At 42.6% G+C, this 60948-nt stretch overlaps 1 protein-coding gene across 1 annotated transcript; it reads right to left on the reverse strand.

Moving 5' to 3' along the window:
* Positions 1-30920: 30920 nt before the first annotated feature.
* On the reverse strand, positions 30921-43709 carry CD83 (CD83 molecule). Its single transcript, XM_054285367.1, has 5 exons — positions 43657-43709; positions 43411-43541; positions 33040-33256; positions 32828-32931; positions 30921-31079 (listed from the first exon to the last, which is right to left on the reverse strand). The coding sequence occupies exons 1-5, from the start codon at positions 43697-43699 to the stop codon at positions 30921-30923; spliced, it is 654 nt and encodes a 217-aa protein (XP_054141342.1). The 5' UTR covers positions 43700-43709.
* Between the last annotated feature and the right edge of the window lie 17239 nt (positions 43710-60948).

Here is a 60948-nt window from a genome sequence, read left to right on the forward strand (position 1 = left end):
AGGCAGCAGGGGAGGATGCTGGCAGCTGTCACCCTCTCCATCGTGAGCAGGCTCCTCTGGATGTGTCTGGCATGGAAGCAAGAGCATGCAGGAGCCCTTCAGCAGTGAGGAAAGGAAAGCCAGAGCACACTGCTGCTTTCTGTCATGGAGAGGTTAAAAGCAACTTGCCAACTGACAAGCAGCAGCTGCAAGGAAATTTCCCCATCACTACCATCTCCCATCTCCCCTGTTTCTCTCTCTCTCTCTCTTTTTTTTTTTTTTTTTTTTTTTTTTTTTAATGACAGCAACATTTTAATCGACTTGGGCTGAGCATAAAAGTCTGAGTGGGAGGTGGGAGGAATATCTGGGGAGGGGAGGAGGAGCAGAAGAATGGCTGGCTGCTGGCATATGTCTGAGCTGAGGGACGCTCTCTGCCTAGGAGGACAGTTAACCTACACAAAATGTTCTGGCTTCTTGCCTATATCAGCCACATCATGCTGCTCAGCCTTTCGTGCCAGATCCCTGAGATGGTGACTGTCACTCTGACAGAGGGAGAAAGAAGGAGAAAATATAGAAGAGATGAGGGAGGGAAAAAAGCAAAACAAACCCACAAACTCAGCAAACCTAACACCACCGCCCAGTAATAAGCTTGCTGTCAAGGCCAGGTAGAGCTGCTGTATTTTTCAGAAACGAGCAGCAGTGGAAAAGTAGCAAGCCAGCTGTTTGCAGAATAAATCAAGGTTGGATGGAAGGCCTTGGAGAGTAAAGTCAGCAAAGCTCCACAGAAATGGCTATGAACATATAGAATTTAATAGGGAGCCTGAACTCATAGAGTCTAGCTGAGAGCAAACCACAACTCAGGCTGGGATCTTTTTTCCCCGTTAAATCCAGGTGGAAGAAATTTACTGATTTCTGGAAGAGAAAAATTAATTGTCAGAAATGCTCTGACAACACCTTTTTTTATATCCACAGACTTTCTTATCCAAGGGATACTATGATAGCCTGTTGACCAAAACTGCCCCTGGTCTTGGGTCAAATTCCCTGATTTCCTTAAGCCAGGATTTCTGTCACCTCCTCCCTTACACACTTCTTAAAATCTTCTACAGAAGGCTGTTAACTGCCACAGATAAGAAGCTGCCTTTCCAAATTATTCCGGAAAGCCAAGTGGCTGCTCTCCACCCAAACACTTTGCACGTGGGAGCTGACAGACCCATGTCATTACCCAGTCCACAAAAAATCTTTTATTATTAGCAACACAAATGCCGTTCCCAGGTTACACCACAGCTCTCACAGGCTGCTCCAGCTCCAGTGAATTAGCTGGACACTGCCAGTGCAGAGCAAAAATGTTCTCCTTTGTCCTCAGATGTCTCCTGAGTCTTGTGGCTTGAGTTTGAAGCTGGCAGCTCCCTTGGCAAAGCCCAGAGGAAGGTCTGCCTGCACCCACTGAATGCTGGGGTGGGAGCAAGGGGGCAGAGAAGCTTTTTGAAGCCTTGGGGAGAGTTACAGCTGATCCAAAAGTGAGTGTTCAGAAGTGAAGAGACTGTTGGAAAGTGCATCTCAATAGCTAAAAGCTGTGTGTGACTTCACTTTGAGAGCTGGCTGCTGACCTCATAGCTTGCACTCAAGTTGTGCTTTCAAGCTGTTCTCCAAAAGCACTTACCCACTTCAAAAATATTTTTGATGGAGCCCGAGATTCTCCAGCAGTTTGAGTTCTAAGGGAAAACTCCAAATACAAGATGACTCATGTCAGAATAGCACATTAGTCCAGGATATTTGAAGATGAAGACCTAAGGTCATTCAAATGAAAGGATGTGAGGTGGGGAGGCTTGAGCATAATTTCATTTATTTTACTTAGACTCATCACATAAAAGAAGAAAAGCATCTAGGGACCCTTAATGTGACTTTTGAAATCTGCGTAAGCCACAAATCAAGAAATTTGTTGGAAACAAGTAGACAAACGGTTGGTTTAAAGTACACACTAGGTGCATATGGACCCACAGCTGCTCTTATTCCAACTGCCACCCAAAGTACAGGTCTCTCCATGATCCAGCCTGTCACACAAGCACTGTGCCAGATGCCATGCAGAAACCCTCTCAGCACCTCCCTCTCCAGTGCTGGCAGCTTCTGCAGGGCAGAAAGAGAGAGAGTGCACAGTGGGTTACAGCAAACACCTTCCAGCTGGTAGGAAACTTCCATTGTCCCCAAATGGATGGTAAGGCTGCTTAAATAAGCTGTGCATTTATAACACATCTCCTCAGAGAATTATAGAAGTGACACTGCTGTATCTCAGTGGAAAGGCAGCAGAAGTTGAAAAAGTAAACAGAAAAGCCTAGTGGATGGATTAATAGAAGGCTCAGACCTTACTGCTTTCTTACTGCAGATCCACAATATCTTGCTGCAGGTAAGCAATGCAGTTGTTTTGTTTTGGTGCCAGCTTAACACCATGCATTATATGGGATGTAAAAGTTGGAGGGAAAAAATTATTTCTGTGCTTTTTGCCACTTGCTTAAGGTTGACGTGTAAAGAATCATGAAAGATGTTGTTTTCAGGGCTCTATTTTCTTCCCACCTCTCTACTTTTGGCAATATTATCTATGTCAATTTTGTTGTTCAGCTTCCTCTGGTGGAAAACTTCTTGCAGGCATCAACATCAAAGGTCCTTCAGGACTTAACTGGATGTTTTAGCTTTTGAGCAAAGGCTCCTTCCTCTTGTATCTGTTCATAAAAAATACAAGCCCCTGGAGCTTTTAATAACTGTATAGATATTAGGATAAGTGAAAGATGTTAACAGAAGCAGGAGGGATGCTTGTTGGTGCATCTTTCGCTGTGAGAATGTTACAGGCACCTCACCCAGCAGTCCTCTGTGTCCACCTACACTGAAAAAGATTTCAGCAGGCTGGGGCTCCTTGGGTTGTAGTGCCCAGATGTGCCCTGACAGTGGCTTCTACCTCTGAAACCAAAGGGAGAGGGGAGAGTTCTGTAGGAAGATGTTAGCAGTTGGGAGTGGCATTTACTGCACCCACTCAACCTCCATCAAACTCAATCCATGACTCAGGCATCAAGACCAAAACTGTGACCATGAGGTCCCTGGAGAGAAGCTGCCCATCCTGATGTAGACACAAGTTCTTCTTGTGTTAAATGCTCACCTTAGAGTGCTGTGTCCTACTCCCCATAGGTTGCCCCCACACTGGGAATTTTCCCAGCCTAATCAGCTAACTCTGACTTAAAACTACACTTTAGGGCAAATAAAGTTTTCGGCAGTAGGGTAAATGTTATCTCTGGTTTCTGAATAGCTAAAGCAATAATCAATTGTTAAATAATGAGTGCTTTGCCACAATGGCCTTCTGGCAAGTCCTGTGGTCAAAACAGACTCCAGAAATTAGTTTTTTGCCATCTCCCTGACAGAAAAACAGAGTCTATCATGTCATTTAATGGATAACATTGGACATCCAGAGAGAGGTACTGATATAAAATGAGCTTTGGTCGAATCATCATAATTGGTTCCGCACTTACTGAGTTAATGTTAGACACTGGAATAATATGCATTTTGAGCAGGATGAATTTAAGTGTGGTGTGAGTGTGAATACTCCATAAGGTGGTGCACCTCATTCAGCTGATGAGGAATATAAAATCAGAATTGCCTTCAGAAGTATCTGTAGCCATCCACAGAGCAGCTTTTAGACAAACATCACTTGAGAATGTGTTTCATTGAGACACTAGATGTGTCTGAGGGAGGCTACACGGTACTTGTAAAGCAGAGCAGAGCATAACACTGCCCTCTTTTGTGTGAGACAACACATGGTCACCTGGCATCCTCAACATAATTCCTGGGAAATGCTGCTTTTATGCAGCAAGTAAGATCAGTCTTACACAGAGATCCTTTCTGGGGAAGAGGGAATGATGAATGATGTATGTACTTTTCAGCCTAAATAAAGGAAGAATTATAAGTTTAATTTTACCTGTGCAAATTACTTGAGAATCAGGTTACACAGGTAGACCCACTGGCACTGGGAGGGCAAGATTATAATTTTCGTGTAGCCCTAAAGAATTAAAGTGCTTTGATCAAGAAGGACCCCAAAAAACATGAATGTGTGTCTGCTGACACATGTGCTGGGGCTCAAGTTCATGTCAAGCAGAGCTCTCTGACAGAGGGTAGATTTGGACCGTGTTCAGGGGCTTTAGAGAAGGCAGGAACTTCTGTTATGAAATAGGAGTTTCTACTGTTTGTTAGAGAAGTGTCAGCTATGATGTTCCATGTGTGATTTCATGGTATTAAAGGCCTGTTTCTTGGCAGTCATTACAAAATGAACTGAAGTCTGAGTCTGCTTCTGAGCCCTGAACACTACCAGTGACCAGATCAGTAACATCCTGTCAGCTCTCACTGGTTGTGAGGAGAGAGGAGGGATATTTTCATCATCCCTAGTTCAGTCTTCAGCAAGAATGAACAAAATAAGTACCAAGATGTTTGGCTCATCCCTTCCAGGTCCACATTATGGATGCACCAGCAATGTTCTTGAGAGGGTCACGTGTTTCCTTTGGATGCTCAATATGCAGAGACAGGCAGGAGAAATGCTTGCAAGGCAAATGCTTTCTGATGGGCCTGCCCCTGAACTCACCAGTCACAAACCATTTGTATGGAAATGACACTAAAATTGCTATCCTAGAGCTGCATCCAACCTCAGCTTCTGCCAGCAGAAGATACAGGGTACCAGATGGCAGAAATCCTACCCGAGCACCAAGTGGTTTAAACTGCTCTTTTTGCTAGGAATTTAAATAGTCCATATGCTGAAAGTAAAATGCTCAGCTGCACCCTGGCTGCCTAGTGGAGGCCTCTGCTGCCTGAGCTAAAGGGGATGAGCAATTAGCTGGTAGCAGCTTGGAGCTTGTATCTCCTGTACATCCCAGGCTGTGCTACAGTCACACACACACCAAAATGTCTGATCGTGCATCTGGAGGAAGATGGTGGTGTCTGATTGTCAAACTGGGGCTGTCCTGCCAAAGACTCGAGAGGAAAGAGCGTGGTCTGGGCATCTGCTCTCTTTTTCTCAGCTTCTGGGATCACCTGATTAAGCCCAGGCTGAGGTACAACAGGGGCATAGTTTGTCATGGATTTCAGACACAAACAGCACAAACAGTGCTCTCTGGGGAATTTGCGGCCTCAGATTTCCAGGTCCTGGTGAGGCACCAAAGCTGCTTTGCAGCATGATGCAGTGCCTGGAGCAGAAGGTCCCCAGCTCTGGTCACAGGTTGTGCTTGCCATTGTGCAGCTAGGACAGCTCTGCTCTTGGATCATCTGGCTGATTTCATTTAGCTGCTGGAAAGGGCTTGCTTCTCCCTGGGCAGATCCCCTACTTTATAAGTCATCTTCCAAAAATCTGCCATCAGTCTGGCTAGCTGAGGCTGTACCTGTTCCAGGGCAGTAATGTCCTTTTTTTGTGTTGAAAAGCTGACCAAGCAGAGTGTTTCAAATGAAGAAGTGCCCTATCTCATGCAGAAATGTTATCCCTTCTCCTGGTTTACAGTCTTTTCTCTGATTCATCCAGTTTCCCATTGTCTGTTGTGCTGGAGTTGAACTCCAGATGGATGGCTAGGAGGGCTTTGCTAAAGTATTCCCTGGAGAAAATTCCTTTTCTGGCCAGATCACTCTGAATTACTCCTCTGCTTAAAATGTACTCTCACTGCCTCTACATTTATTATGTAACATTTTTCTAATTTAAATTGTTTTCTATTTACTGGCACAGTTGCCTGAAAGTTCTGCTTCATCCTGAACCCAGTTACATTGGTCATTATTCACCTTTTCTCTCTACAGTTGTGTCACTATCAACAGCCATTGGTATCTCACATCTGACATCCTTATCTAAATCATTTACGTACATTCATTTAAAGGATAGGGAGGTCAAATGTTTCAAAATCTTGCAAGGTCACTGAAAATAAAGCTAAGATGTCATTTGGGGTTTTTGCATTTTTTTATGTGGAAAATTGGATTTTGGTATTCATAAGGAGACTTTTATTAACAAATGTAAGAGTGCCTTGAAATGGATATTTTAATTATGCATGTAATTTTTTATGATTGTGACTATTAGTATTTAGCATGCTTGTTATCCTTGATTTTTTTTTTATTCCTAGAGGGTCTCTAGATGAACAAAGCAGCACATATTTTAGAAAATTATTCTCTTTGTATCTGTGATTTGCTGACACTTTAAAAAACATTTTTGCATATATATAAATATAATATATATTTATAAATAAAATAATACAGTGGTCTTTCTAATAAGAAGAGACATCAAGAATTTCCCAATGTAAATTGCTCTCTAGCTGCTCCTTTTAGCCCTGTGCCAGAGCTGGATAGCTTCCAAGGAGGCTCCAAATCTGGAACTTCAGGAGGTTCAGCCCCTCCTATTATGTAGGAACTTGTCTGCAGTGTTTTACTGGGCTCCAGGGCAAATTTGTTCATTCCAACAACAATTGTGTCTCTTCCCAAATGCAGCAAATTGTAAGGAATCCTTAACAGCAGACATGAATCCATTTTCACAGGTATCAGGTCTGACATCTCAGCAAGCAGACTCCATTTTCACAGAATATGCAGATAAAGGGGTTGAAGTTTGGAAATCTCCAAAGAAAGAATCACATGATGGGGTGATGAAAAACTTTCTCACATACAGCATGCACTGAGCTGGTGTCTCCACAGCTTGCTTTGCTGTACATCTCCTCACACTAATTATGTCTCTGAAGTGAGAAAGCACTGATATTGTTACTGAATGCATGGGTTTGTTTGATGATGGACAGATGGGGAATCTGTAAGAAAGCTAGAAAAAAATAATTCTAGATTTTACAAGTTCTGGACTAGGAAAAGCAAGTTAGGGGGTTAAAAAGTGCTGTGGAATAGAGAATAAGTCCCCTGAATAGAAGAGGGGAATGTGTTTCATCAGGGATTTATTGCATTTGCTCTTTTTCAGCTTACAGTGGTGAAATAAAAATGTCAACAATTGACCAAGAAATTAAGCTGATCCAATATCTATTCATGTATTATACTCCTCAGGTGGCACTAGTCACAAAATAACCCTTTATTAGTATCTGTGCTAAATATCAACAGTAAGTTTCTGTATTTGTCATCAGAGGGCCATTAATACTGAAGTTATGCATGCACAGAAAAGTAAAAGGAGAAAGTAATGCTTGCAGACAGCAAGAAGAGTAGAGGTGCCATACTAAATACAAAAACAGCCCTTCACTCTGGTGACCAGTAAAAGAGAACTATTAGAGACAAAAAAAAAGCATTAAAATGAGAAAACTAAAAAAGATAAATTTTTGCATGTTAAATGCTAACTGTAAAATTAAATTAAGCAGGAATAATAGATTTTCAGGAGATCTTTTACAAATATGTAGAAGGTAGCAATGATAAAAATGGCAGCAGAATCAGCAATAACAAAAACAACCACCTTTAAAACAGAAAATGAGTCAATAAAACCAGCAGATAAACAAGAAGCAAAAGAAGGATTTAAAAGAAACAAGGTCACTATGGCAAGAAGAAATTAATTATTGGTCTCACTACTTACTACCTGTGAGAACAGATTCTCACACCAGAATTCTATTTGGTGTTGAGTAGCCTAAGAAACTATTTAAAACAGGAGTGTGAATGGAACAGATTGCTGGACAAATCACAAGAACAAGGTCACTGAAGAGTTATAAAAGAAGTCAGATGTGAAATTGCTCAACAACTAATTGTCATGTGTAACCTACCATTTTTTCTTCAGAATAATGTACAGTGACAAATGTGTCACCAGCCTTTAGTAATGGCTGTAGGCTTCACCGGGAACTACAGATCAATAAAACCACTGTCAAACTTGTAGAAACAATCATGAACAGAATTCTCAGACACAAAAACACATACACTGTTCAGAAAGAGCTGTGCAGATTTTGTAGTCTTACTTGGAGACTTGGAGGAGCTGGCAATTACCTGAAAAAATGTGATCCAGCTGATAAGTATTGAACTTATGTTTGACAATGCTTTTGAAGGACCTCTCACCACAAGACTCTAAGGAAAGGAGGTTCTCATGGAGCCCACAGGGCCAGGGAAATAGCAGGGAGGGGACTTATGTGGCAGCAAAGTTCTTGCTCTTGCTCTGTGTATTTGTGTCACTTTTCAGCAAAGCTGGGGAATCTTGAAGTGACAAACTTTGCAGAAAAGATCAAACTACTCAGAATAACAAAATAGGAGACATGTTCTGGGGGAAACCATCAGAAAAATTCATTATTTTGGTCAGTTCCAGACCCATGAGGTACCTAATGAAAACTATGAATTAGCAAGACTGAAATAAACTAAAATGGGTTTTGTCACAATACATATAAACTCTTAAACTGCAGTGCTCATTACCACTGAACATTGCAGGTGCCAAGTAAAAGCAGGTTGAAAACCAGATCAGGCAACTCAGAGCTATCAGTGAATACATTTCAGGTCAGATCTAGTATGGCAGTTTCAAAACCCTGTGGAAAAAAAGTCATGTTGCTGATGGTACAAAATGGTACTTGCATTAAAGAATTCTTACATGTAAAATGTGTCCTTAGATGATGAAGTAGCTGTCAGTGTTTGGTTCTTGGCACAGTTGGTCAGAAAAATTGCAGAAAGTCTGTATTGCCATCAGAAATCAAAACAGTTTGCAAAAGAGGATTGCTTTCAGTAGATTCCTGGAAGAAAATCACTGAAAAAAAGTGCTAACAGTGTAAGGTTGAAACATCCCAACCTATTTTTTACTTTTAAACAATTCTCTGCCTTGATTTTTCTTTTTGTGACTTCATATTAGCTTTTTTGCTATAACATAATATTAACTTTAAAAAGTCAAAACAGAATGTTTCAGTTTCCATTACAACAAAACCTGTCAATCAACTTGAAATGCATTGAAGTTTGGTTTTTTTTCAAATTTCCCTTTGCAGAGAATTTCAGACTCTGGAGGTTTCATTGCAATCCAGAATAAAGTTAGCTTTTGAAACCTGAAAGATCTGTGAAAATCAGAACTCTCGTTCTTTAAAACTTGGCCAAAATCACTCTATTTTCTTTCTCTTTCAGTTTGCTTATCTGAAAGGTGGCAAGAATGTTGCAGATCCATTTTCGCAAAGCCCTTTCAGACTGAGCATCCAAGAACTCCACGTTTCTGTGTCTGAAACTAAAATTGTATGCTTCCCAAGCACCATCCCAATTCCACCACCTTCAGCTGAGTCTCTCTCTCCCTCAGTCATATGTTCACAAATCTCAATGGTACTTCTTTTTCCCCTCTCCTTTTCTTCCTGTCCCCATCTAACGTTTTTAGTTTGCCTTCTTATTTGTGCAAGCTGGGAACTGTTCCCTTCTGGGATGGGGGATGAGTTACTTTCCAGAGGGCTGTTGCATTTTGCCCTTGTCCAAGATCTTCTCATGGTTAGTGGCTTATTGAGTGGGGCATGCAAACTCCTGAGAGCCCAAGCAGAGCTGAATCAACTTTGGTGGGACAGTATGAGGAAGTTCACAGTGCCGCCACTTGTGCTATAAATACAAAAATAAAAGGAAGAGCTCATCCTCTAAACTATGCACATGACATCCTCAGACTGGGGGCTCAAGTATGCTTTGTGCTGTACTTTGGCCATCTGCACCAGAGGGAATGTCTTCCTTGTTCTGTTCCCAGGACACATGCATCAGGATTGCTACAAGATAGCGTGAGGCAGGGAGAGTTTTCTGGATCCTGGAATGCCAATAAGCACTTCAAACATCTTTCTTGGCTTCTGGAGTCCCTGCATCCAGCACCCTGGAGCGTGATTTCTTTTTATAAAAAGAAAGCCTGTGCTATTTTTCATACCAATCACATGCTGTTCTAAATGGCTTAAAAGTTTCAAGGACTCCAAATGCTGAAAAACAGCTGTATGCTGATGTGAGCAGCATGTGTAAGGATGATTTAAATCTAGTTTTTATCCTATTTAACTCCCAGTGGCTTTTATGTTTTCCATAAATGGATGAGAAAAGTTCTTGGCTGGAAAGAGTCATAAAAACATGCAATAAATTCTTTGTAGTCTCAACATGAGCAATTCATCATATTTTTGTTTGTTTGTTTTCTGAGATTTTGTTTGCTTTCTGTGACTCTGACATGTCTTGGATCTCTGACAAGTCTCTTGTTCCTCACTACATGCTAATCCACAGTGATAAACTATTCTTCATGTTTTGGTAACAAGGTGGTGACCTACATCCACAGCAGAACATCCACTGCCTGGGATGGCCACAAGGACAAGGACGACCTCTGTCCTGCTGAAATGTGGGTCTTCCTAAAAATCTCTCCTGTTGGCTAGTTATCTCTCTGTTAAGGGCAGAAGGATTTTGGCTCATGAACTGGTGGAGCTCATTGAGAGGCTTTAAATTAGGTTTGAAGGGGGAAGGGGATGCAGTTGGGCTGTCTGGAAGCAGGCCCAAGGGTGGTAAGCCTGAGTTAGGGGTGAAATGAGCAGCCCAGCTGAGCTGCATGTGTACTATTGCATGCAGCACAGGTAACAAACAAGAAGAGCTGGAAGCCATGGTGCAGCAAGAAAGCTATGATGTAGTCACCATCATGGAAATGTGGTGGGACAACTCACATAGCTGCAGTGCTGCACTGGATGGCTACAGGCTCTTTAGAAAAGAGAGGGAAGGGACAAGAGGTGCAGGGGTGGCCCTTTATATTAGGGAGGTTTTTGATCCCATGGGTATTGAAACTAAAGACAACAAAGTTGAATGCCTATGGGTAAGAATTAAGGGCAAGGCCAACAAGGCTGACATCCTACTGGGAGCCTGTTATTTTCCACCCAACATGGAAGAAGAGGTGGAAAATTTATTCTATAAGCAGCTGGAGAAACTTTGGGGATCACCAGCCTTTGTTCTTGTAGGTGACTTCAACCTACCAGACATCTGCTGGGAACTTAATACAGCAGAACAGAGACAGTCCAGGAAGGTTTTAGAGTTTGTGGAGGACGACTTTTAGTGACAACTAGTGAGTGAGCCCACCAAGAGAGGGACTATGTTAGACCTGTTGTTTGCAAGCAGAGATGGGCTGGTGGGAGATGTAGTGGTTGGAGCACAGTGATCATGAAATTACAGAGTTCTTGCTATTTGGTGAAATCAGGAAGATTTCAATAAGACTTTTACATTGGACTCCTGGAGGACAGACTTCGGCCTGTTTAGGAGGCTTATTAAGAGAGTTCCTTGGGAAGTAACCCATAAAAACAAAGGAGTTCAGGAAAGGTGGGTGTGCTTCAAAACAGAGATCTTGAAGGCACAGGAACAGACTGTCCCTATGTGCCCAAAGATGAGTCAGCGAGGCAAAGGTCCAGGCTGGATGGGCAATGAGGTTTTGAAGGAAGTTAGGAATAAAAAGAGGATGTATCATCTTTTGAAGGAGGGTCAGGTCTCTCAGGAAGTATTTAGGGGGGTTGCTAGGGCATGTAGGAAAAAAATTAGGGAGGCCAAAGCTCAGTTCAAACTTAATTTGGCACCTTTTGTAAAGGATAATAAAACATGTTTTTACAAATATATTAATGGCAAAAGGAAGGGTAAGACCAACCTTTGTTCTCCACTGGATGTGGGAGGGAACTCAGTAACTGCAGACGAGGAGAAGGCGGAGGTGCTTAACAGCTTCTTTGCCTCAGTCCTTAGTGGGAAGACAGTTTGTCCTCAGGACAGCTGTCCTTCTGGGTTGGTAGATGGTGTCAGGGAGCAGAATACTCACCCTGCTATCCAAGGGGAGACAGTCAGAGAACTGCTGAGCTGCTTGGATGTTCATAAATCCATGGGCCCAGATGGGATCCATCCCAGGGTGATGAGGGAGCTGGCAGGTAAGCTTGTGAAGCCGCTCTCCACCATCTACCAACAGTTCTGGCTCACTGGTGAGGTTCCAGATGACTGGGCCAGTGTGACACCCATTCACAAAAAGGGTGGGAAGGAGGATCCTGGTAATTATACGCCAGTTAGCATTACCTCAGTACCTGGTAAGGTCATGGAGCAGTTTATACTGAGTGTCAGCACACAGCACTTACAGGATGGCCAGAGTATCAGACCCAGCCAGCGTGGGTTTAGAAGGGGTAGGTCAACCTGATCTCCTTTTATGACCCAGTGACCCACCTGGTGGATGCAGGAAAGGCTGTGGATGTTGTCTATTTGGATTCTGCAAGGCCTTTGACACTGTCGCCCACAGCACACTCCTGGAGAAGCTGGCAGCCCAGTTGGACAGGAGCATTCTTGCTGGGCTAGGAACTGGCTGCATGGCCAGGCCCAGAGAGTGCTGGTGAATGGTGCTGCATCCAGCTGGGGCCAGTCACCAGAGGTGTCCCTCAGGGGTCTGTGCTGGGGCCAGTTTGTTCGATATTTTTATTGATTATATGGATGAGGGGATTGAGTCTTTCATTGGTAAATTTGCAGATTACACTAAACTGGGAGCGTGTGTCAATCTGTTGGAAGGCAGGAGAGCTCTGCAGAGAGACTTGGAACCATGGGATGGATGGGCAGAATCCAACAGGATGAAGTTTAATAAATCCGAGTGCCAAGTCCTGCATTTTGGCCACAGTAACCCCCTGCAGTGTTACAGACTGGGGACAGCATGGCTGGACAGTGCCCAGGCAGAAAGGGACCTGGGGGTGCTGGTGACAGCAGCTGAACATGAGCCAGCAGTGTGCCCTGGTGGCCTGTATCAGGAACATCCTGGCCTGTGTCAGGAACAGTGTGGCCAGCAGGAGCAGGGAGGTCATTCCTTCCCTGTACTGGGCACTGGTGAGGTCACACCTTGAGTGCTGTGTCCAGCTCTGGGCCCTCAGTTTGGGAAGGACATTGAGACACTGGAGCACATCCAGAGGAGGCAACGAGGCTGGTGAGGGGCTGGGAACACAAACCCTGTGAGGAATGATTGAGGGAGCTGGGGGTGTTTAGCCTGCAGAAAAGGAGACTCAGAGGTGCCCTTGTCACTCTCTCCAGCTCCCTGAAAGGTGGCTGTGGTCAGCTGGGGGTTGGTCTCTTTCTCCAGACAGCAACTGACAGAACCAGAGGACACAGGCTTAAGCTGTGCCAAGAGAAATATAGGTTGGATATTAGGAAAAAGTTTTTTATGGAAAGAGTGATAGACTGGAACGGTCTGCCCAGAGAGGTGCTGGAGTCACCATCCCTGAATGTGGCACTCGGTGCCATGGTTGAGGTGTTAGGGCAGGAGTTGGACTCAATGATCTTGAAAGTCTCCTACAACCTATTGATCACAGAATTCTGTGAATTCTGTGATACTCTCAGCAGCCCAGAGAGCACAAGAGGCAGTAGGACTCCTTAGCAAAAGCTTGGCAGGTTAGAAGTAGAAGTTTGGGAGTTTGACTGTCCCTTGTTGCTGATTTGAGAAAGCGCTTTGTGGCACCCAACCCAGCCCAGCAGAACTGCTGACAGAGGATTCCAGGCCCTCCTGAACAGATCCTAGTGTGTGTATTCTCATCACATCTCCAGGGTCAGATTTAGTGATAATTTGACTCAAACTAATATCTACATAAGGGGATTTTGCAAATTTATAATTTCCAAAGGGCACATCTGCTAATATTCTATTATAATTTCTGAACTCCATTTCTTTCATTAAGGAGCTAATTTTGTTCCCAAGAGGATCATTAGCTTTTACCCATTTTGATTAATTTAATTCATATTACCAATAGCTACCTAAGGCTTTATGAACTGGATGGGAACTTTTAGCTTTTGCTTTAACGCAGTCTCTCACCATGAGAAATCTTGTCACCTCTAATTGCATTTAGAGGAATTTAAATTAATTTCCTTTGACATTTTTTTTTCAGATCTATACTAAGTGCATGTTACGCTCTTCACAATGTTCTTATTCTGCCTTCATAAAAATGTTAAGCATGGAGGGCTCTTTGTCCAGGATTATCCCAAAATTACTCTCAGGAGACTTGTTCCCAAGAGGTATGGGATTTTCTCAACTCCTAGTGAGTTACAGAGCAGACATAAAGATTTTCTTTTCCTCATATCTCTTTCAACAGAGTTTAGCCTTGGGGTCTTCTCCTCCACAGGTTTCCCTGGGGTTCTTACATCCAAATTTACAGCTGTCTTGGAAGATTTGTGCCGAGGAGAGAGAAAGTGGGCAAGGGAATTACCTTTCACCCATGATGGACATGGGGATGAGGCAATAACAGCAAAGAGAGGACCAGAGGGTGCTTGGTGTGTGGCACTTGGGACAGTATACCAGGTGTAGGCTTTTACAGATGTAGGAACCAATGCTGTTAGTGAGTGGGCCAAACAGGGCTCTCAGACACCTCTGGGGCTGCTGCTCTCCCTGCAGCTCCTGCCAAGCAAAAGCCAGCATGCTTCCTCTTTCCCCACTGTCACATTCAAGCTCTAGGTGATGCCTGGAGAGGCTGAACCTGGAACAGAGACTAGACAGAGCTAAAGGAATAAAGAAGGTATCTATTGAGACCCTAAAGGATACACTTTGGGCAGTACAAGGCCAGGGCTACACCCAAGATAGACCCAAAATGGCCACAAAAATGGATTACAGGTCACAAGGTTTCACTTTTATAAGCTTTGGTCCATTTGCATATTGGAGTTGATTGTCCAATTACAGTTTTAGGTTATGAAGTCCCATCCTCTTTGTTTGCTCTTCTTCAGTTCCCCCTTGTTTATACCTTTTGGCCTGAAAGTTGTCCTACGTCTCAAGCTGGAAAAGGATTGTGTTGTCTACCTACCTTGTGAAAAGAATCTAGTAACACTTAATATGAAGCTCAGAGCTACACCCCTAGGCAGCATGGAATCTGAAAAATATGAAAGCTAAAACTTAAAGCATACAGGCCATGGCTATGATCATATATTTCACCATTATCAGCAATTTCTTCTCAAATCATGATGGTGACATGATAGCAGAATGTAAGTGCATGTCCCTGTGATCTGCATTTTCTTCCATTTCTACCTGGATTTGCAAAGGCTACAGTGTTGTTCTATTTTCCTTTCGTTTGACTGTAAATGGGAATTCACCCTAGCTGGATGAAAAAAAAATAATCACTGTCCTCAGGCTTAAAATGCCACTCTGCATGTTCCTAATAGCTTGTTATTTTTGGATGCTTAGCTTCAGCCATGGGCATTGTAGCTGTTTCTTCAATTCCCTGATATTACCGTTAAAACTGGTGAGTTGTGATCACAGGTAAAACCAGGTGATATATAAATCAGGCCTTCAAAGCCAGCTATAAATGGCAGAAATGCAGTAAATGTTCTGCATGGGCAAAGTACAAGCAGAGACTGCATTCTCCCAATGGCACATCCTTGGAGACCACACAGCTGCTATTTAGAGACCTGGAGCATCCACTCAATCCAGCAGGAGCTGTGGGCACTATAAATAGTCCATGCTGGAGGAACAGTGTTGCACAACCTCTGGGATAAAGGCAGGGATGTAAAAACCAGGTGTGTATGAGGAGTCTGGCCCATGCCTTTGAAGCTAAGGTAGCTGTGCCCACCACTCAGTGAATTCCCTTGCTGTGTGTGTGTTTTGCAGTGCACAAGCAGGATGTGGCCTGCTAAACCTTACCTTGTGGAGTGCTGATTGTGAGCTGAAGACAGCCCTGAGCAGAAGCACAGGCGGGAGGGACCTCCTCAAGTGGCCGGCTGCCCTGTGCATGCAGCACAAAGGCAATAAATTCCTTATCTCACCAGCCTATAAACCTTTGTTGACCATCTCTGTGCATGTCTCTAGAAGAACATTTGATCTAATAGCCTTTTTAAAAATTTCCCTTAATTTTCCTGCATAACCCCCCAGTGAATCATTAATGTAACAAGATAAAGATCTCCAGCTAAGGAATTATTCTTATTACAAAGTTCCCAAGTTCTAGTAGCAAACCTCTCCAGGGTATATATTAAGCCAAAAAGGTCCCACACAATCATTTAAGTCTACAAAATTCAATTCATTTCTGACTCCCTCCAGGCACTTGTTTTATAGTGATCTAATAAAGGAGAGTTGTGGCTGTTAAATGACAAAGTCTCCAAAGGGGACGTGGGAACTCTGCACACTAGTCCCCAACATTTCCTGGGAAGCTTTATTCCTCCATCTCACCTACATCCCTTTTGACAAGGAAACCTTTCAAAGTCTTGCAAAATGAGTAGGAGATTCTGTTTTTAAAGGAAAGCAAAGTAAAAAAAAAATTCCTTGCATGAATATACTGCCCAAGGATATAGGTTACAAAAAGATTAGGCACTTGATTGTTATTAAGAAATTATAAGTGTGTCTTCACTGAATCACTGAAACTAAAGATGGAGCAGATGCACATCTGTTCTATTTCCTTGCTGGTGGATCCCTGAGATGCTTTTTCTGCTACTTCCTCCAGCCTAGTTCTAAATTACCTGTGAAGTTATCATTGGAGCAATTCTCTAGTGTGATAATGCACAGAGATTCCCTGCAAGACAGAGTCTGATGATTTGGGGATTTTTTCACATAGTCTTGAGAATAGAGAGGTAGGGATACTCCAATACTAGCTCTCCTGATTGTATCAAAAGCATAACAGCAGGTATATCAGCATCATCCACTAAACTGCACTCAGGAGGCATTAGATACTTTTTTTTTAGTTGGAGAATATATTTACATGAAGTTTTGTGTTAGAAAAATAATTCTCTTACATGATGTTAAACACAACTTCTTACCTAATGCAGAGGCAGGGCTGGGTTAAACTTGATACTACAACAGCTAATTACAGTCCACCTGAGAATCCCCAGGGTTAATCACCATCAGGTAATACAGGTTTTGCAGTATCCATTTCTGCCCATGCAATAAGAGATTATTTATGCTCATTTTTATCTATGTGGTAACCACTGTATTTTGCAACACCCTGTATTTTCCTTGCAAAGATGAGGCATAAAAGAGAAAAATGGAGTTCCTTCCAAATTTCAAAAAATAACAATTCTGAGGTGGATTCACAAAGACCAGGGGAGAGCCAGCTTTATTTTCAAGGAAGCCAATTCAATTTGTCCTCCAGTGCCCACACCTTAATGCATTAAGTGTTTTGGGGGTTTCCCGCTGGGACTGAATGTATTTTTTTCAGCCAAAGACAGTCTTTGTGAGAATGTTTAAAGAAATCAATATGTGAGGTTTGTCTAAGGTTACATATTTGTTAATGTTTTATTGATTACGCTATTGGTTGTGAATTATGTAACTTAATAAAGCTGTGGACTCTTTCTAATAAAGACAAAGACATTATTCCATTAGCTGGCAACTTAAGGCAAAGAAACTTAATAATATAGCACATTATTAGACCACAGCCCAGAGACTGACAAATCCAATTCACTGTGGAAGTGGCTGTGATGTTGCAGACTGGGCTGTGTCCTCACACAATTAGGCTGTGCAGGTCAAGTTTAAAAGAGGGTGAAGTCTGCTTTCTGAGGCTGTGATGTGGCCATAAAAAGCAGATGAGAACAATGAAGTGGCCTGAAAGGATACACAGAGTAGCTCTGAGTCTCAGGCACCCCACACACAGTTGAGATGGCACGTGTGCCATCGCAGCCTTCTGTCACACGTTCATGTTTTTAGCTGAGACTTCTGTTCAGCGTTAGTTTCCCCAAAACTGCTTCTCACATCTCCTTGGAGATGAACCTGTTTTATTTTATTTTACTTTAAAGAAAGCTCTCAATACCCAGGGGGAAAAAAACCTGAAAATGCCTTAAAAGGAAATGAAATGGTGAATTTCCGAGCGACAAAAGATTGCCTCTCCACAATACAGTTGCATTTCCACAGCTGTGGAGAACAGATACTGCAGCTCCACTCAGGGCAGGAGGGATTGACAAGCAGTTGCTTGCAGAAGTGGGTCTAATATTTGGCTTGATGCAGCTGCCAGGCATCGGAGTTGTCTTGAGAGCAGAAAAAAAGCACACCATGTCACTGAGTATGGAGCACCTCCTCCAGCTGCCTTCACAACTTGATGCTTTTTATTTCGCTGGGAACAGAGGCTCCAAATCCAGTCTCCAGAATGATGCCCAGCCCTGGTGGCCTCCCATCCCCATGCAGCGTTCTCTCAGATCCAGACTCAGTAATCAAGCACAGGCATCAGCAAGGCCACCTGGACCACTCTTGGGGTTCTTGAAGCATCATCAGTCAACAGGGGACATGGCAAGCACACAGATTTCATAGAAACATAGAATCATAAAATGATTTGGGCTGGAAGGGACATCTGTTAAAGAATATCTCTTCCAGCCCCTTGCCCTAGGCAGGGACACCTTCCACTAGACCAGGTTACTCAAAACCCCATCCAGGGACATCCCACTTCCAGGGATGGGACAGCCACAGCTTCTCTGGGCAACCTGTTCAGCGCCTCACCACCCTCACAGTAAATAGTTTCATCCTAGTATGTTATCTAAACCCTGCCATGTTCACTTTAAAGCAAATTCCTCTTGTTCTATCCCTACATGCCCTTATTGAAATCCTTCTCCATCTCCTTTGGCAGCCCCCTTTAGGCACTGTAAGGTGGCTCCAAGCAGCCAACCCTCCCTGAAGCTTTCTCTTCTCCAGGCTGAATGACCCTGACTCCTCAACCTGTCTTCAGAGGGAAGGTGCTTCAGTCCCTGATCATCTTCACAGCCTCCTCTGCACTCACTCCTGTAGTCCACATCCTTCTTATACTGGGGGCCCCAGAGCTGGACACAGTTAACTTCCAATTAATGCAAGCTATGGACTGGAGGAGTGGGTCTACTGCTAGCCAGAGTGCTCCCCTCCAGGACAGGCAGACCTCCTTCTGCCTGCCAGTCTGTCAGCACAACCATTGCCTGCTAACATGGAGACTGTCTGTCAGAACACACGGGTCTCCCCTGCCAGGAAGCACCGGGTGTTGCTGGGTGAAAACACCTGAAGTCTGTCTCAAGGTCAATGAATTCAGCCACCTAAAATGGACAGGCTCAGGATCACCGGGAACATTCTGCAAATGAAAGGTCTTTCAGCTGCTGCTATTAGAAGCTTTTCAGTTTCTCATCTAGGTAATTAAACCCCTTAATTTCACAAGAAATTCAGAGGCTGAGGGCTGGTTCTGCTTGTGGTTACATCTGTGTCAAATCAAGGCAGTTACCAGGTGCTGCATGTGTGGAGCAGGCTCAGTGGATTTGGAGCTGTGAATTAATCCCACAGCTTCCCATAGGAAGACAGATTTGCATTGGGAATTTAAGGGGAATGGCATAACAAAACTGACTCTGTGTATTTGGGCTTTTAAAGTGACAGAGATGTCTTGCCCTGCAGTATCTGTTGTTACAAACCCACTAACCTTGTAATCAGCATCCTCAACAGAAGTCCATCTCCACAACTAAAACCCTTCCCTTTCACTAAAATCACTGACATCTCAACCCTGGAAGTGTAACAAAAACCTCACAGCCCAAATATTAACTCAGAAAAAAACCCTAAAGTTTAAAGAAAATATCAAACTAAACTAAAAAAGAAAAAATCCTTAAGGACACTGATTCACTTTCATAGAGCCCTGTGGGAAGGAAGTGACCAGGCCACACTAGCATGAGACCATGCAGTGTGTTTTGAGTGATCTCCCAGAATGAGCCTGTGTGCCAGCAGTAAATGGAGGTGGTGGTGCATCCTCCCATCACCACCAGGTTTTGTTTTTAAAACTGAGCAGTGAATGAAGTGATGGACTGGCAGTGCTCTGCAGGGCACAGAATTAGCTCCAAAACAATGCGATCTGATCCACAGAACAGCAAATTATTCTGACTTGACCATGAGCCACTGGTAATGAAGATAATGAGCTAACGAGGTGCTGCCAGCCCAGCCTTGGTCTTGAGTGGGAGATGTTGGCCTGAACTCATTCCCACTGCAGCAATGACAAGTTGCTGATCTGTTAGCAAAAGAGCAGCTTCAAATCCTTCATTTGTCTGGTTGGGACCTCAGTTTTGTAGGGGGTAAAATAGTGGTGCAAAGCAATGATTAAACAGCTTAAGTAAGATGATTAAGGTCATCATTGCAAGCTGAATTTCTGCTGTAAGAAAGTGAATTTCCCAGCTGATGGTGGTTTTAGCCACACTGCCATTACTCCATGCTGCTGCCAGTTTAACACTGATACCAGTCCCCACCCCGCTGTTCCTGGCTCTCTCTGGGCCTCTGGTTTTTGACTCCAAGGAAGCTGGAAAGGACAAAAAATGGAAACCAGAAAAGCTGCTACACCACCCAGGTGAGCTGTACTCAATCGTTACATTTTTTCACCTTTCTTTTGTCTTGCAATGTGTCATGTTCACATCTAATTATGATCTGACAGTGCCAATACTTGGTATTATTTTAATATTTATGCCTGTGAATAACCCCTCTAAAATGAAAGGATTAGTGCTTGTATGATCAAAGCCACTGTAAACTCTGTGTTCTCTGTGGTGGCAAGTGTGTTTTATATTTGCTTCCTAAGCTGCTTTGAACACTGTGGCCACTGCAAAAATAGTGCATAACAATGAGTTTTCAATAGCAATACTTAACAATTCTTCAGCTGGTGAGAAGGGAAAATGTCCGATTCAATCATAATTGTGTTACGGTGCTGGTGGGTCCTTTCTTTACGAGATCGTTAAATAAGCATGAATGAGGTACAGTATCCTGGATTTTATTGGAGGCACAAGCATCAGAGTCATTCACAAAATGTTCCCCATTATCACGTGTAATTGAAAAACAAAAGAAAATAGTCTCTTTGGGAGTTTAACATATATGATTTCTTTTAAAGACCTAATGCTGTGGGAGATAGGCAGCATTAACTCTGTACATGCTCTTTCATACTTGCATTATTTTTTTATTCCTTTCAACAACTCAAGACCCAATGTTCCTAGTTAAATGTGCTCTTGGTTTTTTCCTCCTTTTTAATTAGTGCTTACAGTTCAATGTCAGTTCACTTTCTATATGCTTGACTTAGATACTTAACTTTATTGCTCATTGATTTATGTTATGGGGGATCCAGCACTGTCAATCATTGAGCTGCTGTACAGACTTCAGACAAAGATGATGATCAAATCTACATGATCAGAAACAACATTTGGGCAAAAGCAATAATCAGCAGCTCCTGGGCAAGGGGAGGGTGGGGGCATGTGTGAAGGAAGACAAAGCAAAAGAACAAGTTCAGATGTTATTGTGGAATTGTACAGAAACCACTACCCCACTTTCCCAACATGCCTTCTCCTTGTCTGTTGCATGCAGCTTCTTAAAAACACAAATCACTAAAAAGAAATAGATAAATAAATCTAACATCAGAGAAGGTGGTGAAGTACAAAGCAGGATCTTTACGGGAATTTTATTCATTATACAGCCTGTGGTAGGAAAACATTAGGAAATTAGTCTCGAGACTTCTGTTATGGTTCAGTATTTTTGTCTCTGGGAAAGGTTGTCTCTCTGCCCTTCCTCATCACATTGACTCAAAGGAGAAACATGTGCTGAGATAGCAGCTGGGCACAGAATGATGGCTGAGGCATGGGGAGGCTGCAGTGCCTGGGGTCAATGCAAATCTACAGGGCAGCTCTTTCCCGTGTCCACAGGGGGTGCTGATGGTGACATTTCCTCCACGTCTCCGGATAGAGTAGTTCTCATCCCCAGCCCCAGTGAAGCCAGGAAAGTTTCTCGCTGCCAGCCTCACAGCATCTGGGTGTGGCACAGAGCAGCAAAAGGTTGGGAGGAGAGTAAAGATGTTACTGAAGATCATAGATCAGGTACAGGGAAACTCTTTAAACTTACCCTAATTTTGTCTACTTAGCATTTCATCAAAATGCATCTGTGTTTTAAACAACTCTCCAAAGCCCATCTCTCCAGTGAAGCCCATTACATTTTGTGCTGCACAACTTTGATCTCGCAGAACAGTCTCTTTATATTAAGTAATAAGGCATCATTTGGTTTGCATTTCATCCATTCTTTATCACATCTACATTCAGGTAATTGCTTCCACATGTTCTTTAGTAAAAGAAAAACTCAACTGCAGTTCAAGCGTGTTTACGTTTATGGATGGATTGAGTATGTCAAGTGTCGACATTTTATTTTTTTTTCTCCAAGACAACCAATCCTCACAGACCATTTAAAGGGGGGAGGAGAAAAAAAGTCAGTAATTTATGTTTCAAAAATTTCCAAAATTGCTCCCAACTGAGATGTTTTTCGAAGCTCTAATTTACCATACACAAAGTTTTAACGCTTGCCATGCCATTGTGTTTATGTCAGGGTGGGCCTCCCATGTGTTTGGTTATGTTGCTATTTAATGTGGTAAAAGCTTTAACTCTTTCTATACTACAAGATGTTAATAAGGTAACCTGTGACTGTTTCTTCAAAGTAGAACAAAGCTGTATTTTGTCTTTCCTAGGAATTTGTAGTGAGTAGCTCCACTTGCCCCTTGTGCTGCTAGCAGAAAGAGAAATAGTTTGCCAACTACAGCATGAATTGTGAAGCCTGAGAGAATAGCAGTGTGAACATAGCAATGCTAAAATACAGTGATTTTAATTTTAATTCTTTTTTTGCATGAAGGCTGTTGTTGAGAAGGAATAGAAAGAAAGTACAGGCTGTTCTGGAAGATGTAGAACAGATCCATGTTCTGCATGCTATATAAAGATTAATCTTCATACACTGATAGTTGCTGTCAGCTGAGCTGGCTTTTTTTCCCTTTTGCTAAATGTTAATAGAAATGTACTAGCACAATTTACCAGAGACACTTACAGCTGTTAAGATGGAGTGAAATGGGAAGAAGCTGTGTGAAGACAAACCCAGGAGATTTGACACCTGCTTAGGTGACAAGAAGCATGAACTGAGGGGAGAATCTCTTATTCTAGGGTCATTGCTAACATCACCAAATTTGGTTGTTTAGGAGCTGTAGGAGTGTCACTTGTCTTGTTTTACTGATGTTGGGTGCATTTTGGGGGGAGTAGCATGGGAGAGTAGTTTCTTTTTCTTTCCCAAGGGAAGTCCTTTTAAGTAGAAAGCAGTGAACCAGTGACAATGGCCTGGATCTTGATTCACTTGACTGTATTTATGCAGTAAGTAGGACAGAGGGCCGGGCAACCTGATTTGCCTGTAGATACTGCACTATGCACTTTACAAAAGTGCTCCTACTGTATACAAATCTCTCATTTCTTCTTAGGCACCAGGTGTCCTCCCAAAAGTCCCACACAGATCATCTGTTTATTCTGGGCACTTACTGTAATATAAGGGCACTTCATAGTCCTTAAAATAGGCTTGCTACTATCCCTAGGAAATAAGACAGCAATAAGGAGTTTCTGGGTAACCTAGGTCCTGAGAAATGCATGTTTAAAAGAGCTTAGCTAAGGGATGTAGCCTCAGGACCTGTGTTTTTCACCTAACACGAAGGTCCCAGCATGTGATCTGAGATCTCAGCTTTTGGCAAATTTAGGGCACAGTTACAAGCCTGAGGATGGGATCTCAGCGAGACAGTAGGGAGAAGGGGAAGCTGCTTCCCCCAGCCAGGAAAGTGGACTTGCAGCTCCCTCAGCAGTGAACCCCCTGCTGAACTGCTCCACAAGGTAGCAGTTCCCAAGACCTGATGTCTGCAATGATAAAGGCTGTATAAACATGAGGCTGGCTCTTTTTCTATAGTGTGACACAGGTTAGGAATTTATTTTGGTTGTTTTCATATATATGTAAAACCCAGTATGGTTAAATGCTGCACAGAACAAAAAAACTATGAAACTATGTGCTTTGTTCCTTGAGCCCTGGTGTGTGCGTGTGCTGTCACAGAGACACATCCCTGAAACTCAGGGATTACAAAAACTGTCGCTATTAAATATCCCATTTTATGAACACTTTGAAAATTCAAATACAAGATGTGCTGGGGACTGTGAATTCCTGCAAGGGCCACCATCAGTTCTATTTCATATTGAGAAAGGCCAGAACACAGAGAAATTTCTCTGGTAGCATCCCATGTATCCTTGTGTATTTGCGCTTGGGTGAAGAAGTAAAGTTTAAATAATCAAGTTTGTTTCCTTTTTATTTGCATTCTAATTTTTCTGAGGCATAATTGTCCATTGGTTTTTTTTTTCTTTTTTCCCACAGCTACTTTTCATACTGTGTTCTAGAAATTTTGTCTGAGATACTTTTGGTTATTACTGGCAGAGAGCAGATGTCTTGGAGTGGTCCATTCATAATGCAATGAACTTGAAGAGTAGTAATAAATAAATGTTCTCTGACATTGAAAAAATGTAGATTCATGGGATAATTGAGGTGTGAAGGGACCTCAGGAATTCTCTACTCCAACCTCCTGCTCAAAGCAAGGTAACCTTTGGGATCAGACCAAATTTCTTTGTTCAGTTAGGTCTTTTAGGATGCAGACTCAACAGCCTCTGTGAAAACCTGTTTCACTGCTTGGCTGTTCTCTAAGGGAAAACAGTGTTCCTCTCTGAACTACTCTTGTTCAATTTATGCTCATTCCCTTTCATCTTCCCACCATGCACCACTGTAAAAGGCCTGGCTCTTTCTTCTTGATACCTGCCTCATATTTACTGGGGCGCTGCTTTTAAGGCCTCCCCTAACCCATCCCTTCTCCAGGCTGAGCAAGCCCCATTTGCTCAGCCTCTCCTCACAGCACTAGCACTGTAGCCCTGCCTTGGGAGCAGTTTTGGGAGTCTGGAACTGGATGATGGAGCTCAGTCTGGCCTGAGAGGCTGAGCTGAGGAGGTGGAGCTGCTTGATGTGCTGGCTGTGCTCCTGTTCACAGGGCCCCAGAAGCTGCTGCACCTCCAGACCTCCCATAACCAGTGTGTACCAGCCAGGCTATTTTGGCAGTGATGTGCTCAGCACACTCTGCACAACCCCACTGACCCTGCTGCCCACCCAAACACCAGAGAGGTGTGCTAGCTGGTGCTAATGAAGAGAAGGGGTTAATTTGTCCTGGCTTCTACATAGCCCTACACTTCCAGCTCAGTAGATGGAAGGAATGTGATTAAGTCGGTGTTGATACCAAGTCTGAGAACAGATGTGAGAATGAATTGGCAGAGCTGGAATTCACATGGGACAAAAATAGCAAAAGGGAGTGGGTGGGAACAGTCACACATTTGTGTTACAGGTGCTTGGTCTAGACCCCAACATTTACAAAGACTCCTGAATTTTTCTTCTTACTAATTCTTATTACTCTGGTTTCTCTTGTCAGCAGGGCCTTTTTCCCTTAACAGTAATGTCCAGCAGCTCAAACCTGCTGTTCTCTACCCTCAAGGACAACTTGGGCAAAAAGTTCTTTTCAGCTCCAAGCAGAAAAGTTGGAAACATTGCCAGTTCCCCTGCCTCTCACACAGGGTAACACTTGAGTCAAATTGCTCCCATTTATAGAGGTGGAAACTAAGGCTCACAGTGCAAATATTTTTTAAAGCAAACACATAGCAAACCCCAACCACTACGGTTGTTCTTATTCCCTTCACAGAAGCAACCGAAAGACTCTGCAGGGAGCAAAACCTGTGTTTGTGCTGGACTTCTGCAAGCTGCTCTCCCCCCCTAGGATATCCCTTCTCTCAGTTGTTGCCCCTTGCCTTCAATCTGTCCATGGGGTTGGTTTGTGGCTTTTTTAGGGTTTTGGGTTTTTTTTTGTCTTGTAACAGAGCAAACACTTAGCGTCAGCCCAGGCTGTCCATTGGCAGTGTAACAGATGCACTTGAAACTCAGCTACAAGGACAATAGCATGCTTTTCCATCAAAGGGTTTGAAGACTCATCAAAGGGTGGGACATAAGATGAAGCCTTCAAAGGACACACCACTCCTTGCAGCAATCTGTCGGTCTTGCCACCGCCCATTCCCTTGGTGGATTTTTCAGGATTTGCGTCACTGCTCCGGAGAGTTAACAGCACTTCTTGCAGCCTGATGCAGAAGTAATATCAGCTGTAGCCAGTGAAAAGCATAGTGCTGCAAACACAGGTCTTGGCAGCAGAGTGAAGAGAGAACAGACTATCACCAAAAACTTTCATATTGCTTTTTCTTGTAACTTTTTAATCCCCCCAAGCAATTTGTTTCACAAAAGACTACGAATCAGAGTTTCACTAACATTTACTTAAAGAAGAGCTGTGGGGGAACCACTTACAATTTACCTGTGTAGCTGTAATGTAGTGTAGAAGCATCGTCTTCCCATGGAGAAATGAAGAAAAATCAATAGCAATTCCCAAAAGGCAGATGTATTGGTAGAGAAGGTCACAAAATACTTGCAGTTGCTCTGTAGACTTGGAAGCAGATCCCCTCTGCAGTACCTCGCTGCTCAGCTTCACATGGAAAGAGGGAAGAAAGGGGATTCATGCTCTAGGGAAAAGCTCTTAATGCTCCTCAAATGGGTCTTATCAAGGGCAGAAGAAAGAAGTGAGGGAGGCATTTGTCATGCCCAAAGAGCTGTATTCTGTTTGAATCAATGACAGGCACATAACCAAGGATTACTTTGGTCCACGATGCTGCACACAAGCGTGCTTGTAGCTCCCGCTCAGGAGAAGTGGGCCGAAAGCTGTGCAGCCTTTACAGAAAATATTACTGTTGCAGTGCTGTCAAGGTCACTGTCAGCCTGGGTTATCTGCTGTGTAAGTAGTAGCCTCACAAATCAGGCTTAGCTAAGGGCTGTAATTCATACACACAGCATTTTGTGGATTATGTCCTTTAGCTTTCCCTCATTGCCGTTTTGGATATTCATTTAGCTCCAGTGTGATTTGAGCCATCACAGTGACTCCTGTGGTTTCTCTTTGGGGTAATTTCCCCATGTGATGCAGGGTTTCCCTGTATATTTCTCAATCACAAGTGTACAAACTCACTCTGTATGAATAATTTTATATAACATGCTTATTATTATCTTTGAACACAGATAGTTCACTGTTAGATAAAATAGTAGAAAGATGCAGACCACAGGGGGGGAAATCAATGGAAAAGGTACAAAACCCACAAGAAATAATAACAAGAAAGTTCCTGTAATTAAGGCACCCACAGGAGAGTCAGGAAAACTCATCTCCCTCATTCTGATTTAAACTTTTGCAGGAGATTTCTGTTTTCCAGATGTTCAGCTTTTATTCATAAAAGAAAGATTATGTGTTTCCCCACCTCATGGATTTATCAACATGAACTGAATTGCTCAGTCTAAAAAGTATTGTAAGAAAGTACCATCAAGAGCAGTTCAGGCACACACTTATGCTATTACAGTATTTTACAAAACTGGGGACTTAGATAATAAGAAGAGTGGTAGAAAATAAAACAAATATTTTTGTCCAACAGAGCAATTATCCTGTGTAATCAAAACAGGCCTTAGATTGTGCAATACAGAAACATGTTCCCTTCAATAATGGAGTGTTAAAGTCTAAAGAATGTGCATATGTGCTCATCTCCTCTGTGCTGGGCTAGCTGTGGCAGTATTTTTGGACCAGGTTACTTAGATCCACAGATCTATATCGCAAGGAAAGCACTCTCTTTGGAGAAACTATGCTAAAAAACATGTGTATCTCATTCTGCAAGATTGTCGGGCAATATATGATTTTTTAAAAATTTTGTTCCTGCTAGTGCTGGAGTCATTGTAGTATATATAGTTACATTCTTCTTTCTGATTCATAACAATTCCAGTTAAGGTTAGTTTTTGTCCTGTAATGCCACAAAAGTTTCTTCATGTCCTTTACACCCCAGATGTGCAGGCACCTTCATTGCTTTACAAAGTTGCCTGTTTCTCTCCAGTTCTGTGATTCAGTGAAGCATCTTGGCATAAGACTTTCTCTCTGCTTTACTTCTTCTAAACAATTTAACACATTTAAGTGGCCTTGAACATGATCACTTCTACTGCACAGCTGGGCCTACAGCAAATCCCCAGAATCAACCAGCCTGAAACTTCTAAGCCTGAAATTTGACTCACAGTGTTGATGCCTCAGGCCCAGTCTTCTGTATGGCAGACAGTTTGGCTCAGGAAAAAAATAATGGGCATCATTTTTTGCACAAAATCCCTTTCTTTTTTTCATTCTGTTCTATCTGATCTGATCCTATTTATCCTTCTGAAGAAATAATTTTAAAAGCGTTTCAGCTTTTGCTGCTAACTAATTGTCAACTTCTTTCAAGTGAATTTTCCCATCCTTCCTCTTCTCTGTGCTCCTAAAAACATGATTTAAAATTATTTTAAAAATATAAAAAGATAATGCAGAGGCATCCCAGATACTCCAGCCAGCAAGCTGGAGTCTTTATCCAGGGCCTAGCTCAAATGCCTCTACACAAACACATGGTGTATGGGGAACAAATAAAAGAGCTAGAGATGTGCAAACATCTGCTTGGGGATGACAACATCAGCATCACAGGGATATGGTGGGATGGCTCCTGTGACTAGAGCTTTGGAATGGAGAGTTTCAGGCTCTTTAGGAAGGACAGGCTAAAGAGACAAGACGGGAATGTGGCCCTGATGTCAGTGACCAGCTGGAGAGTATGGAACTCTGCCTGGGAAAGGATGAGGAGCCCACTGAGAGCTGGTGGGTGAAGATTAAGGGGGACAGCAGGGACAGGGGATGTTATAGTGGGAGTCTGCTACAGGCCACCCAGTCAGGAGAATGGTGTGGATGAAGCTCTCTGTAGGCAGATGGGTGCCTGAACACTCTTAATCCCTGGTCCTTGTGGGGGATTTCAACCTCCTTGATGTCTGCCAGAGGGACAACATGGCAGGGCAAAAGAAATCCCAGAGGTTCCTCAAATGTGTCAAAGCAACTTCCTTACACAAATGACTGAGGAGCCAACAAGGAGAGGTGCCGTGCTGGACCTTGTGCTCAAAGAGGAGCTGGTGGGGAGTGCAGTGCTCCAAGGCACTGTAAGTGACACAGGATGGTGGAGATAAAGATCCTCAGGGCAGTGAGAAGGGCACACAGCAAAATCACTGCCCCAGACATCAGAAGGGCAGACCTTTGGCCTCTTCAAGGACCTGCTCCATACAGTCTGGAAAGCAGAGAGGCCCAAGAATGCTAGCTGAATTTCAAGGATCACTTCCTCCAAGATCCATTCCAATCTCTTAGCATTCTATGACAATAAACCCCAACAAACTATGAGTATCGGGGATTAAGCCCTTCTGACCAAATGGAGAAACACATACGCCTTCATTTCATCTTTTTTGCCTCCTAAACATACAGATCACCCAGGATGGTGGGCCATGTTTGAAAGTAACTGTGTGCGGACTGAAACACCTTTGTCTTTTCCCTAATGACTTGCCTTTGGTAGGGAACAGGTGTTTTATAATGTACTTTGGACAGAAACTAAAATTTTGATGAAAATTAAATGGTGCTATGTCCTTAGGAGTGCATAAAATTATCCATTGCTTAATCAGTTATACATATATACATGCTTTTTTCCTGCAGAAGAGGCAGGAATCACATCTCTACTTTATTTGATGTAATTATGCTAGTTGTAAAATAAAATGCAATTGATACGGAGTTTTCCGGGGTTTATTTGCCAAATGTAGCACACAAAACCAAATGGCAGGTTATCTCTGAATTTTTATTTCAAGTATCCTACACACATTTAAATGTAAAAATTACAGAAAAAGAAAAGGCAATGTGGAATTACTTTACTATGTTCTAGGCAATTTGCGTATCCCTTGTAACTATAAGTCATTCTGGTCAGGAGACTCTTGGACTCCGGCAATGCAGACATCTACCCTGCTCCCAGAGCCAGTGCTGAGTGATGTACAGCTTTCTTCCCATCAACATTTCAAAATTAGTCAAAGGATTACAGAAAGACCTTTTTGTCTGCCTGGACAGTCTGGAATTCCAAACTGCATTAAAAATTCTAATTTTGCTGGTCAGTTCTTGAAGTATTTTTTTAAGACTCTGGTCCTCAGGGTGTGCAAGTTGTGATGCTTGGGCTCAAATTCTGACATTATGGCTTGAACCACAATCACTTTAGTGTCCTCTTCCTTCACCTTCTGCACTAGCAATCCAATAGAGGAAGGTTCCTTGGATTCAGAGCCTAGGATCACTTGCAGTTTGGCCCAAAAGAACAAATCTTCTCTCCTCTTCATGGTATGCCCGAGTTCAGCTTTTCTCATGTCCTTTTTTTCACATACATACACTGCCAACACCAAAAGCTCATATGTCCCATCTTCCATTCCTGTATCTCATAGCTAACTTAGTACATCCCAAAGACATGGCTGGTCAACTTCTTCCAAGTCATGGCTTTGGTCCTCACTCGTGTAACTTGACTGACATAAGTGCTGCTTGTGTTTGGCTCCATGTTCTGTAAACCACATAATAAATCATCTTTACATGTCCTTAATATCACAGTCTTCTTCATTCTTATTTGAGATTAACAGTCTCATTAAAGCTTCCCATAGATTAATCTGAAAAATATGTCCCTATTTTTCCTGCTGAAATAAAAAGTCCATTCAGTCCAGAAAGATTTCGAGAAAATCTTCCTTCTCAGCCTGTCTGTCACTCTAAGATTTAAGAGTGAACGTTGCTTTGATCCTTCCAGTGTAAGGGCATGAAGTTACCTCTTCAGCCTACTTCAACATCACATGATGGATTACATCTCATTTGCAACAAAAGAACTCCATCCAGGATCATGCTCAGATCAGAGACAGCCCTGCACACATTTCTTTTCATACCACAGCAGCTGCTGCGTTTGCTTCAGAAAGGTGGGAGATATCAGGCCAGTGAAGAGCTTCATCCGCTGGCTTTGCACAGCCATGGCCTCCCTACAACTCAGTCTTCATGTTAGAAGCATATTCTTGCTCAGAAAAGGAGGGCCTCACAGCAGAGTGAAATAAAGTTGATGCAAACCTCATAACAGCATTGTAACATGTTGTGTAGCTGTAAAAGTTACCGTAGTGCATAACAGTGCTTGTCGAAGGCTTGTCCAGCACAAGCAGATCACTGACAAGGTACCTGTACTTTCAGGCTGTTGTGAAGAGACCATATTATCATCATATAATCTCTGAAGAGACCATAAATATTATCATTTATTTCCTCTCCATACCACTCAGCCATCCAGCCTGTGTTTACTGATGAGTCCACAATGCCATCAACTTCAACTTAGACAGAACTTGAAGTAAGCTCATTTTTGCAAGCGCTGTCGCTGTTTAAATGCTGGAAAGTTGTTATTTCACGTACATTGATGAGGGTAAGCATGTGCTTCATATCTGGTCTGGTTTTTTGGTAATTGGGAGACATACTCTCTTTTCTTAGACATGTCTAAAAGAGAAAACACAAAGGAAAGCTTAAAACTGAGAATTCCTATGAAAGGCAATTAGAAAAAAAACTTTTGAAGATTTTCCTTTTTCTCTTTGCTAACCCTAGCTCATTACACCTTTCCCATTTGTTTGTCACTGGAAGCACCCAGTACCAATAAAAGCTGCTGTTTCTTGCTAAATCAATTAACTTTATAGGACAAAAGCCTCAGTCAAAAAATAAACTTTATATTTGATTCACATTTTCATCTCAACAAGCCTTGCATCAAGCTATTGCAAGTGTGCTTCCACCTGCCTTCAATGCAAGCCAGTGCCTGAAATATTTTCATCAAGTTGTCAAAGTAAAGCCCCTGTCCTGCCAACCAGTTCTAAAGTGAATGCTGCTGTTGAGTTTGGTGGAGATAAGACACAATCTTCACTAAAGAAGAGGACAAGGCAAGCTGTAAGAACTTAACAGGCATTTTAAATAATGAGCCTCACTTGTGAGATCAGGTCGATATTAAATTTTGATGAAAGCTAGGTTGATATCTGAGACAGGGCCTCACCCAAAAGTAAGATACACTAATTCCACCAGAGCGAGAGTTATCTTCACTACACAGCCCTGCTTTTTATAACTGCACCACCAAAACTGGGACTGGTTATTTTTTGTAAGGGGAGGAGAGATTTCTGTAGAGATCTGAAATTCTTTCAGGACACCGTGAAGAACGTGAGGCATCTGTCTCTTCTGAGTGATATCCTTGCTTTCATGCTTCCATCCTAACAAATTCCTACAAGATTTGTCTCATCAAACTTTCGTCTGAATGGCACAAATTACTGACAGAATTGTCAATCTAAAAAAGAGACAGGCATAAATTTAATTGCTCCCTGAAGATACATGGAAAGCTACATTTAGCACAGCTAATTAGATACACTCTGATCAACAGTTATGATTCATCTGCTGAGGAGCAAAACAAGGAGGCAAGTATGAAACAGGCAGCAAAAGTTAAATCAACCTCCCAAAATTCTGGGGCTGGTTCTGGTTTTGTTTTTATTACAAATGCAGCCAGTGATGCACTGTACTGGTGCCCAAGATTCCTGCTACCTCTGAGCCAGGTGATTTCACTGCCACTGCACCCAAAGCATAGTTTTTCTTCTGTGGAGTGAGCTTTCCAAGTACCTCCTCTCCCTTCCTTTCCCAGAACTACCATCCAGCAGTAAAGGTATGGATAAACTCCCCAAAGAGATTTTTCTCCATGTATTTTAAAGTGTCTGTTCAACAAGAAAGACATGACTTCACAAAAATGTTCATCTGAAATGGGGTTGACACCAATTTACCAGTGTGGAAACTGAGGCAAAAAGCAAGTGGATTTGGACATGCCCATCATGCCACCACACGAAGTAATTCCACAGGTGGGGGAGGGCTCGTAGGGGTCTGTGCCTCCATCTTGGACAAATGCTGTTCCCAGGTACTAAACCAGAAAACCTATTGCCATGCCCTTAAACTGATAAGTAGTTTACACAGAGTAACTGGAAGCAGAAATAAGCAGTGAGAGTGCAGGAAAATAACTGATAGTTTGCGTTTAAACAGAGTTAGATCAGAGTGCAGTTTGCTCTCTTTGGAACTCCATCCTTGTGTACCTGAGTTTAATCATAAATTAAGTACGAACACCAACTTCAGACCAGCTGTGTTCTTTGCTTCTTCTAGCAAAGAAAATGAGTGGGGGTATTTTGGTTGGTATTGTTGCTTTGTTAATGAGAAAGATAATTACTTACACAAGTAAAGAAGATGAGCAGCAAGTAAAAAATCCCAAGGCAAGTCAGCATGAAGAGCTCGCTTTTGTATTTTTTTAGTTTGTCCCCTTCCATTCCAGGGCAACCTAAAATATAAAGCAATATGGGTTGTATTGATCTGGTGTTTGTAAAATATTTTAAAACTGTTACCTTCTTGCCATGGAGCATGGGACAGTCAAAGCTGTGCACTGTACCTGTTACTTTTAACGTGACTGTGCTGCTCAGATTGCGTTCTCCGTTCTGCTCCCCCAGAGTGCACTTGTACGTCCCGCTGCTTCGGCCGGTCGCATTTCTGATCCTCAGTGAAAAGGAGGTGTCATTGGAGAGCTCCAAGGACCCCCCAGCTTCTTGTGGAAAATGAGATTCCATATCAAGGACTTCCCATGCTATTCCTTCGCTGTCTCCAGCCATCTGGAAAATACAAATATATTTCTCTTCTTGAGCAACACTGTCATCCTCAGTTTTAGGGTAAAAAAAATTTTAAAGACGACTTATGGCTGAAAATGCAGAAGTTGAAGAGAGGCAGGAGGAAGCACAACCACAAATCCATTTAACATGTTCATGCTTGCAACCCAACAGTATATGGGGTTTTGCTTAAATGGACTCTATAAATAGGAATTACAGAACTATTCTGTAATAACTTCTTAAGCTGCCTCACCTGTGTGGAAACCCAGGGCACCGGGAATATTTCTCTGCTCTGGAGTGCACTGACTTTGACCCTTATTCATGGAGAAACTTTCCTAGACTTCAAGATTAACTAGAACCCACAAAAATGTGAAATAGATTATAGAGAGTAGTGTAGGTGTGTCACTTGGTGAGAAATTTAGGTTTTGGGATTTTTAGTATGTTGAGGATGGAAGCAAGATGGAAGGCACAGGGTGTTCCCCTGGGTTTCTTCTTCATGCTTCTTCCTTCCTCTTCATGGGTTTGGGTGGCATTTTGTAATTGGACAGAAAAGTCTGCATTGCGTGCTTCCAGGGTTCAGTTATTGGGTTAAAAGGGAAAATAATCTAGGTGTCAGTTCTTAATTGGATAGTTTAGTCTTAAAAGACCTTGTAACAAGAGACTGTTAGCCATTATGTGACTTGCTAATGAAAAGCTGCCGAACTCACAGTAATGTGACTGTTTTACTGATAAGAAATAATAAACACTTGAGTCCAAACACGAATTACTGTCTCAAGTGCCTTCAATCCAGACCCAGAAAAACCAGTGACTGGTACCCCCTCACACCTGGACAGCAACATGACAGAAGGCAGAGCCTGCTCTCAGTGGGCCCATGCAGAGGCCCCAGAAGAGTTCAGACCGAGAGACACAGTCCATGGGGATGGAGCAGAGGCAGCAAAGGCAGCCCTACCCCGGTGCTTAGCGGTGGCCCTGGGGAGCAGAGGTGCCCAGGAGAGCACGGCAGCCGGCAGGGAGGCTCCACTGCTGCCAGCACACCTTCTGCCATGCCGTGGTGACAATTAAACCTGCTGACCCAGCAAGTGTGCCACTGCACGAGGGCTCTGCCAAGCACTGGCATCCTCCCAATGCCTCCGCAGCCCAGAGCTCCCTGTGGGAATGCAGCCCTGGAAACTGCACTTTCCTGTGCCAGTTTCTGTGCAGCTGATCCCTGAAACCATGCTGCCTCTCTGGAGGAATGGAGGTTTCCCCCAACCCTGCTTCCCTCCCTTGCTCTCGTGACTGGAACCAAGGAACAAAAAATTGCTTTGACTCCTTCAGATTCAGTTGTGTGAAGGTCACAAGCAGGTTCTGGTGCACTTGGGGAGCATTTGTGTGTTGAATTTCTTAATTGTAACCAGAAGAGCTACATTCCTTGGCGTTGCTGAGAGGCTGCTGGAGGAATGAAGTGTATTCCCAGAACAGTTCGTACTGCAGGGCGATAGGATGCACTGAAAATGACAATTGGCTGGCAACCACAAAGAAGGGAGAAATCACTAAGTTGATTTGAAAGGTGGAAGAAGGGTTTGAATTAGCCTGTGTCCATTCTTATTCATCCAAGTTGCTCCCTGGGATTCGAGGCAGCATGCCCTCCATAAAGGCTTCCCAAGTAATGAATTCAATCTTTCTGTGGACCAGCAGAGCCAGAGCCAGCTCATGAGTCCAAGGCTCAGCATTTCAGCCAAATGTATAACTAATGTAAGCCAAGGCTTTTTATTATTATTATTTTATTTTAATAGACACATTTTTGGGTCATATGTTGGTGCTTACTTTCTATCAGCATAGCTACTGCATTGGGGTATAACAGTTACACTGTAAGTTATTAAAATTAACTCAACTTTCTCATACTGAGGCTAGGAGTATCTGGTTTCCCTTTCACGTGTTTGCAGGAGGAAAGCACACTCGAGAGTCTGGAGAGAAGTAAGGGTCTGATACTCCCTTCAACATTGCTATTTTTGTAGCCTAAAATGGTGCAAAACAAGCTGCAAATTGGGGAACTTTTCAGGAACTGAGGAATGAGACTAAAGCACAAAATTTCCTTAATTGTAAAGATTCTTTCTCAGAAAGGTTTTGGGGTTTTCAGAGCATCATCTGAAACACAGAGCAGTAATTTCCTGGGGCTTTCCACACTTTACCCAGAAAGAGGGAACAATCTTCCTCTTAATCCCCTAGTAAATTTACCCCAGCTTCTCTTTCTTACTACACTCCGCCCTAAGCAGCTACAAGACAAGCAGTATGTATGGTGGTTTTCAGGCCCCAGGGACTTCACTGTGCTACAGGGATTTAGGTATTTTCAGGCCTTGCACATTGTCAGAGATGTGGCCAGAGGAATTCCAATACCCAGGCTGGGCTCAGCTCTGGTTACAACTAGGTCAATAGCAGCTAAGTGGATATAGTTGACCTCCCTCAGATCTAATTTTTGCCACTCTCCCTTCCCTTACCACCCCCTTCCTCAGTGAAATTTAAAACTGCCCACAGGGCAATAAAAGGAACCAGCCTGGCTACCCTTGCACTGCCCTAAATTGCAGATAGGAGGTCTGAGCTACACACAAAAAATTAGATTTGTTTAGGGATTTTTGGTTTTGTTTCTTCCTTTCATTTCCTAGCAGCATAAGTAATTGGTGTCCTGGGTGGTAAATGGTGGTGTGATTCTTGTGGCTGAGATCTGGGAATGAGAAAACACTTTGATCTTTCTGTATGCAATTGCAATCAGCGCTGCTCCTAAAAGGGAGAACTCAATTAAGTCCATGCATCCCATGCCTGACCGTGCACTTATTCCAGTGATATTTTGGGTAAATGATTGAACTTTCCTATTTCATGGGAACAGTGAGGGATAGGATTGATTATTGCCTCCAAAGCTTTTTAAGGTGCTTGGCTGCAGCTGCAAGCACAATGATGGTGACACTGCGGATGAGACTCTCAGAATTTTGCCTTAGACATGCTCTGTGTAAGGCAAAGTGGTGTCATGAAACTGCACGAACAACATGTTTTTCCTCAAAACAAGAAGAAAAAGTTACTTTGTGGCCTAATCTGACTCCCTCACTTGCTGTGGAACCACTGGTGACCCACATGGGGGTTGTGATCCTTGAGTTTGGGGAGGAGGAGGAGGAGGAAGGGGTCATGTGTGGGTTTAATTCAGGGTTTGCACACCTTTCTTCCTCCATTAAATCTCCTCTTTACTGAAGGGCGAGGGCAGGCAAGGCAGTCTGCAGGCGTGCTGTGTGCCCAGCAGCATCCCAACATTTTTTAGGCTGCAGAGACATCTGGTGGCATTTTTCCAGCCTGTGCAGGCAGTGCATCCGCCCCTACTCAGAGGTCACAGCAACCTTTTCTCTGATGCCTGAACCAAGCCTTTTTCCACAGCAATCTTATCTCCTGTTATCTTTATAGGAAAAAACAAAACAAAACAAAATGCCCTCTCCCTTTTTAAATTCTCCACATAGCAAGTAAACATCTGAGCAAATTTGCAGAGTGCATCCTCATATCCCAGCTGTATAAAAGGAAGTCCATGAGATGTTCAGTAAGGTCATTGTTCTGCCTCTTGCTCTATTCAAGATAACCTCTTTCCCACCCCAAACCTAATTAAAATTACAAAAATGCCACTTTGCCTGCCACCTCCTGTGAATTACTTGGCAGACTCTCTCACTGGACAGATCATTTTGCAGCTCAAGCTTCTATGATAAACCAGCTCTAATTCATGCCAAGTGTCCTCCAGGTGATACCACAGCTCAAGGTAAATGCTGAGGGTTTTACCTAATTAATTCCACAGAAGCTTAACAGGATCAAAGCAAGCACTGTCAGAGACAGCAATCCACTTGTGTAGGGACCATCCTCTTCTTTAATCAGTGAAAAAAAATATTTTCTTCTCATGTTTCATTTGTGTTTCATGTCCCTTACACCTCACTGCTGAACAAAATGCAGCATGCCAGCTTCCCCTGCTCTCCACCTCCAAATGGAGGAGAAAAGGAGCATATTCCTGCTCCCATGTTTGCTGCTAATGGCTTTACCAAAATTCAAAAGGCAAATGATGACTTGTGTGGGGACAGGTAGAAAATTCTACTAAATCTGTTTTCATAAAAAGGGCCTTGTTGGCATGCAATCTGCTGGGGGTTAATTGCCCCAGAATTTTGCTGGGGGACTTCATGGCAAAATAATTCTGCCTATCTGCATAAAATTAGGCATTAAGAAAATTTTAAAAAAGAAGAAATGTGAGTTTATATTTAATGTACTGTCCTTCAGCAATGTCTGTGGCAGACTCAAAGATCACCTGGCAGAATATCTTCAGCAGAGCCTGAAGTGAGGTGATCCTTCACCCCTGTTCAGTCCCTGCTGAGACACACCCTGGAGTGCTGGGTTCAGTGCTGGGCCCCCAGGGCAAGACAGATCCGAGGGAGTCCAGAGAAGGGGCACAAAGATGGATAATATCTTGGAGAACCTGACATAAGCAGAAGGTGGAAGAGATGGTTCAGCCTGGAAGAGACCAGGCTCAGGATCATCTGTATTGATTTAACCTGATTAACAGGGGGCTAGAGAAACTGAAGGCAGACTCTTCTCAGTGGCCTTCAGAGGCAAGAAAAGAGGTAATGGGCATGGGCTGAAATTCAGGAAATTCCACTTAAGCAAAAGAAAACCCCTTTTTACTGTAGGGGTGGTTGAACACTGGAATGGGCTGCCCAGAGATGGTGTGGAATTTCCACCCTTTGAGATATTCAAGACTGAACTGGACAAAGCCTTGAGGAGCTCTAGTTGTCAGGTTTTGGTGAGTTTAATTGAAAATTATTCTAGTCCTCAAAATCTTGGAAACACGTGGTCTAAAGAGGTTGTGATTTGTCCGTAGATATTCTCTAGTCAATTGACTGATTCCTATTAAGTTTCTCCTAGCCTGGAGCTTTTTGGTAAGAACAGTGGATATTAAAATGGGATATGTTTAATTGAAAATACAACTGAGCTGATATATTTCTGTTCTCTGACTGTATGAATTATGGAAAATAGGTAGAATAATTAGGACCCCAAAATTCAAGTGCCCTTCAGCAAATGTTTCTTTTTCAGAGAACTAAAAACAAGGTGGTGGAACGAGGAGGAGCATTTTGCTCAGTTCTAGCTGGCTAGGTTTTAGCTATTGTTTTGAAAACTGCTTCAGCATTACATGGCAATACCCTAAAAATGGCAATTCACCCCTGCTGTAGTGCTTGCACCCAACTAATCAATTAATGTTTAATTTTATCATGAACACGCGCAAGCGAGCAGTTCTCACATTAACTCATGTTCTCTGCTCTCATTAAATAACTTTTCTCATCAAACTTTTCCCACACTAAAGTGGTACACTGTCTTCCAGGTAAATCAAAGTGCCAATATAAACCACCTTTCCCATAAAAGAAAATTTTTATTTCAGCAAAAATTTTTGAGTTCCAAAACTGATGTCAGTTTAAAGGTGGAACATATTAACATCCGATTATTTTCTGGTGAGGGTGAGATAATTGTAAAAATGGTTTTGTTTAAAATCATACCAGGCAAAATGGCCAAGTTGAAATTTCTGACTGTTATAGAGAGCTAAAAATCTACATAAGGCCAGAAGGAATTTATTTTCTGAAGCAAAATATATAGAATTCTGGCAATGCCCAATAGCCAACATATAATGAAACACAACTGAGCTGAAACTGCTTAATAGGTGTATTTTTCAACACAAAAAAATGCTTTCACATTTGATTAGTGCTAATGGTGCATCCATATGGTTCCTATACAGTGTCATGTAGAGATACCAAAGTTAAATTTGAAAATAACAGACATAAAAATTGTGGGCACACGTGAGTGAACTTTGAGTGTGCTGTAAAAAAGGGGGGGAACAGAGGGGAGATGAGGAAAGAAAATCCAAAACCCAACCCCAAAACAACAGTGAAGGAACTATGTGTGACACATGAGCCAGCTGGAAAAGCCCTTTGACTCACTTACACAGACTAAACACTAAACTATTGTTTAGTTGATTTGGCTTGGTTTGATTTTCTTTTTTTTAGCTAAGGGCATCCAGCCTTAGCTCATGACAGACAAAAGAATTGTTTTGGTCATGAAATCATTTCCACTGGTCCCTTCCTGTCTAAATCATTAATGTGAAGAAGCTACTTGGGGATGAATAGATGTCTGAGAAGCATTGGACTGCATTTCTTTGCGTAGGTTAGAAATTCAGCTGAAGTAATTTAGCAAATATTTACCTAAGCTAATATATCACAGCTATGCACTTTTAGCAAAAGTAGTTTCCTTTGAAGGAAGGTGCAGTCAATATTATATGGCTAAACTGTTTATTCTTATTTTGTAATATGAGTTCCCCCTCTTATTCTGCCACGATTTTATATTTTTCAAGGAAGTGCTATAAAGTTAACAGATTTCTCTCCGCTGAAGCACAGATTTCTTTCCTTGTCCTCAAGATTTATTTTAGATTAGGATTCTTCTGGCTATCACATGAAGAAAATAGTGTAATATCTACTGGGACTTCATTTATGTGTGTTTAAACTTGATTTTCGAACTGGATATAAAGTGATAATTATGAGGGTCTATGAAGTGGTTCTCATTTTCAATGCACTTCACAAAGAGAAACTATTCAGTGATCAATAGCCCTACGAGGCAGAAAGGTAAGTGAAATTTCATTACTCAGATTCTTGTCCAGTAGGTGGGCTGTAGAGATTCAAATTGTCTATTTCCATAGACAATTCCCAGTGCTTAGGCAAAAAAGACCTAGTTTTCAGTTCTCAGCTGACAAACTTCCACACTCATATATGGGTTTATGGCATGCAGGCTACCCAGCACTCCTAAAAACATACCACACTTTAAGACTATCATAATTACGAATTCTTTTCCATAGCCTCATATTGAATGGAAGGAGAGCTGTACCAGGCTGGAAGAGGACTTGGTGCTCTACATTCTCCCCAGTGTGTTCAGCCAGCTTACTTCATATATTTTTAAGTAAAAATCATTTTGTCTGAGCTGACTGACTGTGGTCCTGATTCTGCACAGATCTACTTACACAGGTGACTTCCTGCATGAGGATAATTAGCTCCAATAATCTTTGATGCACAGCAGGTCAAACACATCCATGCCTTTTTTTTGCAGTATGAGACATTAGCAAAAGCAAAGGAATTGAATGCAAACCTTTTTTTACACCCAGTTGGATTTTGACACCAGAATATTAACTCCATTATAAAATTACTTCTCTATACAGCAAATACTTTTAAATTATAACCTTTTTTTTTTTAGCAGATTGTAACAAACTGGCCCTTATTTGGTCTGAGCACACAGAGGTGCCCGTGGGAGGGAGTGGTTTGCTCACAGAACATTCACCCTGTGCAAACAGCTGCACAAGCAGCACCATAACATTGATAACATTGCCACCATCATTTTTTAAAGCAGCAGAAGCAAAGGTTAATTGCTTGCATTTACTTCACAGTTCAAAGTGACCTCATACAAAAGATTTCACCTAACAGCTGCTTGAACTTTACAGCCTGAAATTTCATACAATTTGTTGGAATTACCTTTTAATTAGTCCTTTGGGGTTATATGTGGTGTTTATTGATTAATCCTTCAGTAGTTGTTTTTAAATAACAGAGTAATTACCTGTGTTGGGTAGCCCAGCCACACTCCACCATTCCCTCACCCTCCTTTGCAGCGTTGAGTGGGGACAGCAGCACGGAGCCAAAGCATAGAGAGGGGAGGAGAAAGATCTCCAAGCTGCTGCCTATTTAGCCAGCCCCATAAGCAGAGGTGTTGCTTGTTCAGCACAACACACTGAGCCTAGATTTCTTTTCCCCATGGAGAGTCAGGCTTTTTGGATTTGGAGCACTGCTTTTCCTAATATGGCTGCGACTGTGGCTTGGGCTGGCGTCACCGCCTGCCTGTCCCCACTTCCCACCTCTCTCTTGGGACAAGCAGACAGAGGACTGCCATCCACAGATGGCTGGTGCCATCAGCCCCTGAGGACTGTGGCAAGAGCTGACAATAGCCAGACTTTTGTTACTTTTTGTGTCAGCAGAGAAAATAAGTGCGAGGTTCTGTCATGCTGGACACTGGAAAACCAGCCTTTTCCTGAGCCAAGCAGCTGAAGCAGGAAGAGCAAGGAGACCATGGAGGGAGTGAGGGATATGGGGACAGGGCAGGGGACATACAGTGGCAGTCTAGACTGTGACAGCATGACTGCTGCAAGGGAAAGCAGCTCCAGAGAGGGCCCCCACAAAAGGCATCATCAAATACCACCCTCCTGTGCATGTGCAGTCATTTTGTGCCCAGGTGGAACTGCAAAGAGCCACAAGGCAACAAAGAATTGGGTTTATAGGCTTTCCTTACTTCTTCATCAGGGAATGGCTTTTGGCTGCTGTTTACTGCTTGGCCCTCTGAGCTCCCACTGAACTTGGAGAAGCACATGCTTCTGGAGTATCCCCACACTTCACCCTGTTTTTGTTAACTTCCAACACTTCTATGGGGGAGACTATTCTGGGGTCCAGTCAGCCTCTCTGTTTATTCCTCCTGACCCCCTACCACTTCTCCTCAACTCCTTCAGGTCCACCAGATGGATGGTTTGCCTTCCATGAGCTCTCTGCTCTTCCCAGAGAAAGGTAGCCTTCAATAATTAGCACATATCTGGATGGAAAATATAGATCCTTATCCAGTTTTTGAGGCAGAAAATAAAAATAAGTTGACTCATATTCCAAATCCCATAGTAAAATTCAACCAAAAGCATTATTCTCTCCTCTCTGTTTACCACCTGTGCTTTGTTCAACAGTTTGGAAGAAGATGCTGCACTTGGTGGGTTGGCAGTCAGATGTTCACAACAGCTCCTCTGAGGTGCAGTTGCCATCTGGTCTATAGGCAGATGCTCACTGTTGTACCAGCAATGAAAGTCAGGCGCATTGCAAGTTTCAACCTTAGCTGTATCTAATGGCAAACACTGTTTGTTGGTTACTGTAGGAAATGAGTTTAAAACTGTATCTGACCGAACTGCTGAGAAGCCAAGGCTGTGGCTTTAGGTTCCGGCAGAGATAAATTAACGGTTTTCAACAGCCATAAATAAGGGTTTTTCCTCTTCCCTTCCATTGCTCTACCGAGACATGGGAAAGTAATTCAACTCTGTAACTCACAAAATGTTTATTCACAGTTTGATTTTCCACTATTATAACAATCAACAGGGAGTTGACTTAACAGGTAACAAGTGGTAACAGCACTCCCAGCCATACACTCCTGCTCCTTAGCATGGAACCACCAGGAGTGGCCCATGATAAGCAGCAGGAGTGCATGGCTGGGAGTGGGGAATGGAGGAGAACAAAACCTTCCCTTTTTATCCCATTAATTTGGCTCACGCCATAAGCTGAAGCTCTGCACTGAGGTGCAAATTTACGGTGCTGTAAAGTCAACAGCCACCTCCTCCGCCACTGGGCAATTCTACCTCTCTTAGAAATTTCATCTCGGTAATGTTGAGTGGGACTTTTCTACCCATTAGCTGATTGATTCTTGAAACCCCTCCTGTACACAGCAGGGCTCTCCTGCTCTGGAGACAGAAACTCTGAATCAGAGCAGTCAAGATGCAATTTTTACTTCATGACTGCAAAGAGATAACTCAGAATTTCTAGCTCTCCGTCTGTCTTCTGCTCACACTCTGCCCTTATGCCCACCCTACTAGTCAAATCTTCCTAAAGAATAGCGAGTACTTTTTCAGTTCTTCTATTTCAAAGAAAAAGTCCTCTCCTGTTTTCAGGGGATTAAACAAGAGCAACATCACTGATGTTGAGAGGCTTAAATACCATTTTTTTGCTTTGAAAAAAATCCTGGAAGACTCCTCTTTGGAGTAGTATTCAGCAGGTTGTACATGGGGCATCACCCGAATTTTGATCCACAGAAGCCAGCAATAATTAGACAGAAAAGCAGGCCAAGAGCAATTCAGGGAATCATGCTCAAATAGCCCATTTCCAGTGACACAGAAAAGGCCTGTTCCCCATGGTCAGCTCAAAGATTTGCAGTGCTGCTTTCTCTCTGCTGCACTAATGGGAGGATTCCTCTGCAGAAAACAACTCATTTTGTACAAGACAAGCCAGCATCAGGTAGGAAAGCAAAGCAGACTGCTCAAGTAACTTAGACTTTTTTCTTACTTTATACCAAGACGCTGTCTGGTAGGAGATTGAGGAGTCCTGAAGAGCTTTACAGGGCAGCACCACGTCCTCAGCACACCTCACAGCAACATCTGGGATCATCACAGAAGTCCCATGGGTCAAGCACCAAACTGCAAAGCACAGGTACGCATCACCTTTAAAAAAGATTGCTTACACAATCCTTCCCAAAAAATATCCCCACAAAACAAAGATTAAAGAAGGAAAATTGCAGGGCTGCCCACTTACCATTGCACAGGATGATGAGCAGAGCACAGACTCCCAAAGACATGGCTTTTATGCTTCAGGTGACAGAGCAGCAACAGCGTGCCTCTCTGTAGGATGGGCTGTGAGAGCAGAGTGAAGCTGGGACTGCTTCTAGAGTGATATTTCTGGAGGCAGACTGGGGAATCCCCCAGACTTATCTTGAGGGTTTCGTCATAGGGAAAATCCCTACATGTATGAACCAAGGCTCCTCCCCTTAAATCTGTGAGGTCACTCCCATTTCTGCAAGCACTCGCAGTGGTAGGAACTCATCTCCCTTTTTTCACTTTTTCTCCCCCTCTGTACTGATCTGAACAGAGTTAGGTTTGACCGAGGGGCGCTGTGGGTTGGTATGAAGGCCATCAAAACCAGCACTCAGTGAATCTCTCTTGAGTGACAAAATGTCAGGGGAAAGGGCTTGCCAGCTCAAAATCCCCCTCAGCCTTCTCTCTGCAGTTCTAACAGCACAGTGCCTGTGCAAAGGTTGGCCTCATGATGTGACATTTCTGAAACCACATTTAAGACCTCAGGTCACAGCACCACAGAAACACTTTGACTTGGGGCTAAGGGCAAAACAGGAATTATCAGCATGGCTGAGCCAAACAAACTGTATTTCAGTAGAGCTACACATTTAACTCTGCAAGTAGGCACACATGAGGCAGAACATTATCTCTTCTTAGCATATTTTGTCATTTTCAAGACAAAAAAAAAAGGCATCTGCAGTGACATAACTTTACAAATTATATGCTGGAAATTTTCATCTTGGAAAAAGTCAAGGCAGCTCCCAGAAGAGGAACCATTTGGACATCCCCTCTAGATATCTGGAGGGGGAGGGGAAATCCTTTCCCTGTGATCTGTGAGAGCTGTTTACCCCTTGAGAATTCTTGAGGAAGTCCAAGGTCGATTACAGAAGCATTTACAAATCCTGAAACCGAAAGTTGCTGATGTTATTTTTGGAAAACGCTTGTGGCTGCTGTCTTTAGGCTACTGAGCTCATGATGGAGAGAAGCTATTTAGGAGAGAGGGGGTTAAGATTTGATGAGTGGAGAATGGATGGTCAGCCCCTTTTGAAAACCAGGGTTCTGGAAGCCACTCCAGTCTGGGCATCCTAAATCCAAATCACCTCTAGAAAACTTTGTGAGGAGAAGTCAGTTTGACAAGTCCTCACCATGCTAAAGTCCTACTCAGAGTCCTACTCAGATGAGTAAATGCTGTGGGTGGGTAACAGTTTTGGAAACTCCACTCTGGTTCTGTGAAGAAAGTCAAACAGTAATTTCACTGGGGGCCTCACTGTGGAAACAGCCCACTTATTTTTAGAGCTTTTTGCTTCTATCTTCATTGACCATAATGGTAAATATAACAGGCTCTAAGCTTTATTTTTCTCTTTAAGTTTTCTGGTTTCAAGGACCAGGACCTCAATCAATTACTGAGAAAGTACAAGTGAAATATAAAACCCAGTGGATCTCTTGAGAGTGAGAGAAAATCACTTTTTCCTGTGTGAAATAATAGAGTCCTTGAGAAGATAGAAGGGGAGGGGGCTGCTGAAGGAAATCTTAGAGAGAAGAGGGCTCCAGTTAATATATTTCACATCTGTTCTTCACTAAAATGATGACTTTTCTGCCCCCACGAGTCAGTCACACATCAAGCCCATCTCCAAGAAGGGCATTCAGCTTTCACCCAAGGGCCTCTTTCTGTGAGTCCTGCAGAGCTACGTGTTTACCCTTCATAAACCCATCAAGAGGCACAACCTTTCTCTGTCTCCCTTTTCATCATGAGGAAACCCCATGAGCAAACCACAGCGAGCTCCTGCCCCTGCTGTGGGCCAGCCCTTCCCCTGGTGGCCTGGCCAGCAGCAGCCAGGGTGGCTGTGGCAAGCCTGAGCCTGGGGTCACAAGTTTGCCCACACAGAAGTGCAATAAAGGTAAGCCTAAAGGGCCAGGCTGCAGCACTGGGAAATGTACATGCCACACACACATTGCCAAGGTGATGTTGAACAACATTCTTCCTCACTTAGTTAAAATACTGGACTCTTAAAAACACATGGGTTTTCCCTCCAGGACAGGCATGACTTCAAGCAACACAGCCCTTTTCCTCCAGAAGTATTTGCAAGCTCAGCTGCTGTTCCAGGGCACGCTGCGTGAAGCAGGGGAGCAAGATATGAAAAACAAAAGCTGAAACTCCCTTTGCTAGGGAAGGAGAAATAATTTGGTTTCTAAATTTTCCCTGGCAGGGATTTTTTTCTTTAGGGAAACTTTGAACTGGGCTGTACTTTCCATCCTAACTTTTAATATCCTTTCTATGGTTTCAAAGATCAAATCTATTGTCTCCAGAGCCCTGGAACCTGCTTTGAGTTTCACTGAGCAGTGGAAGCAATGGGAGCTCTGTGGCACGGGTCCGGGGGTGGGAGTGAAGAGGGAGTGATTGTCTGTCAGCCTTCTCCATGAGAAACACATCCACACCTTTGAGGGCCCTCAGCAACTGCAGGAGCTGTGCAGTTACGTGAATAAATGGAAGTTTATCATTAAATGTGTTGTTCTGTGGGCCTAGTGAGACCTGCCTTTGTGCAGTGTGTCCTGTTGCCTTTTGCTCTCCTCCCCTGGCCTGCAGCACTCACCACAGCAGCCCTGAGCCCTTGATCTCGCTGAGGAAGGAGCAGCATCTGCTGAGTGCAGAGCCACACATGTGATGACTGACATTAGCAAGCAGTGTGTAAAACTGCTGCCTTCTGCCCACCTTTCCCTTAGCAAGGGCGCTCATTTGGATCCTCATCTTTGACCCAGCTGCTGATTTTCGTGAATTTCATAGGCACTTAATTCTCTTTGAGCCTCGATCCCTCTGTCAGTTTGATAGAAAGCAGGTTCAGAACATACTGGCTGATAGACAGCCAGATGGCATGATCACAGAAATTTCATTCTCTGTGGGAAATGAGGCTAGAAACACAAGGATGTGGGATGGATTCATAGGATAAGGTTAAAAAGTCAAGACTGTATATTTTTTTCAGTGTTGATAGAGCCTTGGAAATGCTTGGAATCATATCCTGTTTCCTCAAACCAGGTAGGTACTACATCCCTCATCCGTAGTGTAGTGGAGTTTTCCTGATTTCTCACTCCAGTGTGTGCAAAATATTCTCACTCCAGGCTGCAAAATATACAAGAATGCTTATTTCATGTGTTTTCTCCAGGGTGCTTTATCAGGAAGCACAGCATTTAAGAAAACCCAGAACCTTAGGTCTCTACAAGGAATACAGAGGTCTCCACAATGAAGGCTTAAAGGTTAAGACAAAGGTGTCAAAACAGCATTTAACATTTTTCTCAAGGCACAGATTTTTCTGTATTTGGGATATGATTATCAAATATCATTTTTTCCACCTCATTTAAGCTCCTGCTGTGAATAAGGTCCATCCATGTGCTTCATGTCTGTTGTAAAGTCTCTGGTGACGGGGGTTGTTTATTTATTATTATTAATCTCCTGTGCAGCAATAAAAATTGTCTGCTTCAGTTCAGCTAGCAAAACTGGAGCCTTTTGCTATACGTTTTAGCAGACAACTGTTTTTAAAATAATATGCTGTGTGTAACATTGCAATGTCAGCTAAGGAACAGTGACAGAAGAATCCACAGCCACAAAAGCAGAGCAGTCCTGTATTTTTAGGGGCCCAGCAGAGCTGCAGCCACAGCGTTTATTTTCCTGTCATGCCTTGATCTTGATGCTGCCCACACCAGCAAGTAAAAGCAACTGAGACTTCCCAGGCTGCTGCTAATGAGAGGTATGTAGATTACTCACAAACTGGAGTCAGGAAAGTTTAAGGACAAGTTCTGTTCTCTGCCCCTTTATGGCAGATGTTGGGTCAGGGACTGCCTTTGCTATTTAAACAGTAATGATCCAGCAACACTGAGAAACCAAAACACTGGAGCTGTGACCTGGTGGGGAGCACAGGGCTTTGTACTACAGACTGTCTGCTGCTGCCAGCTCAATAAATAACACCCAATTAATTATACACAAACCACCAGTCCTCTGAAATGCCTGGACTTTGGAGTGAGCCATTTGAGATGTGCCAGCCCTGTTTGTCAAAGTAGGAATTAAGCATACTCAAGTGGAAATTGAAGTGTGACCGAAAGAACAGATCCAAAATGGAGGCATCCAAAATCAGAAACATCTTTAGATTGTGTTGACCTGGGAGTTCAGTTTAGGAGTTGCCTTTAGGCAAGAAGGGAGCAAGAGATTATCACAAGTCTATACACAGGACTGTAAGAATGAGGATAAGGCTGTACTGAAGCTGCACCTAGTCCAGCATCTTTGCTGTTTGCAGCAGCAGGCAGTGAGCTGTCAGGTAGCCAGGCGGCCCAAGGTGCTGTATTCAAACTTCAGTATCCACTGGAGATACACATTGAAATCTCTTTTTTATCAGGGCCCTGAATCCTGTTTTTTCATCAGTTTGGTAGATGGTGCTTGTCTTACCAGGCCTGGGGACATTTTGGAGAGAAATCTTTGCAGATTTCAGTGTACTCTGCATTGCTTGCCCTACATGTGGGTCATCCCTGCTGCCTTCTCCAGAAGGTAAAGAGCAGATTATTGCTCCTGACATTTCTACTCAGTTTTGCAACAGTAGTTTCCATATAGTCCCTGCATTGTAGAGGTCCTTCTTGGATCCTGCATCTCCTTGCTACACCCAGCTGGGCATTGTTTTACTAGAGGTCTAAAGTTCAGCATGTCTGCCCCCAAATCATGCTGCGGAAATGTTTACTCCTCCTGGAGCCCCTCTCTCTATTCTCCTGCCTGTACAACTTCCCTAGACACATTCTATGGGACCTCTTACCCTGGAAGAACTTAGGGATCCCAGTAGATCACCTTGTACTCCTAGCTGATTCCATGGCCCACAGGGAATGCAAGTCAGGAGCTACTCCTGGGAGCAGCCTGTGCGGACAGCGAGCCTCACAGGATGCCCTGACCATTGTGTGCCATCCAGGGACCCAGCCATGTACACACACCAACTGTGCCAAGCTGTGGCCCCTCTCCTGGCGTCTTCCAGACTTCTTGTTTGGGTTTTTTTTATACCTTCCCCATCCGTGGTCCCACTGAGTCATGGGATTTCCTGATCAGCTTCCCCCACCATCCCCAGCAGAAGAAAGAGGAAGCCTCATGAAGAGTGCTGGTGACCATGGTGCCTATATCCATTCCCTTTTCCTCTGAAGTCTGCCAGCACCGCATCAGTGACAACTGTCTGCCGGCTCCTCCTCTGGTTCCCTATCTGTACATTCCTGACCTTTTGATATTGATCTGCCTTTCTTCCCTCCTTTGCTGTCTCTCATGGTCATTTGGCTTTCTCCAGGCCTTTCAAAGAGCATGAGATGAGTGCAGACATGGGCTGACACCTCAACAGGATTCTCATCTAGCCTGAAATGAGTTAAGGCAACTTGCCCCTACTATGTGTAATAACTTTGTGCCTTCACCAAATTGTCTTGTCACCATATGCCCTCTTTTCCAGTTCATTTATAAATAGGCTAAACAGCAGGAGCCCAAGAACAAAACCCCCTCAAGCATCTCTAGAGACCTCCCTCAAATGTGGACGATGGCCATTTACCCTCCTTTTTTAATAGTTTATTCACATGAAGGCTTCTTCTGTTGTCCCATGGTACCTTAATTTCTTTCAGACTCCTTACTGCTGGACCTTCATATCTTCAGAAATTGTTGCTGGGTTTCTATATGGATGACCTTGTTGTGGTTTTCATTTAACTTGCCAGAGTTTATGATCCTTTCTATTTTCTGTTCTTGGACACAACTTCTATTTTGTGAAGAAAGTCTTCTGCTTCTAATAAATTCCTTTATCCTGCTGTAAACTGTGTCAGCTTTTCTTTTCCAAAGTCTTTGTACATACACAGAGGAGAGAAAAAATGTATTCCTACACACTCTGTTTAAATAGCCACCGGGCAAACTTTTTAGCCTTTAGGCATCCATTTTAGCTTATTTCTAACAAAGTTCCTTGTTCTTACATAATTCTATTGTAGTCTGGGCTTTTTTTTTTTTTTTGTTTTGTTCCCTAAGTATGTTAAGCAGGGGCATTTTGAACCAGGTTCTACATGTTGCTCTGGGCTAATATAAAAGTTCCTTATTTTGTATGCCCTTTCATGCAGAAACAATATTTTCATTTTATGCAGCATCAATCCCCTGTGTGACATTTATCCAACATACAAGTAGGAAATTGATACCTGCTGCTATTGTTGCATTTCTTGCTTTGTCAGCAACTCTGATCTCCCTCAGCATGTAATAGATACAGACATTTGATTTAATGCTAATATGATATGGCATATTTCTGACTTAGGCCAGAAATGTCAGGCTATTTAGGTTTTGAGCTGCTTGTAAACAAAATTAGCATGTTACTTTGATTTGGCACAAAGGTTTCTCTAATATATGTTACCACTTCTCTACTGCTTCTGCCTCCTTTGTCTCTATTTTTATGCTTTGGACTCCAATTCTAAAGCATCTGATCAATTGTCTTCTTCTCATCAAGTTTCTGTTTAAAGTAATCTTGTTTGTTAGACCTCTAGCTTTCATTAAAAAATGCATATTTTCTTTTTCTTTCGCTATACTATGAGATTCTTCTTGTTTGGTTTTTCTTTGTTCCTCCTTTTAAAGTTTCACCAAGTTATTCAGCAGAGGATAAGGTTTTCCTGACTATTTGCTCTGAATATGTGCCATCCTGAATCATGTTTTAGCACTTGCCAGCTTCTCCCTTCCTTCACTCTAAAAAAAAATCTCCTAATATTTTTTAAGTGTCACCACTGGTTTTATTTTAGTTTACCTGAATCTGACTCATGCATAAGGAAAGTTTTCCCTTTTTCTAACAAGTTCAAATCCTTTGTGTTCAGCTGGTTCGTAGCCAGGCATTGACAGCTTGTCTCTGTTTCTGCCAGTTCAGCTCTGCTCATGGTATTGGAGGCATTTCAGATGAAGCTGATATGGAACTCCTGGTCTCCAAATTACCCTCTGACTGCACCCATTTTGCTCCCAAAACTGTCTCCTTCCTTCTTGAGGCCTTTGCTCCATACACTGTGTCTGGGGATTTTCTCAAGCCTCCTCCAAAAGCCTGCCCCAATTTTCCACATCATCCAGCAAGCACGTATGACATCCAGCAGTCTAATCACCATGGAGTTCTTTTTGGTATCACAAAACCACATGGATGTATGCCTGACAGAGCATCAGGGGTCATCTACTGCTGTATCTTCCTCAAAACTCACTGCAAAAGTGAATGTGGCCTCAGGATATGAGATCATTTCTGTCCCTCCCTGATGAGACTGGCACTCACAGAGCCTTTCCCCACTTCAGCAGCTTGGGATCAGCTTGGAGATAGGTCTGTTGAGTGATGATCCCAAAGAGATTGTCAGTGCATCTGTGTGTTACCCTGAAATCTTGCAGTTCAGGTGTCATGGCCTAAAGGTCTGGGATGTTGGGCTAATTGCACTGGATGCGCATTGCCTTGCCTATGCACAGAAATTATTCACATGGTCAGTGGAGCAAACTGAGAACTCCTTGCCCACTCATTCTGTAAACAGCCCCTGCTGATTCACATTAGAAGGGGTCTGATGGGCTCTGTACCCAGCTCCAGGTACAGATCCCTGAGGGAGGAGCCATTCAAATGCCTAAACAAAGGGGACAGGCAAAACTCCTCCTCTGGCAGATCTCCTTTTATGTCACCCAGCACCACTGATCTGGACTTGCTCTGATCCCTTGGTGAGTCTGGTTTCTCTCTTATTCCTTGTCACTGACATCCAGAGAGGGATGCTGGAGTATGCTGCTACATTGCTTTGTCCTCTGGTACATTTCGGATCTTCATATTTTTTTTAGAACATTCTTACAAATACTTTCATTCAACTGCCCTGGGCAGAGGCATTCCAAAGGAGTTAGAAATGGTGACTTGGAAACAAGGGACCTTATACTATAAACACTGCTGTGGTTGAATTCCATTAATATGTTCATTCCTTTTGGTTACATTTCTTCTGTGTACTGACAGTTGCTCCTTCATTCTGTTTTAGCTTTCAAAGAAAAGATCTACTGCCTGAGAGCTCCACACTCATGGAAGAAAACAAGACCCAGCAAAATGGAGAGCAGCAACACCCAACAAAGTCTGTGAAGCACCATGTGTGTAGCTGCCACTGGAACAGCAGCTTTGTGGGAGGTAGCCTAGAATGGAGTCTAGCTTGCCTGGAGGGGAGGAACAAGGACATCCAGACAAGGGAGCACACTCATGAGAGTTCCCATAAAGTCTCTGAGAACCACTTGCTTCAAAACAGTAGGACATTCTCCCAGACACTCAGCTCCTACAGACTCCCTCATTCCCTGAGGCTAGGGCTCTGCTCACAAGCTGTCATCAGCAAAACTTTTGCAACCCTGCTGATGCACAGAAGGAATGGAAAGGGGAACCACTGTTTCTTGAGGGGGAGGCTGAGGAAACAGGTGACGACGTGTCGTGGGAGGATGAGCAATGAGAAATGGAGAAATGAAAAATGGAAAGTTTTCACTAGAGCTATGACAAGTGCAACTCCTCTAATAGAACTAGACAGCAGAGTGGGCAGAGACAACCTGACGGCCTTTTAGAAGAGGAAGGAGTGACAAATGTGTGAAGATACCAAAGTGACCTATGTCCTGGGAGCCCTGACTCTCAGGCTCTGGGGGCTCATGCTGAGGTGATTTAAGAAGCTCCCCGTCCAAATTGCTCACCCATTACCACATGTTGTTGCCCTGTCACTGACTTGTCACAAGTAGTGATGTGCCCACACCATGGGAACCAGACTGATATATTGACATAACTGAGGTGTCTGTGGCTAATTCAGTTTACTAGGAGGTGGACTGTGGTGGCCAAGGCATCTTCTTCTTGATCCCTGTCAGGTGTAGTTGAATAGGTGACCAGCTGAGGTCAGAAACCTCCCAAAACACCAGAGCCTAACCAGACAAGCACCAAAAGTGGCCAAGAGATCACCAGGAGAGCCTTGACACTAATTTATCCAATTTTCTTGTCTTTACACATCCTTCTCTCCGCTTTTCACTAACACCTTTGTTGCCCCCGAGCTTGCAGAAGGCATTGGAGAAGGTTTCCAGAAGCCCTGTAAGCTTGTCCTTGTGGTGTCTCTGTTCCTCTAGGGAGCTGAACACCAGACTGAGTGGTACGGGTGGGAAGTGATGCCATGGCACGGTTCAGAGAAGAGCACTGGCAGCTTTATAGAGTAGCCCTCAGGGTGGCAACAAGGAGAAAGGGGAAATCCCAGGGTGGCAGCAGCAGCAGGGTAGCCTGAGCAGAGGCAGCCCCAGCCCCAAGCAGGCCCAGCCGGCCCCAGCCCTGGCCCCAGGTATCCGGCATCTCCATGGGGATGGAAATAGGCCATGGAGGTGAGACAGGGCAGAGCTGTGGGGAGCTGGAGACTGGTCCTGCTGTGACATTTCTGGGGCAGAGATTCACAGTTCAGGATCCTTGTCCCTGGTCATGCTGGAGTAGAGCCCTGGAGGAGCTGAAATGGGGTCCTGGCCCCTGGTCAGAGCTGGGGGAGCCCAGGGCAGTTGGAGCACAAGCAGGGCTGGTGGTGCCCTTGGGATCCTGACAATGTCATTGGCCAAGTCTGAGACTTTTGATCATCTCTGCTCTGCATATTATAGAACTGGAGAAAAACCTACTCCAGCAAATGAGTTGCAAAACTAAGCTTAATTCCTGTAATCAAATTGCTTGTTGTTATCATGGTCATGTTCTCTTAATATCCATGGAGCAAATGACAACTGCAGAGCATAAAAAGATGCCAGCCTTACACCTGGTGCCAGCTTTGGGCTGCTTCTGGAAATTTGCTTTTCCTCTGACTACAGCAATCCCTTCATGTGCTAAGAGGAGCAGCTAATAAATGGCAAATAGTCCCATGAGAATCACAACTAATGGCTGCTGCTCACTGAGATAATCACCCATTTAATAAAGGGTGAGCTTCTACCTCTGCACTTCCATGGGGAGCATTAATGCATTCTTTTCCCCTCCTTAGCCACTTATTTCCACAAAACTGCTAAGAACTTGATATTTTTGAAACCACTCTTCCTCTATACATGTTAGCTGAAATTGCCCAATGGATTCAGAAATTATTAGGAATAGCTAGTTGGTTGTATGAATGTTGACAGACCCAAAGCATTATCCTATTAAGAAAGCACTTGAGTTTATGAAAACACAGATTTTTAAATCACGTTAAAATCAGGGAAATGGGTGACATCATGAGGCTTGTGTTTCATTTCTGCACAAGTCTGCCTCACTAACAGCCTGAGAAGGTAAAGGAGCTCAGAAGGAAGTTGCCATTGCTTAGACTTCATGCCTTGATGCTCTTCTCTGGGAAGGAGTGATAGAAGGGTCAGGATTTGGCAGGAGGGCTTACATAAATATTCTTTAGAGACTAAGGGTTTTGCTTTGGAAGTCAAATTCTAGATCTTTCAAAGTTGCAATTATCACGTTTCTCTTCTCCAACTTTTTATAAATTAAATCCCCTCTCATTCTGTCCTTTTTTCCCTTCTTTGAGACTTGAATGTGCAGAGTTGCTACTCTTATTCATGTTGAGTTTCTCAATAGCAAAAAAGCCTTATTGTTTGATGAAAGTATTTGTTTCTCAGGCAAGTTCAAGGTTTAGATATAAACATTTGTGAGTAATTTCTCCTTAGGACTATTTAAACTGTAATGACATCTACATTTTATATTGATTTGAGTTTTGGTTTACTTGTTCATGCATTTTTGAGAAAGAACAGATGCTGCTTGAATGTTTCCTATTAGGCAGATTAAATACACTCTAGAGAGCACACCTGAGCCAAAGGTCAATCTTCCTCAGCAAACTAGCCAAACAAACTGCTCTGTGAGTCCTCAGTTTTGGTAATGAAGGCTTAGAAAATTAACTGTAAAGTAGTTATACTTATTTTTATTTAAATTTTGCAAAGTACTGAAATACAAGTTTTGAAAAATTTTGCTTTGGTGTCCTCTGGAGGATAGCAGCTGGTTTTCTACATACACTATGGCATAATTTGGAAAACTCCAAGGCTTCCAATAAATTGGTCTGGCAGCTTTCAATGCAGAGTTACAAGCTGAGTGGTTTTCACTACCAGCCATGCCTACAGTTTTGCCCTCCTAAGAAGTACATTTCTCACAAGACTTAAGATTCTTGCAAATTAAAGTCTGAAATGGCATTGCCATATCTGTGGGTCACCATACTCTTATTGTAAAACACCTCATCTAACTAATCTCATTGCCATTGGTTTTAAAATTATAGTGCTCATGACAAGGACAAGAACTGTCTTTCTTCCTTGGGAGGCTTGGTTGCCTCAGGGAGTTGTGCCAATTATGTCAATAAAAAATCCTCCCTTCGTAATGGTCCATGCTGGCGCTGAGCAGAGTAGTAAAAACAGATCTATGAAATAAAAGCTGTGCTCTGTCGCTGTGTATGGCCAGGAGGAATTGCTGAAAAGCTCCTTGTGTTCCCTCCTCACCCTCTGAATTGGTCTGGGTATTGCAGTTTACTCTGTGTATTTCAAAAGCAGAAGAGAAACCAATGAGTCACAAACGTTCAAAATGACAAAGCCACCCTAACAAGCAGTGAATGTGTTATTTGTTTGTGATGATCTTTCCTTACAGATTATTCCAAAAACTGTATCCTAAACTAAAAATTCCACTTTGCTTATTTTGAGAAAGGGAATGGGCAGTTTGAGCGGGGATGAAGGGAGAAAGAAAACAAAATCCTTTTTTTTAGGAAGAGTTTTATTGCTATTCATCTAAAGATTGAGCAACAGTTAGCTAGTCAGTGAGTGGTTTTCTTAAATGGACATGGGGAATTACAAGTCATAAGAAGCCTGGCCATATTTCCAGGAGAAAACAGAATATTTGTCTACAGTGGTCGGTGAAAATGTCAACTTCCCTCTGCGAAAAAGCAGAATTACATTAATTTAAAAATGTCAAACCTGTTTCAATACATAGCTACATATGCCATGATTGAGACATTTCTTACTGGTGGCGGAAGCAGAATATTTATATTATAAATCATTCTTGATGGTTCTGAGTGATAAATGTCAATAAAAAGTGATCTCAGCTGGCAGAATTCTAAACCTGCTCTGAAAAGCATATTCAGCCTGAAGAAATTGATTGAACCAATATTTTTCATAAGCCCTTGGTTTTCTACTTTTATATACAGTTTCTCAATACAGATCTGTAATATTTTTCCCACGCATTTGGAAAATGTGAATTTCTACTGAGATGACTTCCTAACTTTTTCCACCACCACTTCACCTTCATTCCTTATCTGTCCTGATATTTTACCTTTCTAAAGTTTTGAGTCAAGGAGTTATCTTTGTGAAATGTCTGGTCAAGCACTTACGGATTACAAAAGCTCATGTTTGGAGCTCTTTTTTTAGTAAAGATTATTAAAAATGGACACAAGAGAGAGCAGTGAGAATAATACTGGGATCTTTGTCAAAATTCTGTTCAATTTCTGTTTTCCAACTCGTCTGGGAATTAATCTGAATAAAATAAAGAAGCTAATAAACTGATTTTGTTTTAGAAGTAAAAGTTTAATTGTCCAGTGTAGAAGCGGATACTCTACGTACATAAAAGAAGAGTTGTGAATGTGCACCTGTTGTTGAACCTTCAGTGAAACTTTATTTTCCACCAGTTTTCATCTCCACATTTCATTTCCTTCCTGATCCTGTGTATCTCTGTGTGACCAAAGCCAATGATATGTGAGCTGTTTGATTTGAACAGAAAGAAGGGGAGAGGGATGGGATGGGATGGGATGGGATGGGATGGGATGGGATGGGATGAGGGTCCTAACTACTGAATATCCACCAGCAAAGCTGCCCAGCAGCTCCACATTTAGCCTTGGCACAGCATCCCCTGCACTTGTCACTCCTGAGTTAGTTGGTTTTGGTTTAGTTCTGGTTAATGAAAAGACCAGAGCTGTCCTTCCATCTTCAAAGGACAAGATCACTGAGAGGTGCAAGGGGTCTCTCTGCAGACCCTGATGAAAGTCAGGCTACAGGCTGCCCTGCATTCTCCACAAATCCACTAGAGGTAGGCAACTTGTTGGAAACACACCTCTATGGCTCTTAGTTTTTGAATCTGGGTTTTTTCTGGGTGATGGGTCTTTTTGTACTGGAAAGAAAACAGGGCTAAGTGAAGGGTGATGGGAGGTATCTGGGCATGTTGGAGGATTCCTTCTGCTTTAAGCAGAGAGGAAAAAAAGACATGCAGAACTTCTGTTTTGATGAACTGACTCTAGGTGGCAACAACACCCTATGTAGCCTTACTAGAGGCTAGTCAGGCAAAGACTAATGCTGCTTACAGAAGACAAAAAATTATAGCATTTTCAGTACTGCTTCTAGAAAATTTTACAGCTGATCACACCAGCTGCTCATTGCTAGAAACATTTCCAGATTCTGCCAGTTTTCATTGTAATAGAAGACTTGGTTTTCAAGATGTATTTTGAATAAGAAGCTGCATGTTTCATTTTGTAGCCATAATACTGCAGGTGTGCAGAGGAAAATTAGCAAATTATTCTCTTTTGATTATCTTGCTTGGATGGGCAATCTCAGGAAGCGTATGTATCATCCTGATTTGTAATGATGCCTGTAAAAAGTGCACAGATGGATATGTACAACTGCAGTTCTGTAGCATTCACTGAGGATGTTCCTGAAATGCCACTTCACCACCTCGTCAAGAAAACAGCCACACAGATACCTATGAAATGCTTGACACATATTCTGCGTAAAACACTGTGTTATCTGCCAAGAGATTTGTAATGCCCTGTGTCATTCCATCTTCACTACATATCCAGCCTCCTGGGCTTTGGAGTAGCTAAGCAAACACTTGAACTATATAAAAATTCTTACAAGTATGATGGCCTGCAGCATTATCACATTTTCCTCAAAGTCTGCTTAACTCCACTGACCTTGAAATATTTAAATGTGTTATTGATGTGTTCACAGGCAAAGGGAGTAAGCAGAGAAAAAGATATAGCTCTGATTATCCCTTGTAGAAAAAAACCTCTCAATGTAACCACTCTATATACTAATAATGACTGTAGAAAATCTTTCTGGTGCAATTACAACATGCTTGTAGCAGGCCAAAGGGTCTGATGGCACCTACAGGATATGATAAACTTCTTTTCTACTCTGTCAAAGTGACAAAGCTGTAAACCCCTCTGATTAAATCAGGTTGTTTGTGTAATTGACCCATTCACCTGCATGTTGTCAATTAATCTCCTCTGGAGCTTCCTCCAGTATTTCAATCCTCTAAGCTGCTTTCAAAAATTGGAGCTGTCCTTTAAAATGTTAAAATGCATCTCCTGAAAGTAATTTCTTCCATTATTACCAAAGTGTGGAATTTCCCTTTCAATAATACTTAATCAAATTTCCAGATTCACAGTATTCTAAATAAATATGATACTCTATAACCCTGTAGACTGATTTTTTAATAAATATTCATAAATTAGTCAGGATTTATTAGGAATATATATATCTATATATATTATCCTATCTAGGATAAGAGTGCCCTAAAAAGGAAAACCAGAATTCACTATCCCTTTTAGGTACTTTATGTCAAGGTACTTTGTGTAATGCCTGTTTTTATTAGTATTTCTTCTTTTCAATTAAGTAGTAATTTTATTATAAATTTTTCAAAAAGTCAGGACATGATGGCAAAAGTGGTGGAAATGCAATTAGAAAAATTGGTTATGTCTATGACATATTGTCCCTCCTCCTGTTTCTTCTTTCTCCTTCAAGATGTCAGCATTTTGAACACACCCAACTTCTATACTTTATAGAAGATCAAAACAAAAAGAGTGGTGTATTGGGAGTAACACATTTTTCTGCCACCAGCTAGGCTCTTTGGAAGCTTAGGAAGTGAATTGTCAATGCCAGCTATCCCTACAGCAAAAATGGGGGAATGTGTTGCTTGCTGAGAGCCCAGTGGGTTTCCAGCTGCAGCAGGGTAGGACATTTGCCACAGTCTCAGCCAGTATTGATGCAGGCAAAATCAATGTGACTGCAGGCAGTGAGAATTCAAGTGTAGGAACTGATAGGTATGAAATCATGTGTTCTCTAACTCTTCAGTATAAAATTGTGCAGGGATGTGTTTCACCATTCCTTTACCCTGTGGGTATCCCTCCACCTTGGGTGTCATCCACAGCAGTGAAACTTTCCCACTGATGATTAAAATGTTCCCTGAAACTTGCAAACCAGTGCAGTAATCAAAGCTTATCATCCACCTAAGCTAAAAGTGCATGCATGAAATCATAAAAAATAGCCTTGTCTCTCCAACCAGCCAGTGAAACATCAAACCCATAAGTGACATGTCAGATGCCATACTATGTTTAAAGATGAGACATCCTACAATAAGTAGTTCTCAGAAGTTTCTGTTGTTTGTTGTAGTTTGTTGGCTTTTTTCTCAAATAGGGTAAGACGTTACTTTGTATAGATTAAAGCGTTCTATTTTATAAATTAAATTCTTTCATGTTTACAATGCAACAGTTTGGGTGCAATATGGAATGTCATTCTCTATTGACATTCCATATTGCACAGTATCAGAGAATCCACAGGGGAAAAAGACAAGATTCAAAACAGAATGTCCCATAAGTGTAGATTTCTTATTTTTGATTCGCCTAAAGGAAGCCACTCCATTCCCTGTTTATTCTTAACAGCTGTATCCATTTCAAAATAAGTTTTGTTTGGCCAAAGACTTATCACCTTTTCAGGAGTTTGCCTGAAAAGGTTTACCAGGTTTACCCAAACTTTATTTGGTAGAGCACCACCAGCATGGAATAGAATGGCTGTCTGTGGCAATGGCACAAGTCCTAGGAGATATTTGGCTGTTTGCATGTGGTTCTATTTCAAAAAGCTACTCTCTTCTTCCTTCCACATTACAAGTCTCCACTGTGGTGTACAATCCTAAATAAAACCCTCATTACTGGAGTTGGAAAGTAAAACCACTCTATGACTGATCTATACTAAGCTCTCACCACAAGCTGTAGAAGAGTGAAGACCTAAACCACTCTTAGACTTTTTGATTAGAGAAATAAAAACAGATTTTATGTTCTGTGCTTATCGGGTAAATTGGAGTGAAGCAAACCTCCAAATTAAATTTACATTGCACCAGTTGACTTCTTTCAATGATAAATAGTATTTTAAAATATTTTCCTCAATAAAATCCTATCTTTTTTAATTGCTTCCCTGTTACTCAAGTTTCCTTCAAATCCTGGAGTCACTTTCTCATCAAAAAATTTTATTCTGTTTTCATTTTTCACTTTGGCTCTCCAATTGACTTTTACCATAAGATAATTTAAGGTTTGGGCTTTGGAGTTTTTCTACAAGGCAAGCAACATTTCATGTAAGATCTATATTTATTATACAATAATTGGTTTTAGGACAGTAATCATTAATGGTAAATCATTGATTCAGATATTGAAGTTACTATTAAGGCTTACAGATCGTAGTGACGCAGGAACATTAATTCAGCCTATTCTGCCTGCAGTGGCCTTCTTACTATATGCATCATTAATTCCTTTGTGTGAAAGGAATACAGAAAATAATATATTCAAAGTAAGGAGGAAGTTGAAAGGAAAAGCTATTGTGTCTTTGGCTTCTCTATTTTTGGGGCTTTAAACCTAGAAGCTGCAGTGTTTAGTTTTCTTGGTTTGTTTTTCTTGGTTTGATTTTTTCAAACTTTACAGAATCAAAGAATCAACAAGGTTGGAAAAGAGCTTTGAGATCATCGAGTCCAACCTGTGACATACCATAATGTGAATGCTTTCACTGTCATGTCACTGATAGACACAGAATCACATCCCAGAGAAAGCTGATCTACTAGATTGTTTTCCTCCTTACTGTTGCTTGGGGCAGGGGTGGGGTATGTAGTTGTTCATCAAATTTTAATGAAAATTCATTCTGACTCTAAAAAACAACAACAAAAAAGAACAAAATATTTTATAGATAGTGTTGGTGGCAAATGACTACTGAAATGCAATTGTTACCATTTTCTGTGGTTGCTTTGGCTGTGCCATCACATTTTGTGATGTGGATGGGAAATGTGAAGGGGAACAGCCATTGCTGGTACCAAATTGCTGCACAGACTCCATCTGTGAACCACCAGTTGGGTATTTGATGTAAGGCAAGAAAAGATGGGCACATTTTGAATCTGTTGAAATGTAGTACAGTTTGGTGAATCTACTTGAACAATTCAGACTGGTCTAACACACAAATAAGCATTTTAAAAACTGTGATTCCCATGTTCTA

The sequence above is a fragment of the Melozone crissalis genome, unplaced genomic scaffold (genome assembly GCF_028551555.1).
Source record: "Melozone crissalis strain CALT ecotype California unplaced genomic scaffold, PUWL_Pcris_2 ptg000042l_1, whole genome shotgun sequence".
NCBI lineage: Eukaryota > Metazoa > Chordata > Aves > Passeriformes > Passerellidae > Melozone > Melozone crissalis.

Excerpts from the sequence above, each read along its gene's own strand:
- CD83 (XM_054285367.1), bottom strand. The coding sequence starts at position 43,699 with ATGTCTTTGGGAGTCTGTGCTCTGCTCATCATCCTGTGCAATG. Across the intron at positions 33,257-43,410 it reads AGACAGCGTCTTGGTATAAA|ATGGCTGGAGACAGCGAAGG; the intron begins GTAAGAAAAAAG and ends TGTATTTTCCAG. Across the intron at positions 31,080-32,827 it reads TGCTCATCTTCTTTACTTGT|ACATGTCTAAGAAAAGAGAG; the intron begins GTAAGTAATTAT and ends TTTCTCTTTTAG.